The 72,089-nt window shown below is 40.6% G+C and overlaps 2 protein-coding genes across 3 annotated transcripts in view; both read right to left on the minus strand.

The window, feature by feature from the left end:
* LOC308425202 (clathrin heavy chain 1) overlaps positions 1-1,336 on the minus strand; it is a gene marked incomplete at its 3' end in the record, with an annotated part of 53,103 nt that extends 51,767 nt beyond the window's left edge. Inside the window, exon 1 of the mRNA XM_080922426.1 lies at positions 1,071-1,336. Coding sequence (XP_080778552.1) covers positions 1,071-1,112 — 42 coding nt within the window. The 5' untranslated portion in view covers positions 1,113-1,336. The remainder of the gene's footprint in view (positions 1-1,070) is intronic.
* A 9,796-nt stretch (positions 1,337-11,132) lies between these two features.
* On the minus strand, positions 11,133-45,985 carry DHX40 (DEAH-box helicase 40). Of its 2 annotated transcripts, XM_080922590.1 has the most exons (18): positions 45,614-45,985; positions 44,651-44,818; positions 42,607-42,752; positions 39,997-40,116; positions 39,092-39,319; positions 38,530-38,596; positions 37,226-37,357; positions 33,260-33,359; positions 29,479-29,565; positions 29,172-29,354; positions 27,051-27,131; positions 25,685-25,842; positions 19,244-19,358; positions 18,298-18,406; positions 16,151-16,245; positions 14,569-14,638; positions 13,737-13,965; positions 11,133-12,588 (listed from the first exon to the last, which is right to left on the minus strand). In XM_080922590.1, the coding sequence occupies exons 1-18, from the start codon at positions 45,723-45,725 to the stop codon at positions 12,449-12,451; spliced, it is 2,340 nt and encodes a 779-aa protein (XP_080778716.1). In that variant the 5' UTR covers positions 45,726-45,985; the 3' UTR covers positions 11,133-12,448. The 2 variants fall into 2 exon arrangements, with proteins under 2 accessions (XP_080778716.1, XP_080778715.1); XM_080922589.1 differs by lacking the exons at positions 44,651-44,818; positions 45,614-45,985 and adding an exon at positions 43,684-43,769.
* Between the last annotated feature and the right edge of the window lie 26,104 nt (positions 45,986-72,089).

The following is a 72,089-nucleotide window of genomic DNA, read 5'->3' on the forward strand; positions in this document are numbered from 1 at the left end:
CAAGTAAACCAGGAAAATCAGCAGTTCAGAAGCAGCTTAATTCAGTGAAGCCCTCCAATGGTCACCTGCTTAGGCCAACTGCTGGCGTGTTGCCAGGTTAGACAATGGTGTGTATTGACTCCGGGATAAAGTGCAGTGGGGGGCGGAAGGGGAGGCACCCCAGCCTATTAAAAAGAAGTCAGTTACAGATCAACTTGTCAGGTACTGATTCTGAACAGGTATGCACTTACAACCAGGCTCTGCTGAATTCCACACAGTGCTGAGACATACCCCTGCCTTAATCCCACAACTACCTGCTAGATTCCAAAAGGCCATAAATAACCTTTAAATAACTCTCTCGCTGCCTGCAAGAATCAAAATGAGTCTTAGGCTACACTAGCCCTCGAAGAACCTAAGAAAGGAAAAATATGTGCGGTCCCCTTGGGACCTTGACCCCAGGTACCCTGACACCGCTCCTAGCCGCCCCTCTATCTTCTTTCTGTTCCTTCAGTGAGTGTGACCTTCGGTTCCTTACAGATTCAGGGAAGGCAAGACACGAGCCACTGCTACTCTAACCCCAAGGTGCCTTTCTCAGCTGTGAGCTGCAGAGGGAGGATGCAGCTCCTCCCCAACCCACCCGCCACACAATTCCAGGGTGCAGACTCGATGTGGAAATGGAAATAGACCAAGGAAAGGTGACAGCCCTGCATCGCCCGGAATTAAGGAGAATTCTTGCTCCGGGAGAAACGCGCGAGAAGCTCCCCCACCTATCCCCTAACCAAATGAATGAACTGAGTAAAATGGGAAGGGGGGGTCTGGTATGCGCAGTTCTTGCCATCCAGGAAGCAGAATAAGAGGCCGTCAGACGTAAGGCCTGGCCTCGCCGCCCTTTGCACTCCGATTCGTCATTTCCATCCTAGTCTCAAATCATTTAACCCTTTAAGCTTTTAAGACAGTGTCCTTCCTCCATCAATGCCAAATACCGACACCCTCCCCCCCATTCCTCTTCTCTCGATTCCCTTCAGGCCGGGCCGCTAGCTTCCTTCCCACGACCCTCGAAAAGTCCCTCAGCAACCCCGACTCTCACGCACCTGGAGATGCTCCTGAAAGCGAATTGGCAGAATCTGGGCCATGGCGCTGACGGGGAGTATGGTCTCCTCCTGTCACTGGGGCTGCAGGGCAGTGCCTGCCCGGGCTCTCCAAGGGAGAGGAGGAGAAGGGGAAGGGGGGAGAGTCTGGGCTCAGAGGGATACTCTCCGGGGACGCAGGGAACTGGCAGGCAGACGAGAGAGCTTGGGTCGGGGGCGGAGGCTCCAGGGGCCGGGAGAGCCGCAATGGCGGAACCGGGAGCAGCGCAGACTCCGGAAACGGCTGAGCCCTGCGGAAGGATCCCGGGGCAGAACTCCGCCCAGCCTCCTCACCCCGTCCGCCTTATGTAGCCTTCCACGAACGCCGCGCCGGGGTCTGGCGTAGGAATTCAGGGACGCAGTGCGCGGAGCGCTCTTCGCTGGTGCGGCAGCGGGAAAACAGAGGAACCGAGGGACTACTTTTTCTAGACTCATCACTTTCCCCAGGCTCTGGTTTCTCCCTCCTCCCCTCCCCCCACACACTTTTTTTTTTTTTTAACATTTTGCCACATCATGCGACTCGGGGCGAACTACGTCATTTCCGTAGGCGCTGTAGGACCCACCCACGCACTTCCAGGTGCACGTGATGCGAGTAGGGAAGGGTCGGTTGACGGCTGCCGGAGTGGAGGGCGAGAGTTAGGGACTCGCTGTTGCTCCTGGGGATGAGATGGCGGTTGAGCCCCCTGCCGGCTCGGCGGCCGGGCGTGAGGACACCGAGTGCCTGAGGAGAAGGCCGCGGCGTGGGCGCCGCGGTGACTAAGGGAAACGGCCCCGCCGCAGCGCTCTCGGTCGGCTGGCTGCGGCGCGCCTCCCCCGCCCGGTTTCACGCAGTGGGTGGTTGCTGACACCTCAGGGAGGGATCGTGCTGAGCTGCAAGCCTCCTTGCCCTGACGCACGCCCTTCTGACGCCAGAAGAGCCGGATGGCTCTCGAGTTCTTCAGATAAACCATTTCAAAGGACAGTGAAAGCCATGTGAGAAGTGTCTCATGCTGGCTCTGCAGAGCGCCTCCGCGGACATTTTGGTGGACTTAGACTAGCGTAGTGTAGAGATCAGTTTGGTCTTCGAGAATTGGAGTGTTCGGCAACGTAAAAATGTTAAAAGATTTAGATCAAAGGATGGCTGGTGAAAGAAACCTCAAGGGCTTTCTTGGAGCGGAGAGACTGACTGTTAGTCATACATGTTAGGATCATTGCCTGTAGTAGCCGAGTGAGCAATGTAAGTCCTTCAAAATCGGAGCACCTTGCCTTCCTACAGCACTAAGGTATCTACAGCACTCATTAGCTATTAATAGCCGCCCCAGAGCTCTTGTTAAAGTGTAATATGTAATGTCTCACAATAGCCCAATATAAGGAAGCTATAAGAGAATTCAATTCCTCTTACTTCATCTTAATTCCCCTGAAAGTTCTTGAGAAAATTACTTTCAATGCCCTTTTCACCTAAAGAACATAAGACACCACTGGGTATACAGTAATTTTGTGTAAGCGGTTTTGCTTTCTGCTTAGTCATTTTAGTTGCTTTTAGTGTTTCCCCAAATACTGCCTTTCATACCTGGGCAGAGAGGAGAACCAGGCAGACCCTGTTGTGAAGAAGAGCCTTGCCACCATATTTAGGATGCTTTGTGTTTGCATAGTTTCACTTAAGCACTTGAATGTGCTCCGTCCTGCAACGTTTGAAATGATTGTTTTAATATGAGTCTAAAGGCTTTAAGTCCTTTTTTAGAAGTGAACAAATTCTAAATTAAAATTCTAAGGGAGTCAGTAGCTTAATTGAGTTGCATTTTCAATTTCAGAATTTGGGATATAAGAGCTACATCATGAACAGATCACCACAGTTTAATCTATTGAAAAGTGCCTTGTATTTTCATACAGACCCTGCAGTTGATTTTACTTCCTTGGTGTGGAATACCTAACCAAAAAGTGCACTGAGACTGCTTTGTCATCATGCATAGAAATTTCAAAAATGAGTTGTTTTCAGAAATCATTTAGAAGAAAGTAGATGGTGATAGCCCGAATCATTTTGCTTATTAATTGAACTGCTGTCTTGCCTGCCAGATTCTCTCAGCCTAAGTATGAAAGACAAATTAGAGAAAAACACTAAAAGCAACTACTAAAATGACTAAGCAGATTTCACTCAGCAAAGGCACCATAAGCAGTTAATGCACTTTTTTTTCCCCACAAGAGAAAAATGGTCTAAATGATAATGCTACCTAATACTGGGTAATCCTCACATGAGGGTTCTGACACAGGAAGATCTAGAGTTCCAGACAGCCCACCACATAGCATAACCTTATTCCCCCAAACTAATACAGCCAAACTGGCATGCCTCTTAAAGATCAGTAATTTGTTGTAATAAAGAATGTTTATTATGAGATCATGCTATCTAAATTTCCAACAGCACAGAGACCCGGGAAAGGACAGTTCCCTGGTTTAAAAACCCCAAAGGCTGAGGATCAAAGTTTTCTAAGTTATACCAGAAAGGCTTCGTTTTAGGCCCTGCCTTAAAATACTATCAAACCTTGAAAAAAATCAAGTACTGACTAAAAAATATATTCATATAGTTTTATGTAAAAACCATGTTAAAATCGAAAAAAAAGTACTGACAAAAATGTATAATTTTAAGCAAAAAATGTTTAAAATCTGAACATTTATCTTTGTTTTGTAAAATAAAGTTGTTTTTTAAAAAAATAGATAACCTGATAAGCCCTAAAACAAATCCTGCTATTCAGAATAAGTAACTCCTTTACCAGGACAGACTGCTGCAACAGATGAGTCATCACCCTGGTTTTTAGTTTCCCATATTTTAGTAAAAAGGCCATGTTACTAAATGGTCAAGGTCTGAATTTGAAGCTATTTTTACAGAGTTATCAACAGCAGGCCCTTATATAGTAATTGCCTCAAAAACAGTGCTTTATATGTTATTTCGAGGAATTGTAGTTTCTTAAAACCTACACAAGAAAACTGTATTGTTCATCAGTTCTAGATTTTATGACAGGAACTCTGAGGTCCAAATGTGTGCAACTGTCCTGGAAGGCTGGGTGTGCTGGTACATGCCTGTAATCCTAGCACTTGGCACTTGGGAAGCCAGTATAGGGAGGAGAGTCAGGAATTCAGGATCCTTTTCCTATATTGACCAGACTGAGCTACATGAGACTCTGCCTCAAAACAAAAACCTTGACAGGCACTCATGATGGCTCACACCCGTAGTCTCTACGCTCCTGTAGGTGAGGTTGATGGGAATCAAGGGCAGCCAAACGACTGAGAAACTGTCTCTTCCCTCATTCCCCAACTCAAAGCCAACCCCTTTTGTACGATTCCTCCATAGTTGTTCATTTTAAGGCAATCCCAAACAAAGCTGTTAACAACAGCTTGAGCTAATTGCAATGTAAAAGTCACAGAGTAAAGACATTCTAAGTAAAGATAGTCAAAGATGAATTGGAAAGCAGAATTCTAATGCTTCACACCAAATATAATTCAAATTTTAGAAACCATAAGACACATACAGATAAAATAACTGTTTTTGCCATTTAAACAGCACCTTTGAAATATCTCAGCCCCTTAGAGCTACTGGTAAGAATCGAAGCAGTAGACTGGGTCTTAATCTTTAGATGCAAGATAAAAAGAGAGCCATAGCACTGGCCACTAAGAAAGTGAATATTCCTTGGGTCTACAGGATTGTTCAACACAGTACCTCCATTGTGTTTCAGTTCAGAATGAGCAGACTGTAGGCAAAGTTCCTCAACAGGGATAAAGAGTGAGCAGAAAACATTGGCAAGGCAATATACTCTATTTTAGTATGAAATGGACCTGAGTTTATATGTATTTTTCACTGTCAAGCTTTTCTTGAACACCCTATATACAAGTTTTATAATTTATCAGGGATGGTAATAAGATCTATGGTGAGTATTCACCTTAATGGTACCAAGCATATTCCAAATGAAAGGTTAAGACTAATCTTGTGGGAACCAACCTTGACCCTGGTCACATTAAACAGATCCCTCCAGCTTCTCACAGATTCTATCAGAGAAAGGGAGTAGCTTAGAACATTGCCCTGGGAAGTTTCAGGCAGTGTGGTGGGTCATACCTTTAATTCCAGCACTTGGAAGGCTAAGTCAAGAAGATCAGCCTAGAGTTTGAAGCCAGCCTAGACTACACAGTAGGTTCCACATCAGCCTGGATTACAGAATAAGACTCCTGTTCTTAAAACAGCTCACCCCAAAAAGTCATCTTAGAACATGGATTCATCATGGAATCTGATGATCAGTCAATCACATCCTTTTCCCACCCAGTAACAGGTCACAAAAGCTTGAGAGGTTCTGTTGAATAAAAAGGCAATTAGAAGATATGGGAATGATTTCTTAAATATGTGTACATGAAGGCCAAAAGGCAACCTTAGATGATCCTTAGGAACTGTCCACTTCATTTTTGTCTCTCCTGCCTCTAAGCACAGGATTATAATCACATACCAACATGTGCAGATTTAAAAAAATAAATAAATAAATAAAAAACCTTTCTCCAGGTCAAAGCAAAGTATTACCCACAAACATGTTCCTTCAACAACCAGTTTTTATACAGTTAAATAGTTCTCAGTAACAAGTGTATATGCGTTTTAGTAAACTACCTCAGAGCAGACTAAGGACTGAAACAAGTTTCTTTAAATAAGTAATAAAGTTTTAAGGAATTATAAACTACCTTATGCCTTTAAATATTTTTCAGCATTTGTAAATTCAAACACATAGTTGTTAAATTATTTTCTAAAGAGTTTTTTAAAAATTTGGTATGGTGGGGACTGCCAGTTAAGAATCCTCTCAGAGGATCAGGGTTGAATTCCCAAAACCACATTGGGCAGATCACAATCACCTGTAAACACACAGATTTTTTTTTTTTTTTTTTTTTTTTTTTAGAGTTCAGAAAATTGGTATAGAAGCAATTCTGAGTCTCAAAAGGTCTTATGTACCAAACCTAGAGCACAAGAAAAAGAAAACTCGGGAAATAGACAGGGCTAGGCATCACATATTAGGCAAGACTCCACCACATTCCCATATTCCCACACTTGGGAGTCAGAGACAGGAGAATTAATATGACTTAAGAGGCCAGCAAATTCCAGTTTATCCACAAATGCACAGCAAGACCATTAAAAATAAATAAAACAAGGACTCAAGAGATGACTTAGCTGTTAAGAACACTGCCTGATCTTCCAGAGGTCCTGAGTTCAATTCCCAGCAACTACATGGTGGCTCACAACCATCTATAATGGGATCTGAAGCCCCCTTGTGGTATGTCTGAAGATAACTACAGTGTATTCATATACATATATATAATAATTTAAAATAAAAATTTTAAAAGTTATCTTGTCAAAACTCATAGTGGTACACACCTTTGATCCCAGCACTTGGGTGGCAGAGAATGGCAAATCTCTGTTTGAGCCAGCCTGGTCTACAAGCAAGTTCTAGGATAGCCAGGGCTACACAGAAAAACCCTGTCTTAGGAAAGGGGGAAAAAACTTGTGAAAATGTTATATTCATGATGATTGGCTTTTCCTGCTTGCTAAGTAATTAATTTTACATTGTCCAATAACACAACTATAACGCTTCTAATCACTCTATGATACTGTAATAATTTTTTTTAAAGTATGGCATTCGTGATATAAGCTGTAATACTTTGAATGAGAAATACATAACTCATAGGCTTATGCATTTGGATATGTGGTCCCTAGCTTGTGGTGCTGTTTGGGAAAGCTTAGGAGGCACATTCTTTTTTTGCAGAAGTGTATCATCACTTGGGGCAGGCAGTGAGAGTATGTAGCTTAACCCTAATTCTAGTTCATTCTGCTTCAGGCTTCCTGTTCAAGGTTTGATCTCATGGCTCCATGCTGCTGCTATCTATGCCTGCTGCTTTTATGCCTATGAAACTGTAAGGCAAAATAAATCCTGCCTTCTTTAGATTGCCTTGGGTCATACTGTTTTATCATAGTAACAGAAAAGTAACAAATATAGAAACCTACCTCATACTTAATGATGACTTTTTTTTTTTTCTTTTTCTGAGCCAGTCCTGTTAAAACCAAGAGCCATAAAACATTCTCTTTTAGGTCCACTACCCACACAAATATAAGGAAGCTTTACATGAAAACCAATCTGACAAAAACCGCTCTCATAAACTGTCTTTGTAATTTTAATTACTATCTAGTTCAGTCTCCAGACCAGATATGGTAAGATGAGCCTCATTACTAAGGGAGGGTTAAATATATATATTTCTTTAAAGGGAATTAACTGGAGGAGCGAGCACACTGGCACACACTGAAGAACTGTAAATACTGTACACTACAACGGAAAATCTTAAAAAATCTCTCTGTTAGAATGGCATTCAGGCTTGGGATATGCAGCTCGGGTGGTACTTACCTAGCAAACATGAAGCCTTTCTTCAATATTCAGCACACATAAAAACCAGTGTAGTAGTACATGCCTGCAATTGTAGAATTTGGGGAGTACAGGTAGAATCAAGAATTCCAGGTCACCTTCAGCTACATAATGAACGAGTCTGAGAGACCCTAAAATGAGTGGCACTAGAACTATTAGTTGACATACTGAGTTTACCCAAGAGGCAGGCTGAAAACCGTAAAAAAAAAAAAAAAAAAAAAAAAAAAAAAGTCTCTTTTAAAGAGCCTCTCAGTACATTCAAAATCTTTCCCACTGTTTAACTCTGGTTCCTTTTCTTTAATTTCTGTCTCAGTTAAATCCACTATTTCTTGATAACCCAGTTTAAAACGCATTTACCTTCTCCAGCCAGTATCCTATTCATTGACTATTTATACCCTTGAAGACGATGCATGCCAATACCATGGCTGGATTTAACAGAACCATCATTTACATTTCCAGGGGCTGGTGATGTCTGCTGATAGTTGTAGAATGTTTGCCTAATATGCACAAGGCTCAAAGTTCAATCCTCAGTACCACAAAACCCAGTATACATGTAAGTATTTGCCATCCCATATAAACATCAATCTGATGCTAGGGTATGGTTTGGATTAACCAATACCATTTCATACATTTTAAGTGAAAAGTAGTATTACATTAGTGGAACATAGGTATATTTTTATCTGGACACATTATTTTGAGCAATTGGGAAATTTTCTATTCATTCCTATTTTAAATTTCTAAGAGTGGTGAACAGTAATAAGGATTTTTTGAAAATCTTTGGGAGACTGAAGATTGCAATTTAAATTTGGTAGGGCCATTGAGATGGCTTAGTGGATATTGGTGTCTGCTCCCAAGCCTGATGAACTGAGTCTCATTTCTGGTAACCACGTGCTGGAAGGAGAGAACCAAATCCCACTAGTAGTCCTTCTGATCTCTGTATGCGCCCTCTAAGCACACACATGCCTACACACAAACACAAGCACACGAATGAAAAAAAAAACTTAAAATCTTATTAAAACCTTTTCTTGCCAAAAGAAACAGCATTCAATTAAGGTTCATTCTTACTTTGTAACAAAATGATAAATCATATATAATTTTTTTGTTTCCTTTGTTTAGTAACTTGAAGTTTCCATTCTTTCCAGAGCAAAACCCTCTAAAACCACTTCTCTCAACCTCTGTTCACCTTCATGCCTTAACTAGATCATGTATTCCTATAATAATCCTCTTAATGGAAAATGAGAGGATTTTATTAATATTCTCACCACAGTTATGTCAGAGCTGTAATGTCACTCCATCCTAACAAACCGTATGTTCCATAGTTCCCAATCCACAGATTTCTATCACATGTGTAGAGATGTGTCTGTCTGCTTAGATTTGTGCATGTAATGCGGAGCCATGGAGACCGAGAGAGGACAATGGATGCTAAGAGCTGGGGTCTGCTTCTCTAGAAGAACAGCAAGTCCTCTTAGCCACTAAGGCATCTCTCAAGCTCAAATATATATATATATATATATATACATATATTTTTTTTAAAACATGGTATGTTTATAAGTATCTCTGGAGCTTTCTGTGTTGGTGCATGTTGTTCCTAGAACTCACATGTTTATTGAAAATTCCTTCTTCAAGGAATGTTTTTCCTTATGACAGATAAATACACAAAATAAAATTTAAAAAGTACCTGGAACTAGAGATATAACTCAGTTGGTAAAATTGCATTTATAAGGCCCTGGGTTCAACCCCCAGCACTACATAAAGCCAGGTCTATTTTTATGTCTGTAATCCCAGCATTTTGGAAAGCAGAAAAAGTCACTTTAGGCCAGTCTAGGCTATAAACATGACAATGTTTCAAAATAAACAAAACTACATCTATAGAGCTGACTCAACCAAGAATCAACAATTTACAAAGATCCTTGTGCTTTGTGGTGTGATATTCTAATAATCCGAAAGTATCTTCCCATTTTCCCAATGACTTTTTTTTTTGTAAGATTTATTTATTTCATGTATATGAGTACACTGTAGCTGTCTTCAGACACACCAGAAGAGAGCATCAGATCTCATTACAGATGGTTGTGAGCCACCATGTGGTTGCTGGGAATTGAACTCAGGACCTCTGGAAGAGCAGCCAGTGCTCTTAACCGCTGAGCCATCTCTCCAGCCCATTAAATGACTTTTTAAATTGGAAATACTTATTACTATGTGTGTGCAGGCATTACTTTGTGTGGCTTGTGTGCCATGGCACAGAGATGGAGGTCAGAGAACAACTTCTTGGCATTAGTTGTCTATTCCAGTTACATGGGCTCAGGGAATCAAACTCATGCTCTCCTAGGCTTGTATGGCAAGTGCCTTTACCTGAACGAAGAGCCATCTTTCCAGCCCCAAAATACTTTGTAATTATAAAAGTAGGTTAAATAAATTTTCCTAAAAATCGATCTAATAAAGATTAGTATCACTAATGAGGGCAAGTATGTAAACAATTCAGCTGTGATAACCTAGGAGAGATTCTGGTGGCTTATGTAACTTTCAAGTAAAAATGTGTCTAATTGTGGGGCTGGGTAGACTGATGTGCAAGCATGAGGACCTGAGTTGAGATCCTCAGCACACTTGTACCTGTAATTCCTGCACTGGGAGGTGGAGACAGGATGATTCCTGGGGACTGCTGGCCAGCTATTCTAGACAGTAGGTAAGCACTCTCAGTTTGTAAGCATTCTAGGTTCAGTGAGATATTTTGTCTCAACACAATGAGATGAAAAGTGTCTCAGGGTAACTCCTGATTCCCACCCCTGGCCTAATCATGGGCTGGTGAGCATACACATGCAGGTTGAGGAAAGAGGAAAGAAAGCCAAACTAATACCACATAAAATAACTACTCAGGACAGCTAGGGCTACAGATAGAAGAAACTCTGGCTTGAAACAAACAACAACAAAATACTAGGCATGTTTCTCCCTAAAAACTCTTCCTCTCTCTCCTGGGAATTCCTCTATAGTCTAATTTCATTCTGCTTTAAGAAGTAAAATAGACTATTGGAACAACTGATGAAACTGGAATTTGGACTACAGATATAGAATGTGGTGGTTAATATTTTATGATTTAAAAGAGCTTTCAGGATCTGGAGAGATGGCTCAGCAGGTAAACACGCACTAGCTGTTCTTTCAGAGGACCGTGGTTTGATTGACAGAGCACCTGCATGGCTGGAACTGTAAACCCAGTGATCCAGTGCTTGCTTCTGGTCTCCAGGGGTAGCAGGCACGCATGTGGTACATAGACATACATGCAGACGGATTCACACCCATACACATAAAAATAAATCTAAACAAAAAAAAATTATAAAACAGCTTTCATTCGAAGAATTCACCCACATCTTTATTTCTAAGGATAAAATACACTGATAAAATACACCTGAAAAGAAAAACTGGAAGGCCTAAATGAATTTTAAAAACAGATTCACAATACTGTACATATTAAAAAATTATCACTACTTACCTTCAAGGAAAAGCAAGATTTGGGGTATCACCAATTTTTCAGAAGGCTTTAAGTGTCTAATTAACTGAACTTAAAAACTTTTTAGATACCAAAGGACAGAATTAACAAAATAAGTTAGGCTTAATTTTTATACTAAAGGTATAAAACCCTGCCAAACATAGTGGCACAAGTATATAAAATCCACTTGAGAGGCAGAGAGAAACAGGTGGATAGCCCTGAGTTTGAGGTCAGCCTGTTCTATACAGTAATGCCAGGCCAACTGGGACTACATAAAAAGAAAAACAAAAATGGAAAACAGAAATCCACATACTGTCTACAGAGTTTTAATGACACCAATAACTTTATTTAACAAACACTGAGTGACTACTATGTGCAAAGCACTATGCTAGGTGCCATGAAAGGTACAAAGGTGAAAAAGACATAGACCCTGCCCACAAGGAGCGTATAATCTAATGAGAAAGACAAACATATACACACGTAACTACAATACAAGGCAGTAAACAAGAGTAGGCAAGTGCTGAGTGTGGCCTGAGTGTAATATTAGCCTCAAGGTTTTGATTTGAACCATAAGTGAAGTGTTGGTCGCTTTGAAAATCCCATCTCAGGATTAGCATAATAGGTGTTTAAATAGTCCTACCCAAGCAGCTGCCATCAATAGAGTAGGCCAGGTGGAGGGGCTGCTTGAAATGAGCTGACACACAAGTATGTAGGAACAGTTAAAAAGAACTGTGTGTGTGTGTGTGTATGATACACACACATATACATGTATATTCACACATTTGTCCTTTGGTTAATGGCTATAGCTACTGTTTTAAACAATATACTTTTATATAAAAAGGAATTTGTATAATCCAAAAAAAATCAATTTAAGAATTAGGATTAATTTAAGAAAGAGTCCTGCCATAGACAATTTTATTTACTAATTGAGTCTTTAAATATCTATAAAGCTCTGAAGCAATTAAACTATTAGACATCTAAGTATTGCTGAGTAAGTAAAAACCTCTTATGTAAGTTCAGCCTTCTGAAGGAAATGGCCACATACCTGATACAACACTATTCTAATAGCAATAAGAAGGCCTTGAAGAGACTTAAGGAAAATAATCTTTAATGCTTCAATGCAAATGGAATACACGCTGATTAAATACAATTCAGTGTTCTTTGAAAATATCTCAGTGACACTGTTTGATACCAGTTAAGGCCAGCAAAACAGAAGTGAGGAAAATATTGTATCATTTCATTGGTTTCATGTACTATGACTATGCAACCCAATCTTTTCCTTCAAAATGCCATTTGTTAGTATTGATGAGATGTGATTTATTTGCTTTCAGCTCACAGGCTAGGAACAGCTGCTGACCACTTCCTTTTGATAGTACTGTCTGAAATAACTGGCAAAACAGAAGCGCATTTCCTGGCTGCTTTCCTGCTTCCTGAATTGGTCAGTCCACTGCTTAGCCTGTTTCCTTTAATGTGTCACTGTGGTCCTGGATTCTCTGTTGCTTTCTCTCAAGAAAACGAGCCCGCGCATCTGATATGGATTTGTCATCATTTCTTCTTTGCATTTTCTTTAGAACTTCTTTTGATATTCCATCTGAAAATAGTATACATATACCTTATTTTCAACATTAAGAAAAAAGGATGGTTCAGTAGCATGCACTTGTATAGCAAGATCGGAGATGGAGACAGGAAAATAACTATGAGCTCCAGAGCCAGCTAGCTTGGAATACACAGGAGCAACCAGAGACCCTGTCTCAAGCAAGCACCAGACTGACACTGTCCTCTGACCTTCACATGTGAAAGGTCACACAGGAATATACACAGCATATACACACAAATATATTTTTCTTACAGAAAAAAGATCAACAAGGAAATTAAATATTGTCTAACCAAAGTCTGGCTGAAAAAGTATAAAGGTGGGGATGCTGTGCTCAGTGGTACAATGCACAGTTCACATGAACCCTAGGACAAACAGTTCAATAACAAAAAGTACATGAGCCAGAAGGTAAAGGCACTTGCTGCTAATCCTGACAACCTAAATTTGATTATGAGGACCTATGTGAAAGGAGAAAGCTAACTCCCATAAGTTATCCTCTACCTAAACTTATATACCACACACACGCACACACACACAGAGAGAGAGAGAGAGAGAGAGAGAGAGAGAGAATGTAATTGAACAATAATAACAAAAAGGTTCATGAAGGCTAACCAGTCAGGAAAAAAATGACCATAATTCAAGCATAGAGGACAGTGTTATGTTGCAATAAAATACCTAGTAATTATCATACTTGCAAACCTTTTGGTGAGTCAGGCAAGCTGTGAGTTCAAGGCCAGCTGGGTCTACATAGCAATTGTCTAGTCAGCCAAAGTTACATGGTGAAACTTTGTCTCAACCAAAAAAAAAAAAAAACCCTCCTGTGACTTCTTGGGCAATACTTTGTACCATCTATTTCCCAGGGATGGCAAATAAATATAATATGAATCATCATTATGTCTCTGTAAGCTAATTATGTTTTATGTTGTAGTTCATTATTACAGTTTTTTATATATCTTCCATGTATAGTCCTAACAATTCAGAAAATCTGTTGGAAAAATGGAAGTTCTGAGGTATTAAGTCACAAAATATGACAAGACAAAAGTAAACTGGGTAAAGGAAAACGGAAGAGTGAGACGGGCAGTGATGGCAACACCTTTGGTCCCAGCACCTACAAGACAAAGGCAGATCTACTATGGTTCACTCACCATTTAGCTGTTTCACGTTTTCCTTATTTGTCCATTTTCTTCTTGCATCTTCTCTCATTTCACGTCTGGCCACACTGCTCAAATCATGTGCATTAAGTTCGTGCAACTTGGGTAGTAAGTCTCTCACCCATTCATAACGGATTGGACACACAATTCTTGCATAGACTTTGGTGGTAACTAATACTTCATGAAAAATTATCCATTCAAGTTTGGTTTCCTGTTCATGAAGCTATATAAAAATTTAAGGATAATTACTACTAATAATCAGCCCCATTCTAAATAAGAGCAAGAAAATAAGTACAGCCAAGGACTACATACAGAGAACATGTCCCCCCTCCAAAAATAAAAAAACCTGAAACCCTCTGAATTCCTATTTTCTTCCATAAAACAGAAGTTATATGCTAATCAATATCCTTAAGCTCAGAGTGAACACTAGAAGACACTGGTATGTTAGTACTCTACTCTGTCATTAAAAATAAGACACACTAGGGCTGTCTAGATGACTCAACTGACCAGAATCCAGTCTCCAAGACTCACATAGTAGAAGGAAAAAACTGACACTAGAAAGTTACTCTCTGGCCTCCACAAGTGTAGGCCTCTCCACACTCCTGCAAAACCTTTTATTTACAAATAGTATTTTTTTAAAGGGCTGAGGATGTGAAGTGCAAGGGAAAACAAAACCTCAAAGGAGTTAGTTACAAGGTGAGACAGTTTAGTCTGCAATCTCACCACTTGAGAAGCAGAGGAAAAAGGAGCTTTAGTACAGCCTCAGCAATACAGAGACCCTCTCTCAAATCGAACCAACTGACCAGCCAAATACACAAGAACTTACTGCTGAGGAAGGATGAATATGAACTGGACTTCCACGCCCATCCATTGTACAAAATGTTCTGCCAACAGATCTATAAACAGAAAAAACAAATGAGAAAGATCAAAATAGCAAAGCAATAAGGTAACTATGTTTCTTTTACTAAAATAAGCAGCAGTTTACCTAGGGAAGAGGTAACTTTAAGCAACAATAGTGTCACAAGGACCATTTTAAACACTATCCTCAGTAAAAACATCTCTTTTCATTACAATTCTAAAGAAGGAAAGCTATTATTATATGAGATTTAACTGATGGGTTTACATATTACACATTTAAAAATAAATATTAATGTGGGTGGTGAGGATCATGCATGCATGCCTTGTCATATGTGGAAGCCAGAGACAACACTGGAGTCAATTCTCTTCCTACCTTTATTTCAGATCCAGGGTTCAACCTGAGGTCATCAGGTTTTCAGGGCAAACACCTTTACCCTAGGCCAATTTACCAACCCAATAATTACATTTTTATGACAATGTAACTTAAGCATGTTAGCCCATCTCACATTTCTTTAATTACTTTGTATGTGTGTACATGTGCCTGTGCATGCAAACAAGGAGGCCAGAGGTCAGTGCAGGCTATCTTCCTCAATAGCTGATCACGTTACTTAAGACAATGGTCTCTCTCTGACCCTGAATCTCATTCCAAAATATACTCAATTTACAGAAAATTACAAAATAAAGGACAAAAACAAAACAACAAAAATGATTTTTATTGGAAGGACTGACAACTGGAAATAAGTTTCCATGTTATCTTACCCATAACCACCAAATAGTTGCTACTCTCCTTTGTAGCTGTGATAAAACCACCGAACCAGAAAATTAACATTAATGCATTACTAACATCAAATTCTGAGACCCCACTGAAGTATCAGCAATGTCCTAATAATATCTTTTAAAGCAAAAGGACTCAATTTAGAATCAGAATCACCTCTACTTTCCATGTTCCTTGTGCTGGAACACTTATTCAGGCTCTTTTGACCTAAATAGTGGTTTATTATTCTCAGTGTCTTTCAGGTGATACTGTTAGGATACCAGGCATAAACTACCATGCCTACTATCGTTGAGTATTTCCAACTACCGTCACCATTATCCCTACTGTATTTACTTATGTGATTGACTCTTCAGTCATATAATGAATTTCCCATTACCACTGTTACTACTCTCCTTACAAAGATCTCTTGCTCTCCCCAACTTATAATTGAGCCCTGACACTGTATACCCAAGCTGACCTTCCCTAGGGATGCCATTCTGTCTTGTTTGGTGTTTACACTCTATCTGAGGCTACCAAATTACAAAAGAACTCTTGCCATTTGCTTTAGGTGCTGATACATCTTCCCAACATGTACCCTCCTCCTTTCCTCTCTGGTCTACAGTACCCCAATCTGAACCACTATAGTTCCCTGTGCACAGATGGCAATTATAGAAAGATTTCTTATAATTGTTATAATCATCACAGAATCTATATCATATCTTCAATTTTTAAGTTGTTTAGCACTGTAATTAGATACAGTAGTGTCTATAAACTCCCTCAAGCATGTAACTCTTACCTTCGAGCAACATTTTTGAAGTAGCCTGCACAAAGACATCTTCGTAGTACTTCATGTTTAGGGCCTTCAAATGTCTCTCTTGGGAAATCACTTTGCTGTAGAAAGAGTATGTATTCAATGATAAAGCTTACAGTACAATTTGATCTAATCTTTTTTTCAAAGTTCATATTTCTAAAGACTTCTGGGAAATATATTATGAGAAGGATTACACTTAGAATTGCACCCAAAATAGTCAAAAGACAAGCCGAATATATAAAATAACAATTTATAGAATACTATGTATCATACAACAAAGGACAATGACCCAAGAAATAGGAAATTTACACCAATAAAAGCTCCACTCTTAGTCTTAAGAAAGAGTTCTGACTAAGGCATAAGGAAAAACATCCAGATGGAACCCAGAGAACTCACTGAGGAAACAAAGCTAAGAGACTGACTGGAATTTACAGGAAAGAATAAGTTCAGGAGAGATTTCAAAAACAAAAAAATACTAGATATCTACAAAAAGTATCTTCCCAATTAAACAACCTCTCAGAATGATCACACTGCTTGGTAACTCAAAGGGATAAGAATGTCGCTGTGAATGCCTTCTGAGAACTGGTGTGGAAGACCTAGAAGAGTATTACCTTTAATCCCAGCACTTGGGAGGCAGAGGCAGGCAGATTGCTGAATTTGGGATGGCCCTGAGTTCCATCCCAAAACATACATCGAATTCCAGGGCAGCCAGTGCTACACAATGACACACAATGCACATGAACTAGCATGGGACCTTGGGAGGTGTACATATTATCATTTTAAAATATGTAAATTGTATATATGAATATATACAGGTGAGTAGAGGCCAGAGGCATCCAATTCTTGGGGGCTGTAATTACAGGCAGTCATGAATCACCTGGTGTGAGTATTAGGAACTTAACTCTCATCCTCTTCAAGAGCAGGATGAGACGAAACCACTATGCAGTGTCTCCAGCACTATTAATCTTCCTTCTTCTTTTCTTTTTAGACAGGGTCTCCTTACTTATCCCTGGCTAGGCTGGAAACTTATTATATAGACTAGGCTCCCCTCAACTAACAGAGATCCATTCACCTGCCTCTGCCTCCAGGATGCTGAGATTAAAGTTCTGTCTTGATTGTAGTAATGATTTAACAGGTATATACAGATATCAAAACTCAGAGAACTGTACACTTTAAAGAAAATGTTTTAAAGTAGTTTTTACATTTACTTGTGAGTGGGCAGGTTGACATGCTCATGCCAAAGCCTATGTGTGGAGGTCAGAAGAAAACTTTTGGGAGTTCCTGAGGTTAGACTTAAGCCATTAGATTTGGTGGCTTGCATCCTTACCTGCTGAATCATCTCACCAGCCTATGTGAAGTTTAGTGTGTGTCAACTATTCTTTAGTACAACTATCTAAAAATATTTTCATTATTTCAGACACATTTCTTTCCCACTACAAGGGCTCACGGGTCAGTGTAGGGAGCCGTTTATGCCACACCCAAACATGGCGCCAGCTTCCCGCCGAGAACTCAGCAAACAGAGCTGTTGCCCAGCCAAGAGACTTAATGCGCATGCGCCACATACGTCATAGCCCGCTCTCGGGGCATACTATTGAGTTACTGGAGGGCGCACCAATCAGGTAGCGACACGAGTCTCCTAGGCATATATAGCAGTGCATTTCTCCCCCACACGGAGAGGGAGATAGTGGAGAGATTGCCGGAGACCCCACGTGGAGAGATGGCAGAGAGATCCCACGTGGAGAGGGACCCGATAAGAGAGATTGCGGAGAGATCCCACGTGGAGAGAGACTGGGCAGAGAGATCGCACGTGGGAGACTGCACATGAGAGGTCGCCTATACAGTAGACCCCGGTAGGGAGTCCCCGGCTCAGAGAGAAGTTTCCTGCTCAAGAAGTCCCCTGCTCAGAGTGCTGTACAATAAAGGTTGTCCGCAGAAGAATCTGTTTGTTGCACGCCTGTTCCTACCGGCGGGAAGCGTGGGCGCGTGACAGGTCAGAGATGGTTATACAGTTCAGCATGCAGAAGGGACGTAGCCGACTAGAATAGGCGGCAACTACTGCACGGGAAATTCAGTGACATGTACAGACCTACAGTGCTAGCTGAGGAAGCAGACACAGAAACTGCAGCAGTCACCTGTTTGAGTTTCCTGATCAGTTCCCGAAGCTGAGCTTCCACTCGGAACGCAGAGAATAAGCACCGCCAGTGAATCCAGTGCTTTTGGCACCACGAAGCTGGAGCTCCACTACAACACAAGAACACTGCTGTCTCCAAAATGCCTTCTACACGTGAAGCAAAAATACCCTTTACAAAATGGAAACCAGTCATGTGTGGTGACTCAGGGCTGGAGTGCTTGTAACCTCAACAGTTAGGAAGTAGAGGGAGAAGGAATTAGGAATGCAAGGTGTCTTCTACTATACAGCAAGGCTGCTGCTAGCCTAGGCTACAGGAGACCATCTCAAAAAAGCAGCCAGCTGGCCAGCCAAACTACAACAACAAAAGAAACCTGTAAGCAAAAGAAGAGATCTGGACAAGCACTAAAAAAGCATTTTAGAAAATTTGAAAAAATTAGTATCAGGGGCTGGGGAGTTAGTTTATCCTTGAAGAGCATTTCTTGCTCTTCACAGAACCTGAGTTCAATTCCCAGCACCCACACGGTGGCTCATAACCATCAGTAAATCCAGTTCTAGGGGATCCAATGCCTTTTTCTGTTTCCACGTGCACCGCTTATGCCGGTGGTACACAAGCTTACAAGCAAGCACAACATTCATATACCTAAAATAAGTCTTTTTAAAGAAAGAAAAGAAAATTTGACAAGAAATTAATGTCAGGTCCTCTGATTAAATAAAAACAAAATTGTAAAGACGTTTCTTTTTACATACATGAATTAACAAATATCTAACCATCATTTAGTCTAAGTATCTACATGAAAACAAAACTCTGTAAAATTCATTTTCAGGAAAGATTTGAGGGAAAAAGGAAAACCAACATTGAGCCTGAATGACTAAGATCACACATCCTGAGTGTGTAAAGAAGCTGCAGCTAAGAGACATTTTCCAGTACACAGGTCAAGCTCACATACCTTGATTTGCACTGCTCAAAAATTACAGCTAAAGTTGCAAAGTCATTAAATCCTCCAGCTTTTGCTGCCAGTTCCCGATGTCTCTGTTCTGCTTCCTTCTGGTACTCTGGATCAACTAAAAGTTAAATTTAGTTTAGTTCCATGTTAAATTAAGTCCCCATATCACTTTGTTCTCTCTTTCACCATGTTCAACATCTGCCTCACTCTTTGGGGTAGAACTAAATTAGCTCTTCTTAAGTTCTGTTTCTCCTTAAATCTCATCACCGGTCACCCCACCCAGATGACCAATTTATTTTACTCGATACACTTCCTCCCTGCGTAACTCAGGCTGACCTGGAATTTGGCGTGTAGCCTAATGGAACGTAGCATGCACTTAAATTCTTCTGCCTTTGCCTCCCAAGTACTGGGATTACGAAAGTGTACCACCACACATAGCTATTTTTCTTTTAAACACATGCTAGAAATTTATGACAGTCAACATTATTTCTCTCAATTCAACTGTCTTTAAAATAGTATTCGAAATTTACCTTTTTTTTTTGGAATTTACTCTTCTCAAAAAAAAAAAAAAAAAAAATCATAGGAGTAGCCAAAAGTTAAAAGAGATATAAAGTAAAAGTTCCCCTCAGTTTGTCTCATGAACACAGTCTTCAAAGCTACTCACTATTACAGATGGTCCTCAACTTAGCCTAATCTAACTTTATAATAGTGTAAAGCAATATACTTTACATTCAGTCAAAGTGGTACCTCCAACTTTCTGTTTTTGTCTTTTCCCAAAATTCAGCACAGGAGTCCCTCCCTATATACTAGTAGTACAGGAGCCTCTGCTTCCAGTCAGCCACGCAATCATGGGGATAAGATAGACAACACAGTCATAGCCCACCATGCAGCTTTGTATAATAGGTTAGTGTTTTAGTGTATGTTTGACTTTGGATATTTTTAATTTTGGATGAATTGAATCAGTATGGACCTCACTGTAAGTCAGGGACATCTGTATTATTTGTGTTCTTCTTAGTATTTTCCACTTTTCTCCTTCCACCATATGGTTCTCAAGGATCAAATCAGTGGTCAAGGGTTAAGAGGATGGCTCAACAGCTAACAGTGCTTGCCGCATAAGCCTGATGACCTGAGTTCAATCCCCAGAATTCATGTAAAGGCAGAAGAGAACGGCCTATACAGTTTAGTCTTCTTACTTCCACATACAGAGACAGGTAGACCTTTGAGGTTAACTGGCTAGTCCAGTCCGGTTTACTAGGCCTCGGCAAGTTGCAAGCCAGCGAGGAAAAAAAAATCTTTTTTTTTTTTTTTTTTTTTTTGAGACAAGGTCTTTCTACATAGCCCAGCCTACCATAGAACTTACAGGAATTTACGGGCCTCTGCCTTTAGTTCTGCTAGGACTAAAAGCATGCGCCACTACATCACACCCCACCAGGAAGAAATCTTATCTCAAAAACAAAACAAAACAAACAAAAAACAGATAATGCTTGAAGAACGTTGAAGAATGGCACCTGAGCTGTCCTATGGCTTCCACACCCAAACACACCTGCATACTTACAAACATAAAGATATAAATACAGAGTCAAATGAAAAGCAAAAAACAAAGGCCAGGTGTGGGAGCACATGTCTCTAATTCAGGCAGTTTGGGAGGAAAAGGCAGGTGGATGGATCTCTGTGAGTACAAGAACAGTCTACAGAGCAAGTCTCATGGTGAGACCCTATCTAATCTCTTGATTAATCTACTAAATAAACACATTTTAAAAATCCATTATTTCCCAGGCCCGAGAGATCATGCCTTTAATCCTAGCACTGGAGAGGCAAACGAATTTCTCTTTGAGTTTGAGAGGTTCAGACCTTGTGTCAAAAACAAAAACCTCATCATTAGCCATCACATAGCCAAAGTGAACAAAAATATATAACATAATGTGTAAAATGCCTAAGGTTCTATAATACCAAATGTGGAGGAGGGCATGTACAAGCTACTCTCTCAAACAGTGTTTACTTGGGGGTAATATTTGACTGTTTTTTCATATCACTATATAGAGCAGGCTAGCCTCAAACTCAGCAATACTCCTGCCTCTGCCTCCCTAGTGCTGAGATTAAACGTACTACACCTATCTTGTTTCTTAATCATAAACTTGTTGAAAAAACACAATCCCCCCGCCCCCGTTTTTTAAAGCTAAGCTAAAGTGAGAACCACTGTTCTACTACTGATGAAAAACCATGTGCTTATCACCATATGCTTGGCCCAGGGAATGACATTATTAGGAGGTGTGGACTTGTTGGAATAGGTAAGGCCTTGATTGAGGAAGTGTGTCACTTTGAACTTTGAGTGTGGGCTTTGAAGAAGCCAGTCTTCTCCTGTTTGCCTTTGGAACAAGAACTCTCAGCTCCTCCAGAGCCAAGCCAGCCACATTCCTGTCATGATGATGATGTACTAAATGAACCTCAGAATGAGTAAACCATCCCCAATTAAATGTTGTACTTTATAAGAATTGCCTTGGCCATGGTGTCTCTTCATGGAAACTCTAACTAAAACAGAAGTGTATGCCTTGAGTCCCAACACTTGAGAGGCAGCGGCATGAGGTTGAAGGCCAGCCTGTTCTATACAGTGAGAACTCCAGGACAGCAAGGACTATGTAGAGAGAGAGAGATCTCAAATAAACAAACAAACAAACAAACAAATAAATAAATAAATAAAAATAAAGAAAGAAAAAAAGAAATGAAAAGAAAAAACAAGACCCATTCTGTAACTTTCAAGCTGGGTGATGGTGGCTCCCCACCTTTAATCCCAGCACTCAGAAGGCAAAGACAGGTGGACCTTCTTGATTTAGTCTACAGAGGGAGTTCCAGGACAACTAAGACTACAAAAGAGAAACCCTGTTTTAAAGATGTTTTTAGATGTTGGAGAGTGGGGCACAAAATTCCATGCTGAATATGGAGGTCAGAGGACAATGTGTAGAACTCAATTTTCTCCTTCCACTCTGTGAGTTCCAAAAATGAACTCACATTGTTAACTCTGACTCAGTCATGTTACCAACACCAAACAGTCTCTATCTGGATAGAGGTTCAAGCTCTATGGGTGTATCCATTCCACAAAATTAGTGCTAACTTACACTAATATGTATACATTTCACTACATGTAACTTATGCCTTTAAAATGTAAATGAGGCCTTCAGAAATCACTTGACTTTCCCACTCTTTGTGAATCTTTTTCTAGCCTTACCTATTGGAGTTAGGTTAGAGTTGGACCTAACATCTTGGGTTTCTGTTGTTGTTGTTCTTGTTGGTCTTGGTATTGTTTAGTTTTTCCCTTTTGGTTACCTGAGACAAGGTAACACGGTCTCATCTCACACCCCCACCCACCCATATACACACACAGCTGGTCATACAGTCACCCCATAACCCAGATGGCCTCATATCCGAGTTCCTCCAGTGTTAACTTCTAAAATACTAGAATTACAGGTATGTACCACTCCGAGTGGCTCTCTTGTTTTTTAAATGAAAAACGTGAGAGTCTGAGAAGACTAGGCGCATGGTCAGATACCTGGGTAATAAGAAAGTTGGAACACTTGACTTTCTACTTCCACTTCATACTCTCTAGTAGTTTTGACACTCCATAATAAAAACTGATCAACATTATTGTACATACTATTTTACAACTGGGCATATTATGAGAATTATAAGTTTGTTAAAAAAAAAAACTTATTTATTTATTTATTTATTTATTTATTTATTTATTTATTTATTTTGTGTTTGTGTATGATCACTTGCCAAGGCATATATATGATAGTCAGAGAAGAACTTATGGGAGTTAATTCTCTCCTTCCATCATGTTCTCAATTCTGAGGAACTCAGGACATCGGGACTAGAGCAATGGCTTAGCAGTTAAGACAACTCTAGCTGTTCTTCTCAGCAGTTCCAGGGGATCTGACATCCTCTTTTGGCCTCACCAGGCACAAGGCAAGCATACGGTACACAGATATGTAGGCAAAATACCATACACAAAAAAAAAAAAAAAAAACAAAAAACAAAAAATGAAAACCTCAGGACATCAGACTTGGCAGCAAATGCCTTTACTCACTGAGCCATCTTGCAGGCCCAAGAATCAAAATTTTGATGGTTAAAATTAAGGTCTATTTGGGATAGGCACAAACTGATTCAATAACGCAGCACTTTTACAGAAAAATAGATCTACCACTATATAATTATGGCAGTGACAAACTAGTCTGGACCCAGTACTCACAACCTATAAAAAGAAAGGCCAGTGAGGGGCACACTATTGACAAGGTATAGCAACTACTCTGAAGCTCCCTGAGGGAAAAGTTATTTCTCTAGATGAAAACAAAGCCAACACATGTTAGAATGTCTCATACTGACACACCAAGAAACAAGGAAAGGAAAATATAAAGGACAGAAACCTTAAAAAAATACTCTATGGATAAAGGGCTGAACTACCTGTTCTCCTCACTCCAAGAAGACAAGTTAATGTATTACTAATTTACCACAAAAGAACAAAGGTTCACCTTATTATCTAGCTTTATCCTGAAGGGAAATTAACTTTCGGCTAGGAATGTTATGTACTTCCTATGCCAAACAACTAAGTTAAAGGATAACAAAATATAAAACTACTTATCCTGTTTCCACAGGTGTATGGGAAGCCCCCTAAAAGGCTTTGATTACTGGAGACCCGAGTAAACAGCCAGACTTCAGTACTGGTTAGAATCTCCACACTCTACAATGGTAATTCTTCCTAACTTGATTTACTAGATCATACAATCCCACCTAGTCATTCTATGGGTTTCAACTGACTCTGCAGTTCATGTGGAGAGAAAGAGACCACGAGCAGCCAGGACAATACTGAAGGGGAAGAACAAATCAGAGATTACCTTGTCTAACTTCTTAAGAAGGCTCATAAAAGAGTAGTCAACTCATCTATGACAAAGGGAAGAAAGGCATTTCGAAAGAGAAACTATTTTGAACAAATGATGTTGCAACAAATGTACATCCAACTACTATATGACAACATTGAGAGAAAAATCCAGATGACGATGGTACAGCATTGACCTCATTGATAAAGCACTAGAAGCATGATCCACAAAAGAAAACAATTATATCTACTAAAGGCAATGCCAAAACAATGAAAGGATAAGCCAGAGATCTGAAGAAAATACTCAACAGCCAGGAGGTGGTGGTGTGCACCTCAGTGCTTGGGAGGGGCAGGCAGATCTCTGAGTTCAAGACCAGACTAGTCTACATAGTAAGTTCTAGAACAGTCAAGGCTACATAGACAAACCCTATTTCAAAATTCCAAAACAAACAAACAAATTGGATAGTGATGTTATTGCAACATTTTTTTTTTGAGACAGGGTTTCTTTGTATAGCCTTGACTATCCTTCAACTCAGAGATCTGCCTGCCTCTGCCTCCTGAGTACTGGAACTAAAGGTGTGTGCTAAAGATTCGTGCTCCTACCACCTGGCTGCAATTTTTTTTAAATAGCCAAAACATGAGAACGTAACCATTCCCTTTAGTAAGTGGATAAACAAATTCCATATAACAGAAGGGAATACAGTATAGTGATAAAAAAATGAATTATCATGTCACAAAAAAACATACACGCTGCTAAGTAAAAGAAGTTCATCTGAAATGTTACATATTGTTCACAAATGGCAAAACTATAGAGACAGTAATAAGACCAAATGCCAAGTGAGTTGGCTTATTTTCTGTATGCAGGTGTGACAAGTGTATGGACACATACATTCTCATGTGCACCTGGAAACCAAGGGACCTGAGATAAATGATGTGGGGATGAATACATAGAGAACAGGAAATGTTTAAACAAGTAAAACTATTCGCTAGGATTCTGCCATTGTAGACACAAGCAACTGGATATATGTTAAAAACATCAACAGCAGCAAAAATACTTCACAAATAAAAGACAGTAGTAACAGGAAAATATGTGACTGAGGGAATGGGAATCTTCTTAACTTACTCATTTTTCTGTAAATGTAAAACTTTTCTAAAGAAAACAGTCTATAAGGCACAGGGTGAAAGAGAGTGTCTTGTTTTATTTGAAACAGGGTCACATTAGCTGCCCAGTCTAGCCTTAAATCAGGATCCTCTGCCACTATCTCAAGACAGTGTACATTACAGGCAAGTTTCACCATAACCAGAAATTAAATTTTTTACAAAAAATAAAAACTGCTTAAGTTAGTCTACTAGATAGCTCAACAGGTAAAGGAGCTTGTTACCGAGCATGACAATTTCAGTTTGATTTCAGGCCCCACAGTGTGGAACAAGAGTACCAATTCCTCCAAGTTGGGTTGACTTCTCTACATGCACTGTGCTGTGTGTGTCCTCGTGTGCATGTGCACACACATAAATGAGTAGGTAAAGTAATGTAGTATAAAGGAAAGCTTTTAAAATAAATTAGAGAAAGTGCTTACCAGGTCTAATGAAGACATTTTCCACAGATAGCATTGCTGCTATTGGAAGCAGCAAATCTTCACAATCAAGAGAAGCAGCCCTGATCACTGCACACGTCAGATGTGGGGGGAGAGGGAACTCCACCATGGATAAACCCAATCTTGTCACATGACCACTCCTTAACAGAAAGAAAAAGTTCTTTAGGCCTTTCAAATCTGAGACAACACAATATAATGTTCATCATTCAGAATAAATAAGATATAATTGAATTACTTCAGCTCATCTCTAGAAATTCAATTTAAAAAATAACCATTGTGGTCACTGGCAAGAACAACAAAAGGCCAGGCAGTGGTGGTACACAGCTTTGATCCTAGCACTTAGGAGGCACAGATAGGTGGATCTCTGAGTTCAAGGACAGTCTGGTCTACACAGAGAAACTGTCTTTAAAGAAAAAATAGAAAGCTCTTCTACTGTAGAAATATTGCTCCCCCACTTTTCTGTTGTGTGGTTATTTAATTATTGTATGTGCATGCTCAGGGGCAGCATGTGTGTGTGTGTGTGGGAGCATTCAGAGGACAATGTGCAGGAAACCGGTTCTCCTCTTCTATCATGTGGGCCTGGTGATCAAACTCATGTTGTCAGATTTAGCAGTGGGCATCTTTTGCCAGCTGAGCCATCTCACCAGCCCAGAAGTTTAACACATCCAAAAATCTACTCGATAAGACAGAAGACAGTTCTATAAAACTACAAACATTCCAGAGATCAGAGAGGTCCTTGAAGAAATGAAGGAGTAATAATCATCGACTTCCTGACAATAAAGTGTACTTAGCATCTTTATGTAGCTAGAAGAGTGCTCGACACTGAAACAATATTAATAGACTTCCCAACTGAAACCACATTAAACAGTAGTGCCGAGGCTGCTTTAGTTTGGCTTTTTAAAAAGGTTTCATTTCTTCTCCTTGTTTACAGAACTTTCTTGCTGTTTGAGGGATTTTTTTTCCCTCCCAGCATTTCAAATGTCAGCCTTAGGCTCCCAGGTACTGAGATTATACATTGTAGGCATGCACTGCCATGTCTAACTACAAGAAAAATGTCTTTACATTTTGTCTTTACAGTGTTTGAGTAAGAACTGTGGTGAACAAAGACCAAGGACAGACTTTAATTTTATATAAAACAATTCATTCACATTGAAATAAATTGCTTTCTACTGTTAAACACTTAGGACCCATCTTAAAAAAAACAAATGGACAAGCCAGAAGCACAACCTCACACCTGTAATTCCACCTGTACTTAAAAAGCTGAGGCAGGAGGATTATGATTCCAGGCCAGCTTGAGCTACATAGCTACAAACAAAAAGACTAACATATGTTTGGATTGTGTTTTTACCTGTCAATAGCATCACACTGGTAAAGCTGTTTAAGTGCTTCCAAAATAAGTCTCTCATTAGGTGGATCCAAATATGGAAACCTGTGCATTTAAATAAATAGTAGAAAGTCAGGATGAGTCATAGCAGGACTTTTAACATCCTTCATAGAAACTTCCTTTAAAAATTTCACTTCTACACTTCATTTTCTTTGTGTCTTTTTCCATTCTGTTTTGTCTTCTTTTTGAGACAGGTCTTTCTTAGCCCTTGGTTGTCCTAGTACTCATTGTGTAGACCAGGCTGGCCTCAAACTCTGAGTCAACCTGCCTCTGCCTCTGAAGTGCTGGGATTAAAGTAGTGCACCACCACACCCAGTCCTAGCTCCATTTTTCAAGTCCTCCTCTCCTTGAAAATATTCTATCACCAAGAAAACTGATTTTTCTGAATCACATTCCTCTCATTCAAAATGTATATCTTTTTATTATCCTTGGCTGAATGGGACACTACCATTATTCCTAACTTTTTTTATAAGGTTTTAAAATTTTATTTTATTTTATGTTTATGAGTACACGGTCACTGTCTTCAGACACACCAGAAGAGAGCACTGGATCCTATTACAGATGGTTGTGAGCCACCATGTGGTTGCTGGGGACTGAACTCAGGACCCACCCCTGGAAGAGCAGTCAGTGGTGCACACATTTATATGTGGGCAAAATACCACATATATAAAATTTTTTAAAAATTAATAAAAAATTTAAAGCAAGAAAATAGTAACAGTTACAGACAAGCAATTTAAAATGAACTAACAAGAATATTCATTCTTGGACTGGAGAGATGGCTTAGCCATTAAAGGCTAGACTCATAACCAAAAATATAAAAATATTCATTCTTCTTTTCTAATGTATAGATATAACAACTGTTTTTAAATCTAGATTAACCTAAAAGTTTCAAACCTGTTTGATCACTTGAATCTTTCAATGACTTGTTATTTCATTGGTATAATTTTACGTTTTCCTCTGTATTCTCAATAAGAGAATCTCCAGTCTTGAGACAGATAAGGTGCTGCACACCTATAATACCAGTACCTGGAAGTCATAGTCAAGAGGACCGCTATATGATTAAGGCCAGCCTGGTCTATATAGCATGTTGTAGGCCAGCCAAAAATACATAAAGACTTTGCCTTAAGAAAAACATCTCTAGTTTTACTTGAAACCATCTAAATTGGCTTCCTAAGAGTCGAGCTTGCCCATAAACACAGCACTCAAGAGGCAAGACAGGCGGGTGGCTGAAGCCTGTATAGTATACATAGTGAGTTCCAGGACAGCCAGGGCGATATAGTGAGGCCCTGACTCAAACTGACACACAAAAAAAGGCATGTACCTGTAAATATGACTCTAAAAACACTTGCCAATAAAATTAGTCACATGCCTTACGTTAAAAATTAACAGTGGTGAAGTCAGGCATAGTGGTGTACACTTTTTAATCCCAGCACTCAGGAGGCAGAGACAGGCAGATTTCTGTAAGTTTGAGACCAACATGGTCTACATAGTAAATTCTAGAACAGACAGAGTTATAGTGGAATCCTGTCTCCAAACAAAACAAAAGTGTTCACTAAAATTAGTCAAATAAACATCTGCATAAAAAGGCCTCAATAAAGCCAAAGTTTAAATATAAGCAAAGTGGCTAGAGCACTGGCCCAGGCATCAGGGGTTAGCTCACAAGAATGAGCAGAGGCTCAAATCTCAATAAAGTGATAGAACAGTTAAAACAAAAATTCCAAAAACACTCAAAGGCAAGTAGTAGTTAAATACTATTTACTTCTGGATTCCTCAGTCTTAAATCACAGCGGTTTGAGGCTGGTGGAAATGTTCTGAAATTTGAAAGTGGCAATGGTCATGAAACATTGCGCATCTACTAACAACAATTTGAACTGTATACTTTAAAATGGCTAAAATACTTAATTTTATCTTAGGTGGATTAACATTTTTGGTTTAGTTGAAAAGCAGCCAACATGAGGACCAACCCTGGAAATAGGTTTGTTTCAATTCTCAGGAACACATCAGTCAAATAATACAAAACAACTTCTGAGAAATAACCAGGCTTCTTCCATTCTAGCCATAGTTCTTTCAGGGTTGCCCACATACCTTATGACATCATGTATGGCAAGGCACTTTAATGTCAGAACTACAGATGTCAAACTAGTTCTCTTAATCTCCGGGATCACATGATCAGGCATGCACTGGTTCCAAAAATCTTTACTATAAATCCTAAAGCATTTTCCTGAGGCAGTCCTGCCAGCTCGGCCACTTCGTTGTAATGCTTCACTTCTACAGAAGAAAGCAAAAACAGTTCCAAAACCGTTTTGTGAATAATTTACTTCCAACACTCAAACCAAGTACAAATACTCTAACCAGCTAACTGTTAGAGTTGAAAAGTTAAATAGAGACTTACTTTGAAATAGGAACCACCTCCAAAATGTCCAGCCCTAATCTTGGGTTGTGATTTAATTGCTTCACAAAGCCTCCATCCACCACATATCTAAGAAAATGAAAGCAAGATAAATGTTAGCAAGTAAGCTGAGGTGTGCTGATTTTACTTTTATTTTATATGTAGAAGCGTTTCCCAGTGCACTTTTTACTGTGCACCACATGCATGTCTATTGTCCACAAAGGCAGTGAATCTTCTAGAAATGAAGTTAACACAGTTATGATCCACCACGTGAAGTGCAGGCAGTGCTCTTAGCCACTAACCTCTCTCCAGCCCCTGAATTTGTGACTTTTAAACACTTCAGACTCTCCCTTTCCACCTTAATATTTACTGCATTGTTTACGTTAAATATATAATTTGAAAGTCAGGTTGCTGAGGTTGCTTAGAGTAAAGGCACATGCCAACAAGCCAGATGACCTGATTTCTATTTTTAGAACCAGGCTGGGACAAGTAGTCCTTGATCTTTGCATGTACACACACACACACACACACACACACACACACACACACACACACGAAATGGATTCTGTGGACTCCTCATACATAGCCGATGGATGGTACAGTAAGATCCCTACAAAATAGTGGTGGTAATAAGGGAAATGTTTTGGCCACTCACTCTTCCAAAAGCTAAAAGAGAATTACCATATGATCTAGCAATTTCATTCTCAAGTACAGACCAGTTAAGATATGCTTCTGTTCTAGAGGATTAGGGTTTGGACCCCAGCACTCACATGGAGACTCACAACCACCTGTCATTCCAGCATGAGATACACATACATAAACATAGGCAAAACACCAATATACATAAATAAAAACAAAACCTAACAGATTCAGAGCCAGCAAGATGGCTCAGTGGGTAAAGAGTTTTATTTTGGATGATCAAATATTTTCAAACTGGATAGCAGTAATACACAAAACTGTAAATGTGTTAAAATTTTAAATGTCTATTTTTAAAGTTATTAAACAGGGTTCATACTCACCTATAAACTGTTGTAACAGATTCACAATCTAATTCTTTAGCATTCCATTTTAAGTCAATGTAGAATATGTAAAGAGTTAAGTGAGGAAAAGTATCAAGTCTACCATTTTATAAAACAACATTCTAAAGGCTTTTGCCCATATGGGAAACATAAAATCACACAAGTCAATGTACTCTAGTTTTCTACTAACACTTTTATTTTTTTAAAAAAATCACTATTTTTTTTTCTTTTAAATTTTACACATTTGGGAAGAACAAAATTATCAACTAACCAAACCCACCACAGCTCCCAGGGACTAACACACCAACCATTGAGTTCGCATGGAAAGACCCATGGCCCCAGGTGCATATGCACCAGAGGACGGCATTGTCTGACATCAATGGGAGGAGAGGCCTTTGGTCCAGTAAAGGCTCATTTTCACAGTGTAGGGCAACACCAAGGTGCTGAGGTGGGAGAGGGTTGTTGGGAGAGGGAGCACCTTCATGGAGGCAATGATAGGGGAAGAGAGAATGGGACTGGGAAAAAGGGATACCATCTGAACTGTAAATGTGGAGAATATCCAATAAAAAAATTTGTATATTTATTTGTAGTTTATTTTTGGTATAAGATTTTACTATATGGCCCAGGGGGACTCTGTAGTTACTATGTAGCTCAGTATGGCCTTGAACTTAAAATCTTCCTGCCTCTGCCTCCTGAATGCTAGAATTAGATGCATTCCTACTCACCTGAATAAGAAACTATTATTTATATTTCTTTTTTAAAAAGATTTATTTATTTTGATATATGTGGGTACACTGTCACTGTCTTCAGACACACCAGAAGACAGCATCAGATCCCATTACAGATGGTTGTGAGCCACCATGTGGTTGCTGGGAACTGAACTCAGGACCTCTGGAAGAGCAGTCAGTGCCATCTCTCCAGTCCTATTTTTATTTTTAACATTTTTTTTCATGCACATGTGTGTGCACACCATATGAATGCAGTGTCCACAGCAGCCAGAAAATGGCATCAGAACCCCTGGAACTAGAGATCACACAGTTTTGAGTTACCATATGAATGCTGGGAATAGAAACCAGGTCCCCTGCAGTCACAGCAAATACTCTTTTAAATCTGTCTATCTATCCGTCTGTCCTTCCGTCTGTCTATCTCTGTCTCTCTGTGTCTCTCTGTCTCTGTCTCTCTCTCTCTCTCTCTCTGTGTGTGTGTGTGTGTGTGTGTGTTGTGTCTGCATGTATGTCCGTGTACCACATATGTTTCTGGTACCTTCAGAGTCCTTCCCATGAAACTGGAGTTACAAGCAGTTTTGACTTGTCATGTGGTAGGTAGGAATTGAGCCCAGGTCCTCCAGAAGAACAGCATGTATGCTTAAGCTATCTCTCCAGCATTTAACCTTTTTTTTTTTTTTTTTTTTTTTTTTTAAGTAAAAGAAATGTAATTTCTCTCTACTTATTGACTCAAAAGAAATATAATTGAGTCTTAAAGACTGTGGTCTGGCTTTTGTGTGGTAGGCAGACAGACTTAGTTAAGGATATAAAATACACTGGATAATACACTGGAGTATCAGAAAGGGGTGTGGCTCAGAGGCCTGAAAGAATCTCACATTAGTTATGAATCCAGAAATGAACTTTGCAGGTGACTCTCATTTTTCTCAAAATCGGTCTACATTATTGATTACATCCAAAATAATAGACACTTATACCAACCATAATTGAGTTTCACAAGGAAGTGAAAAGTAAGAAACACTGCTTCCACCTAAACATTACATGGAAAAAAAATTACCAAATTGGGCTGGAAGATAGACAGGTGTATCAGATTATGCAAGGTCCACATTAATATGATAGTTAGAACAACAGCTGGCTGAAATCTACAAAGCATTATAAGTATTATCTTATATTTAGGAAAAAATACCTCGACTTACCAAGTAATTATAAGGAATACACAATTCAGAGTATGTTTTCTACTCCATTTCTCATTTAAAGCATTCAGTAATTATAAAAAATGAAAGGTGAGCTAGGTATGGTGGTGCATACTTTTAATCACAACACCTAGGAGGCAAAGGCAGGCAGATTTAAATTTGAGGCCAGCCTGGTCTACATATGAGCTCCAGGTCAGTCAGGTCTACACAATGAGACCCAAATGTCTAAAAAAAAAAAAAAAAAAAAAAAAAAAAAAAAGGTGAGCAAGAGACTGGAAAGAGATCAGCAGTTGAGAGCACCTGCTGTACTATTGTGGACACTGGCATTCTGACCTAACACCCACGTAACGAGCCAGGCATGGTCCTGGCATGCCTGTAACTCTAGCAGAGCAGGCAGAGACAGAGATTAATGGGGTTTGTTGGCTGTCAGCCTAGATGAAAAACAGTATCTTTAGGTTCAGTGAGAAACCCTGCCTCAAAAGGAATAGTGTGAGTAACAGAAGAGGACATACACTGTCCTCTAGCCTCTGTGTGTTTGCACTCTGAAAATACACTTAAGAAACACTAAACAACAGGGGCCAAGTGAGTTAGTGAAGAACACAAGTTTGCAAAGTCTGTAATGATTTACAGCTAACCAAATGATTGCCTTACTCGCAGAGAACTTACAAAAGTTCTTAAACCTGAGCCAACAAGACAGCTCAGTGGGTAAAGACACTTGTATGCAAGTCTGGCCACTTGAATTCAGTTCTAGTGCCACATGGTGGAAGGCAAGATCCAACATCCTTAAGCTGTCATCTGACCTCTGCTAGCACACACACACACACAAATAAAAGACTTGAAAAAGTTGTACCTGATCCCATCTATTGTCAAAGATGTTGCAGAAATATTGGTGGATATAACACATTTTCTAATTCCAGGTGGAGGTGGCAAAAATATTCTCCTTTGTTGATCTAAAATATATACAGAGGGGAAAAGGCTAGTTTAAAACATGCTCTTGTGGACATCAAGCTTTAAAATAATTGATTTCTTTTCATTACAAGTTATACTGTCGTTTCCCTCTCTCCCCTCCTCCTCCACACCCCCCCACACTCCCACCCTCCAACCCCATTCCTCCCCTTCCACACATACACACCACACACACATTCTTTCTATTTCCTGTGTACTCCTGGCTGTCCTACTGTGCTGACCTCAAACTTAGAAATCTGCCTACCTTTGCCTCCTGGGGGCTGGATTTAAAGTTGTGTGACATTACACTTAGTTTATCACCTCTTAAATAATCTGGAATATAAACAGTAATGACAAAAACTAAAACTGTTCCACTTTGAAGATTTTAAATCCAGCTGGAGAAATGTCTTAGAGATGAGTAGACTTACTGCTCTGTGGAGGACCCGAACTTGGATCCCGGCACCATGTCAGTTCCAGAGTCCCAACAGCCTGTGACTTCAGCTAAAAGGATCCGACAGCCCCTCTGAACTTCTCATGTACCTGCTTCACACTTGCACACAACCAAACATATATTTACACATAATTATAAAAATATCTCCTACAGTAAGGTAATAGGTGGTTGCTAAGCATAGGTCAAAGAGCCACTTCGTGTACTCTTAGAACAGACTGCATAGCACCTGTTCACACTGACAGAGAATATTAGATGTCTCAACTGGAAAGACATTTTAAGATATTCATTTAATAGACAATACCACTGCTAATGCAGAAAAAAGAGTGAATAGAAAAGATCTGCCTTGATCAGCATGTGGTGTTTCACACCTATAAACCCACTACTCAGGAGAACATCAGAAGGATCCCAGTTCAAGACCAGCTTAGGATACATAATAAGACCTTGTCTTACAGTACCTTCTTATTTGTTTTACCCATTCATCAAACCCAGATACACATCAGTGTAAAAATCTTTCTATAAGCCACAACCAAGAAATGCTTCTTCATCTCTTTACACTCAAGTAATATGTTTATATCACCAAGCCATGACAACAGTGTAAAGAAACAAGGTTATAAAAGTGTCCCCAATACCCACAGAAACAACAATACAGAAAAAAAGTGCAGTGAAGTAACCAGACTAAAAAGAACTGGAAGAACCCACAAGATGCAGAGATGGTGCATGTCTTGAGAGTGTATACTCTTCTCCCAAACACCCATATCTGGCAGCTTATAATGAACTGCTTGCAACGACTACTCTATCTGGACACATTACCTCTGCAGGCACCAACAATAATGTGCACATACCCAGAGACATATTCATAATTAAAAATAATAAAAATCAATGTTTAAGAAAAATCTTTAAAGAAGGGGCAGATCCCAGGCATCTAGGATCTCTCTTCCTCATCTAACCTCCCAGCATTTCACTCAATACTTCATCAATTTCACCTCAATGCCTCTTTTGCACTTCTAAAACTACTAGAATAATTATTATGTTCATAATAGATCAGCAATAGCTTTCCCATGAAAGCAGTAAAAAGAACAATTAGCCCAAAACCTCTGATAGCTATAACCACACTCAGTCATAAAACTCCATCACATAGATATATACATGAACACAGAAAATTACATATACTCAGAAATAAAGATGATCATATCTTGGAGACATGGTAGAACCAGAAGTATGCTTTTGAAAGGTATGTTTACCACTGAAGCTGGATGGCAAATTAAATCATAGAAAATAAATTAGCAGAGCATAGAATAACTTAATTCTCCCTCCCTCCCTCTCTCTCTCTCACACACACACACAAACAGAGCAAGAGAGAGGTACATACACAGAGAGAGACATACAACACACACAAAATCAGGGATAGAGGGAAAAAAAAGACCTCTACAAGTTTTCTGGACTTAATTTTTTTTTGTGACTAATAAATTCAGAAACTGGGGCTGGAGAGATGGCTCAGCAGTTAAAAGCACTGACTGCTCTTCCAGAGGTCCTGAGTTCAATTCCCAGCAACCACATGGTGGCTCACAACCATCTGTAATAGGATCTGATGCCCTCTTCTGGTGTGCATGAAGACAGCGAGTGTACTCATAAAATACATAAATCTTTAATAAATAGATTCAGAACCCATGGTGAAGAGTCAAGTGTGGTGGTGTACACCTTGGGTTGGAAAATCTGGGACAATAAATGTACATACCAGAAAGCTGACTTACAAGGCCCAAGAGACATAAGCTCAGGAGCAAGAAAGAACTGGAAAGACTCTCAAGAGCCAATCATGGAAGTGGCAAGTAAGTCTAAGGCCTCTCGAAACAAATACTGTTAAGGAAACAGCAAGTTAAAATACAAACCTTAAGAAACATTCTCAGGGCTGGAGAGATGGCTCAGCAGTTAAGAGTATTGACTGCTCTTCCAGCCTCAGAAAAAGAGCAGTCACTGGGATCAGGTGTATGCTACCACTCTTGGGTCTTCATCATGAGCTCTGAATTTATTGTCCCCAAAATTTATTTAAGTCCAGAAAACAATGAGAACTTTAAGAATTGCCTGTAACCCTGGCTGTGGTGGCTGGCATACACCTTGAATTCCAGCACTCAGGAGGCAAGGGCAGGTGGATCTCTTGAGTTCCAGGCCAGCCTGGTCTATAAAGCAAGTTCCAGGACAGCCAGGGCCACACAGAGACATCTTGTCTCAAAAACAAAAAAAGAAAGAAAGAAAAAGGAAAGAAAGAGAATTGCCTTTAATATCTAAAATGGAGATCACTATTTAATCTATTATCAAGTATCTACTATCACAAAAGATTTCAAAAATAACATCTGGTCTGTGGTTAATTGTTAATTTAGTCAAATTACAACCGTCTCTGGTTAACATCTTTTTAGTTATTTAATTTAAAAATTATTATTACTATTTTTATGTGTACAGGTGCTTTGTTTGCATGTATATCTGTGTACCTCATGTGTTCAGTGTCCAAGGAGGCCAGAAACAGGCCTTGATCATCTAGAGCTGGAGCTACATAGTCGTGAGCCACCATGTGTTGCTAGGAATTGAACCAGGGTCCTCTGAAAAGGCAGTCTCTTAACCACTGAGCCATCTCTACAGTCACAACATCCTTTTAGTTTAATAAATCTAATCCAATAAAAAGGTTTTACAGAATAAAGTTTCATTCAACAGTATTTGTTATAGCCAAATACTAAAAGTTTGCATATTCTCCTTAAACATACACACATATTCCAAATACATGATCATAGAGAAAGAAAGTCCATGCTGTTTAATGTACGACACATCCAGATATTTAAGATTTCTATAAATTTTGGAGCCACTGCAAACTAAGTGCTGAGAGACTATAGTACTCATTTCAAAAAATCCCCCAATAAATAATTCTGTTCTGTTGAGAGAGCACATAATCCACTCTTAAAATATGAAAAAGGAGAAACAAGGTTCTCGAAATTACCATGAAAGGATCTTAAACAAAATCAGTTTTCTTAAAGGATGATGGCTCTACTTCATAATTTGGGTTAAGGCCAACAAAACTGAGATCAGTTTGTAAAATTTTTGATCCAGACACTGAAGTTCTATATATTTTTCTGAATATATACACAGTAATTCAATAAAAACATTTTTAAAGGGGGATAGAGAGATAACTCAGTAGACAATCTCTTGTTCTTGATTGGACCAGAAATTGGTTCCCAACACCCATATTAAGCAATTCACAACTGCTTGCAACTAAGGTGCTAAGGTATGCAATTACCCCTGCTAGCCTGGCTGGCCTCCAGAGGCCTGTACACATACATATTCACACAGACACACACAGGAATACATGAGTTTTAAAAAGTCATTTAAAAAACTCTTTACCAACCAGTCCTGTTTTCCTTCATAGTAAGGAATTACCTGTTGTCATGGAGCCGTAACAGGGCAGGATCAACAAGCCATCCAGTGTGGTGTCTTGTACATCATAATCATAGTCAACAGACTCCGCCATCTGAAAAAGCAGCTCACAGCTCTTCTCTATCTCGAACTGGCCTGAAAGGAGAAGTTAGAAAGCTTGGGGAACTGAACTGCAAATGTTAAAAAAAATTATTTTTAAGTCCAGTTTAAAATTAGTTATTTATTCTAAATCATTCTTTTGATCTAAAGAAAAAAAAAGCATGTAGGATTTGCCCCCAACCTCAATGACAAAGTTTAAGCAGAAGTATGTTCCTGATTTCTAAACAAAAGTGTTTATCGTCTTCAAGCCATTTGTGCCACTAACACCAAGTTTCAGGGGGACTGAATCACTCACACACAGAGGAAACCAGTACAGGAAATACTGAATCCAGGTACAATTCAAAAACTTGAAATTTAACTTCCAAAAGGCAAAGACATAGTTTAAATGTCTCACTTCAGACATCAACAATGAAATGGTTCATCCTCCTCAGAAGCAGCTAGTTACAAAGGTTTGCTACTCTTGAATGTAACTCTTCTATTTTTGATCCCCCAAAGCTTTTACAAGCTTGTCTGCAATGCATGGACTCCACACCTTATCAATACTGTCATCTCACCACTTCAAGAAATGACAGTTGTAATGTCATTTGAATAACAGAATTAATTATTCAGAACCAGGTTTACTTAACCAAGTTAGAGCTCTGGGTGCAGTAGGCAAAAGACCAAAACAAACCAAACAAGCAAACCCACTTTGCAGAGTTAATTTCTTTCAGTGAAAGGGCAGTGTGGTTCCCACCTGCTTACTGGTAATCCTGACATTGTGTATACCTGTTATCTAACAGAGAAGCGTAAAAAAATAAGGCAACTGCTGAACAGAGTCCACACATCCTAGGAGAAGTAGCAGTCTACTCTGGTGCCATATTTCCTGCATACAAAAGGAAGACATTAACCAGGCACAGTAATGTGTTCCTGTTTTCTCAGAACAGCCTGGGCAATATATCAAGAAAGATCTTGTCTCAAAAACCACAAAATTATTTTATTTACTTATTTATTTATTGATCTATTGAGGGTTATTTGTTGTTGTTCCTTCTTGTTTTTGAACAGAGTCTTATCATATAGTCCAGCCTAATCTTGAACTACATACTTCTATCTATCCTAGAACATGCAGTAATCCTCTGCCGAATGCTCCAGAGTTCTAGTGTTAGCAGCATCCACCACTACATCTGGCTTACAAATAACAAACATTATTAAACCTAGTAGGGCATGCTCACCAGTCAGAAAAACTAAGATGTCTCCAGCCATTTCATTCAAATGAATATCCATGGTCACTTTCACAATCTAAAGCAAGCAAACAAACAAAAACCATACAAAAATGATATGCAGATATAACATATTCATTCCTCAACTACCATATCCCCTTGCTCCACAAAAACAAAAACAAAAACAAAACAAACAAACAAAAAAAAAAAAAAACCCCAAGAACAAAAACAAAAACCAACAGGCTCACAAAAAGTCCTAGCATTCACTAAGGCTACTGATAATATACAAGAATTAAGGGCAGCCAGGTGGCTCAGGGTAAGGTGCTTGCCACACAAGCTTGATGACCTCATTTTAATCTCTAGAACCCACATAAAAGTAGATGGAGACAACAAAGGTTACAGAGTTGTCATCTAACCTTCATATGCATGCCATGGCATACCTGAACACTCCCCCCCCAACACATTACATACACACTATAATAAATGAAATTTATAAAAACAAGATAAATTACCAAATTACCCAAGTAAATGAAATCTCACACACAAAAGATAAAAGAAGATTGCAAGGTAATACCGCTTGAATATATGCAGTATTTTCTCTGTCTCGTGGGCCAATCAAATTGCAGAATTTCTCTCTGACAGGATAGAGTCTTCCAGGTATATCAAATATGGGGCAATTTCCAAAGAATGCAGAGAGCTTGGCTAGCTCCATAGTTGCTGACATCACCACCACCTTTAAATGCTCTTTCCTGTTAGGAGACTTATCCTGAAACAGCTTCTTCAGTAAACCAAATAAGATATCCTGAAAGGAAAAGCTAGTAAGCCACAGATGCTAGCATTTTATTGTTTTATTTATTTGATTTATTAATCTTTGAAGCCTGGTCTCACTATTTAGATCAGTTTGACTTAGAACTCACTAAGTAAGCCAGGCTGGTCCTCAGCTCACAGAGATCTGCCTGCCTCTGTTTCCTGAGTACCAGGAATATTTTATTTTTGAGACAGTTTTAAGTAGCCCAGAGCTGTCCTGAAAATAGTATGTAGTCAAGAAGGACGTTGAACTTTTAGTTCTCCTGCTTCCATTTCATGAGTCCTGGAACTAAAGGAGTGGACCAACCAATCATCCCCATGTCTGTGATGTTGAGGATCACACCCTTAGCTTGGTACATGCTAAACAGGAACTCTACCAACTTAGCTACACCCCAAGTCCATGGAACCTATTCTGTTTGTTGAGAAAAGGTCTCACTACATAGCATGGGCTGGCCTGGAAGTCCTCTATAGACAATGGCCTCAAACTCTTAGAGATCTACCTACCTCTGCCTCCTGAACACTGGGGTTAAAGGTGTGTGCCACCATGCCAGTCCTGAACTATTTAAAAGAGACTGCAATTATAACCAAGGGATCTAGTTCAACAGATTAAAATGTAGAAGGCAATTCTCACAAATGAACTTCTCATTCATTAAAAATAAATAAAATACTCACTGTAGTTAAAGTTCTTTCATGGGCTTCATCCAAAATAATGACACTAAATTTGTTAAGATTTGGATCTCCCAAAATATGTTTGAGTAAACATCCATCAGTCATGTATTTGATTGCTGTTTCCTAATGTATAAAAGCAGAGAACATCAACTTGTAGCATTGCAAAACTTCGCCACCTCAAAACTTCTCTACTCCAAAATGCATAGATCAAATCACCAAGATCTACATAAATGAGAACATAAAACTGTATAACAAGGATGGCTGGCTAACTATAAAACATGTCACTTATACAGACAGGAACTAAGGGAGTATCCTGAGATACAACTGCCAATAAGAAGATACAAAGAGGGCACAGAATGTAGCAAGATAAATACTTATGGACAAGATAACAAGGAAACTTCAATGGCAGAGTGCTTGCATTCTCTAGCATGCACAGGCCCTAGATTCTATTGTTTGCACAGCATGGCAAACAAGCTAAAATTTAAGAAACTTCCCTGCCTTTATTATTAAGTTGTCATTAAGTTGTCACGTCATCCCACTGACTTCAAGAACACTAAGACACAACACTGAACAGGCTGGCTACTTTTTGTCAACCTGATATGAACTGCAGCCACCTAGGAAGCAGAATTCTCAACTTAGAAACTGTCTTCGAGGATTAGCCTCTCGACATGTCTATGGGCATTTTCTTGATTAATGATTGATGTGAACACTGCCCTCCTGAGACACAAGGCCCTACGTAGTTCTATGGAAAGCAAGCTAGTCATGGAAAGATGTTCTGTAAGCTCTAAGACAAATAACTCTTTCCTCCCCAAGTTAGTCTTGGCAGGTGTTTTATCACAGTAAAGAAAACCAAATAAATACACTGGAAAGACTGAAAACAGCTAAGGGTTATGCAAAAGACACAAGGTAAAACTATTGTGTCATTACACTTGGATACGTTGACTAGACATCTTCATAGAGAGAGATCAGACCTACAAAGACTGAACACACAGTTTCTGTTCAAGATTTTGTTTCCTTACAACTTTATTTTAAAAATGCATATATAATATAAAAAAAGAGATACACTGTAGCGTAAATATATATGAATATATTTTTGTTGGTACTTGATTTTTTTTAAAGGTTTGATAGTATGCATTGAAATCTTACTATTTACAAAGATCATAAAGTACATGTAAAACAAAATGTAGCATGGAAATAGTCAAAGTTTTTTTGGTGTGTAAAGAATAAACATAATGATTTTTAAATAAAAGTTCTGAAACTAATAGTGATAGTTATACAACACTGTAAACTGTGACTGTATCTGATAGTATTGAATTGTATAGTTAAAATGGTAAAGTTCCTATTATGTACATTTTATTACAACAAAACAAAATTTAAATATGAATGCAACCAACACTGAGATTGAAGAGATGGACCACTGTTTAAGAGTATTTGCTGCTCTTGCAGAGGGCTCTGTTTTGGTTCCCTGCACCCACATGGCAATTCACAACCAATTTTTAACTCCAATCCTAGGAAATCCAATGCCCTTTTCTGGCTTTCCTTTGTACCAAGCATACACGTGGTACACAGACATACAAGCAGAAAAAAACACCCACACAAATGGATTTTTAAAGTAATAAGTTTTTAAAATGTATTTGCTTACTTTCTGCATATGAATATTTTGTTTGTATAAGCATATGTGTACCACGTGTGCCTGGATGGGTCATGGATGCCTGTAAGCCATCATGTAGATGCTGGAAATTGAACCCAGATCCTTTGTAAGAGTAACAACTATTCTTAACTACCAAACCATCTCTCCAGCCCCTAGTAATAAATAATTTTTGTTTTTAATTTCAACCCACATGTCAAGGAACCTATGATTTTTTTAAAAAGTACTTTAAGAAAAATAAACATTAACATTATCATGGTTTGAATATACTTGGCCCAAGAAATGGTACTATTTGGAGGTATAAACTTGTTGCAGTGGGTGTGTCACTGTGAGCATGGGCTTTTAGACCCTCATCCTAGCTCCCTAGAAGTCAGTCTTCTCCTAGCTGCCTTCTGAACAAGAGGAGACACTCTCAGCTCCTCCAGCCCTGTGTCTGCCTGGATCCTGCCATGCTCCTACTTTGATTATAATGGACTGAACCTTTGAACCTATAAGCCAGCTCCAATTAAAGATTGTCCTTTATAAGAGTTGCCTAGGGGATCTGGGATCCTTTTTTAAACTCCTCGGGTACCAGACAGTGGCAGGCAAAATACTTATGTTCATAAAAAGTCAAAACAAAACACACAACTAAATTAAACTATTCCATGTGGATTCTGGGGATTGAACTCATGCTTCCCAGGCAGGTACTTTACCAACTGAGCTATCTCTCCCGGCCATTTCCTGTTTCCCCAACTCCTTTATTTTCTTTTTATGAAGGAGCTAGCCTTGGGGAGTTTTGGCCATTGGGAGATCTTGTCTCAAAAACAAAAAACAAACAATAAATCATATATATGGCACTTGGAGGACAACACTCAAAGTTGTCCTCTGGCCTCAACACATATGTGCATCTACAAGATCACAGACACACATATGGGCTGGAGTGTAAGTTTGTGGTAGTTTAAATGTATACTTGTAAATGTTTATACCTTGGAGCTGCAATCATCAAAACGAACTTGGTATCCTACTTTAGATCCCAAAGTGCATTTCATTTCTTCAGCAACCCTCTGAGCAACTGATATGGCAGCTACTTTTCGTGGCTGAGTCACACCAATCATACCATGCTGTGAGAACCCTATTAAAACCAGAAATATAAACAAAGTTTAGTTAGCAATTGTTTCTTCCCACTGAACTAAAATTAAAACAAATGGTATATTTCCAAAGGAAAACTCTACAAATCAGCAACATACTGTAGTAATTTACATCAAAAAATCTTACTATTAATTTAAAATAGAAATGCACATAGACCAGAAAGATAGCTCAGTAGGTAAACATGCTTACCTGGTTACCTGAGCTCCACCCCAGATCCTATATAGGCAAGAAAGAACCTACTTCCTAAAGTTATCCTCTGACCTATACATGCAGTGTCCCATATATGCCTTCACACACACATAGACAGTATATAAAAGGAAATTTAAAAAAACAACAACCATAGCCATTCTAAATATACATGTTAATTGGGTTTGAGGTTCTTATTTTTCAAATTTTAAAAGATTTAAAGAGTAAGCCAAGGATTCTCTAAGTTTGGGGGGTTTTTTGTTAGTTTTACTTTTTGACAAGATCTCATCTGTCTATTATATTGACTTCAAACTTCTGAGTTTTACTCATCTCTTGGCTCTGCCTCCCAAGTAGCTAATACTATGGGCATAAGTACTGTACCAGCCTAAGGGAAGAACAGTAAAACTGAAATGCAAAAATCACCATACACTTCCTAAACTTTTCTTTGACATATAAGTAAAATCGGATTTAAATAAACGATGTTTACACATTTACACAAAAAAATGTTTGTATACATTTTAATGTCTCTGCAAATGAAGATGTATTAGAGTTGGCAGCACTTTCTTTCTTACTGGCATGTAAAATAATGGTATGCCTTAACAGATCATAAGGATGGATGTGTCGGATTAGGTTACTATGAGGCTAGCTCAAACAGCATATGTAGACCATTCTCAAAAAAAAAAAAAAAAAAAAAAGTTAAAAACTTCCCAGGCAATGGTAACACACACCTTTAATCCCAGAACTCAGGAATCACAGGCAGGTGGCTCTCTGAGTTCCCAGGTAGCCATGGCTAAACAGAGAAACCTTGTCTTAGGAAAAAAGAAAAAGAAAAAAATTTAAAAATTCAAAGGATATGTTTTTATTTATGTATAGGGTGCATATCTCTGTACTTGAATGTGCACATTTAGGTCCCTTGGAGTCCAGAAGAGGGCGTCAGGTTCCCTGGAATTAGTTATAGGTATTTGTGAACTGCCAATGTAGGTGCTGGGAACAAAACTCTGGTCCCCTGAAAAAGTAGCAAGAGCCTTCATCTGCTGAGCCATTTCTCTAGCACCCCAAAATTAACTTTTATTTTGATATGAATCATATGCAAAATAATTTTCTCTTTTCCAAACTTATGAAAGAGAATGCTGTTACACTGATGAAACAGGCACTTTATTGGTGATTTGTTTGCTTGAGTCTAGTAGAATCTGAGAATATTTGCCTGATAAAGGTCTTGAAGAAGAATAAATAAAATGTCAGCAAAAATATGTCAGCAACTGAGATCAACTACCCCTCTACTTCACAGTTGTTTCTGTTCTCAATGTCTAATGAGATAACCTTATCCTAACAAAGAAAATAACATCATTTTACTTTTCTTCTTTATCATATAACCATAGTTGGCCTGGAACTCACTATATAAACCATGTTAGCCTCAAAACTCAGAGATACTCCTGACTCTGCCTACCAAGTGCTGGGATTAAAAGTGTGCATCACCACGATCAGCCTCCTCCTATTATTATTATTGTTGTAATTTAGACTCCCACTCCAACAATTCCAGAGCCTGAAATAAATCCAGAAAGACAAGGAGACAGAAGGAGCTGGATCTGGACAAGCAAGGCAGCAATGGGTATTTGCACACTACAGTACTTTTATTAAACCTTAAAGAAGTTTTCTCTTCTTAGTGCTTCCAGTTTTATCCAAAAATAAAATTACCTGCTTCATAAAGGTATTTAGGGAGTTGAGTTGTTTTACCACTTCCTGTATTTCCAGTAACGATGAGGAATGAATTGTCCCTCACAGCTTGAATGAGCTTTTTTCTTTGTTTCTGAATAGGAAACGTTGGAGTTGTTCCTCCCTCCTGTGAAGTGCATCCTTTCTCTTCTGTAACAACACAAAAATAATTGTACAATTAAAACAGCTGAGAAGATCTCTCTGACAATGTCTCAGACCTCAAAGAAGAACACACAGGAATTACACAATGAGAAGGATCAATCTATGACTTTTCAGTTACATCAGCAATGTACAAATCATACGTGAAAGTTTATAAACTCAGAATAACTTTTTGGTAAAATCAAACAACTTCAATGTCGTTGATGGGTAACTCAATGGACTTGAGCACAAGCCAATGTGTATGTATGCATACCTACCTAGAAGTACTAAACTCAATTTTATTAAACAATAGACCAAAAACCTGAGCACAGCGGAACAACTCTGAGACGAATAAGAAGACACCTGTATTTGCTTCTGATTCACAGTTCAAGTTAGGTCCCTGTTCAGAGTGACTGATATCCCAGAAGGCCAAGTGGTGGGTAACCATGGAAACTGGCTCCTGGAAACGGGCTCCCTTCATACCGTACCCAAAGGCAGGCTGGCGGCCCGACGAAGGGGAGGGGGATGAACGGGTAGAGAACAAAGGCTTTATGAAGCTGGAGAACAGCAGAAGGTATCTGGGCGTTCGGGTCCACTTTCTTGCCCCCCAGCGAGGTTCTCACCCAACTTGGGTTTGGGACCGCCCCCCTCTAAGCCAAAGTGCTCACTGGACGCAAAGTTCGCCGTCAGGCTTAAAAGACCAAAAGAACATCTAAGCTTCCTCCCCACCTCCTCTGCCACCCACAGATATACTTTTCGCCCCGCAAATAACTCCCGCCGGCTGGCACAGTGTCCCGCAGACCGCACCTCTGTCAGCGATGCGAACAGCCGACGGCCGCTCTTCCTGGAGCTCTACTGGCCGCTCGCCCTCCTCCTGCCGCCTTGGCGCCCTGCCCGCGACGGCGGGAAACCGGGACATAGACCCGGTCCGGAGAAGAAGCGAGCACGTCCACGGAGCCGAGGAGATGGGAGGAGAAATGCGAGGGCGCGCCCTGATGACGTACGGGTGTTTACTTCCGCGCGTGCGACTGGCTGCGAGGGGTGGGGTAGCGGCTCGATGACGTGGCGGCGTCTGCTTGGACGCGCAGGGACCCGCGCTCCTGGGAGCCCGAGGCCCCACCCCCACGGAGTCCCGCCCACTGCCACGTGCCTCTGCCAGCCGCGAAGTCACACCTGAATGCTCGAAGGCCAGTTCAGGATCTTTTTTCTAGTGTGAAATATGGCAGAGCAACACGTACCTTAGTCGTCACAGCATCTCCACAAGTCTTGTCTATCTCCAGACACACCAGTTGAAATGACCCTTTCCCAGGAGCCAAAGCCATCCTACAGTGTGACCTTTCAATCCTATCTTTCAATCAAGACACATAGTTACTGAATTGACAGCCAACTTGTAGTTCTATAGCTTTCAAAGCTTAGATTCTCATGCTGTTTCACCCGCTTCATAAAACCCTTCATTTACATTTATTTGCACATTTTCCATATCCGTCGAGAAGCTGGGAAGGCCCACAAGAGCCAGACTTTACGAACACTAGTCATTGTACACCTAGCAGGGAGCAGTGATTCGAGGTGGGCAATAGAATACATGAATGCCTTTTAATGGAAGTCTATTCCTTAGGAAACACAACTGCTGAAAATTCTACAGATACACACTATCTGATGTGGTGTGGTTTATTGATTTATTCTACCACTGAACTATACACCAAGTCCCCAGTATACCTTTAACATTGGGAACTTGACGTATAGTTCAGTGGTAGAATACTTATCTACTATGTAGGAGGCCCTGGGATTCAATACCCAGTATAACACATAAACTTTATCAAAGCTGAGTGTGGTGGCTTTGTACCCATGGTTCTAACACTTGGGAAGCAGAAGAATTACTGTGAGTTCCAGGTTACCACTGGGGTAATTCTGAGAATTAGATCCTGTCTCAGAAGAGAAGGTGGATAAAGGGGAAGGAGAGAAAGGGGAGGGGGTTGGGAGAAGAGAGAAAGAGAGGAGAAGGAAAGAGGGAAGGAGGAAAGGAAAGTGGAAGAGAGGCTCTTGGACTAGCCCTTCAGTGATAACACCTGCTGGCTCTATAAGTTGGATCAATTGTACCAAAATGTGAAGAAACCTGCCTTCATACACTTAAATCACTATGTAGCCCAGGCTACCCTAGGACTCATGCTCTTCCTGCCTCAGCTGAGTGCTATGATTAGATACATGGCATCTTGCCCATTGCTTCTTTCACTTTTCAGCAGTTCCTGCTGTTAAAACTAATCACACTTCACAGGAAGGCAGCATAAAACTGCCACTGACCTATCAACCCAAGGCCTTACTCTTTGACCAAACTGGAAAAGATGTAAGATGTTATTAGAATCCAGGACTTAGCCTTAAAATGTACATGTATCAACTCCTTTTCAATGGAGCTGATTGACAACCCCTTTAAATCAAGTTTATCAGATTTCAAATGATAGCAAATCAGGTGAACCTTTCTAATGGCTGGGGCAATACAGCAATAGCTCCAGGTAAAAGGAGAACATTAAAACCATCTCTGAAGCTTCTGATTTCTTTAGTAACTCAAACTATTTTATTTATTTATTTATTTATTTATTTATTTATTTATTATAAGTACACAGTAGTAGACACACCAGAAGAGGACATCAGATCTCATTACAGATGGTTGTAAGCCACCATGTGGTTGCTGGGATTTGAACTCAGGACCTTTAGAAGAGCAGTCAGTGCTCTTAACCATTGAGCTATCTCTCCAGCTCAGTAACTCAAACTATTATATCAGAAAATCTAAGTATACAATTGTAGTAAAGCCGTGAAGATATTTGTGACCTCTGTATCTAAGCAACAGAACAGCTATTTCACAAAGTCACTTTCTAAGAAAATAAGCAGAATCATTTTAAGTCAATAATTGTGACCATATACTATGTAATTTGTAAGTAAATAATTAAGGTAAGAGAAAGTATTTGATATGTATAATTTTGGACAAAGTCTAACTTTATATCACTTTATAGCCCTGGATGGCCTGAAACTCACTTCATAGGCTAGGTTAGCTCTGAACTCCCAGAGGTTTGCTTGCCCAGAGCAATGGGATTAAAAGTTACTATTCTCCAGTTTTCACTAGTGAGAAAAAAAATTTCTGAAACATACTAATCCAATACCGGAATGGGAAGTGGAATTATCTAAATGGGGAGTTTCTTTCAGTGGTTGTAACTCTTAAGAGTTGACTCCATTCTTTGAGAACCACCTAGTAAAAGATCCAGAATAAAACTGGAAGCCGAGCATGAAAGAAAATAAAGTCAAGGAGCCCAGATGGTGGTACTGCTCTTTCCCCAACCAAGGCCATGTAGAATATGCTACTATTCGTGACCTATGGATATGCCTAGTATTTCTAGATCATTGAGTTTACAATGGAAGCAGAGGGAGGAGGACCACTGTGAGCTCGAGGTTAGCCTGGTCTACACTTCAAGTTCTAAGCTCCAAGCCAATGGGGCTACAAAGTGAGACCCTGACTCAAAAAAATTATCACCCACTGGATTGCGTCGTGTGGCACGTGTGCACACTTACCCACTACCCCACCTGTACATGCTGTACACACTCACACACATTAATAAATAATAAAATATTGTGAAGTAAAGCCAATACATGAATCAAAAGTATCATATGTTGTTTATATAATAACAAGCAGTGTTACAAACACTAGACACACGATAATGTCAGAGACCCAAGAACAGAACATGATGGCTCATGGAAAGACTGGACGGTAGTATCACAGCACATGGATTCTTTTTAACTCACTAATCTGATTAAAGTCAAAATTGTAGTCACATAAAGGAGAGCAGACGGATTCTGTACTGTACGTGGATGGGAAGGGAATTACGACACCAACTGAGGATGTACTTGCTGAGCTTGTCGATCGCTGCTTCCAAAGGATGAAGATAAGTGACAGGAAGATTGAGAACAGATGGTAAAGACACCACTGCTCAGTGTACATGTGATGGTTAGGAAAAGGCTGGGACAGAGCGTGGTAGCATATGATCCCAGCTCTTGGAAGCAGAGGGAGGAAGATCACTGTGAGTTTGAGGCTAGCCTGGTCTAGACTTGAAGTTTCCAAACCATAGGGGGGACATAGTAAGACTGACTCAAAAAGAAGGGCATAGTCAATGAGATAACTTGGAGCATAACTGAACATGTCTAGGGACATTGTAACAGGTGTTGAAGAGGTCACCTTTTAAGAATCATTAAGATTAGTATTTTAAATTTACATTTGGGGCAAATTCTAATCCTTAAACATCAATCTGATTCTCTGTGTTTTCCTTTCCCTTTTTGATTTGACTGGTAAAGTGAAGCCTTCCTTCCCAGCTCTCACTAAGGCAACAACAAAGATCCAAGGATGTTCCGAGCAAAGGGCCAAACCAGAGCCTCCTGTGCTTGCTTGCTTCTCCTTGATAGGAGTAGCAGGGTCTGGGGGAAAGTAGAGAGAAGGGAGGTGTAGTGACAGAAGGATTGGGAGAAAGGACGAAGAACTGTCAAGTGGGCTAGCATAGGAATGTTCAATGTTGTTGGAAAAGAGCTAGGGGAATGGATTCAAGAAAACAAGGTGTTCTCAGATGTATTCTTCTCATTTAAAAGTAATCAAGCTGTCAGTAAGGTGGCTCACCTGCAGTGGTGGTTGTGTAGAGATACATAGTATCCGGAAGACACTCTGAGGAACACAACGGAGCTACAAAGATGGGGAAGCTTTTTGTAGCTAGTGACAAATGAGCTAAGCTTTGGAAGTTTAGAAAGTTCCAATAGATGCTAGTGAAAGCTTCAAGACAGAGCAAAATACAAAGGTACTGCTAGATCAAAATACTACTAATGAAGGATTTTTGAGAAAGATGAAAAATTAATAATCTGTCTCTAACTATGGTCTCTGTAAATCTTGCAGTTGCCTGAAGGTGGCAAGCTGAGTTTATCTGAGAAACTTCAGCATCGACATTATTTAAAATAAAAATTAAACAGTACTATTTCTCTAAAACTAAGCACCTTTCAGTTATTACAAATCAAAAAAGTGAAAATATTTAAACATAAGTAGTTAATTTTAAAAAGTTTTGTTTTGAGATAAGGTCTCACTATATAGCCCAATCTGTCCTGGAACTCACTATGTAGACCAGACTGGCTTCCAACACAGAGAGATCTGCCTGCTTCTGCTTCCTGGGTGTTAGAATTAAGGGCATGAACTACCATGCCTAACAATCTTTAAATTTTATACATTTTTAATATAGGCATATTTCATAGTGCCACCAACTGCTTTTCGTTTTAATATTTTAATTAATATTGTCCTTTTTGACTTTATGATTGTAATATAGATATATATTGCAAATATAGTTGGAATGAGTAATTTTGGGAATTGTGTTATGTATATTTAGTTGTGTGGCCCAGGTCATCAATTAGATATAAAACAGAAGCAGGTACAGGCATCTGCCACCAAGCCCAGTGAACCTGAGTTCCATTCCTGAAAACTACATAGTGGAAGAAGACTGTGTCTCAGGTTGTCCTATGACACCCACACCTTTAGTGGCATGTGTACACTCACATACATATTCAACTACACAAATAACAAATAAAAATTTTAAAGTACAAAATAGTTTCATTTTAACTTTATGTTTAATTATGCATATGTGTGTATGTCTGTGTGTGGGTATATGAATATGACATGAGTGTGGGTGTCCAAGGAAGACAGAGTCTTATTTAATAATGTCACTTCAGAGGGCCCACTAAGGACCACCAGGCTACATAGCTACTCTGTTGCAGAAACATAGCTGACTGAGAGTCTATATGTTTTTGAGGACTCTTCTTTCTCAACATTATCAGGTCACAAATCCTTCTAAACAACTGGACGAAATTTTGAACAAGAGAGGGACTAAGGAAGGAAAATGTAAATGCTCCGCACTTAAAAGGAAACGTAGCCCTCAAAAGGAATGGACTACTTATTTGAATTAAAAAGGGGCGTTACCTTAAATCTTCAGCAAGTTTGTTTTTCCTTCTCATTATGGAGCAAGGGGGGAGCATGCAGGTAAAAAGAGGTCCATCTAAGAAAAAATTTTAAAGCAGTAAATTTTTTTTGCATATTGAAATTATAATGTGGGCAAATTTCTGAGCCACTGTACCCATGCATGTGTGTGGGCCTAGATCTGAGTTAAGGCATCATATGGAAGGATCATATTTGCTCAGGACCCCAAGACTAAGTTCTTAGCACAAAAGAGATCTTTCTATCCCAGAGGGTAAAGGGGTAGAAAATGAAAGAGAAAGGCAGGATGAGGGAGAAGGGGAGGGGACTAGGGAGAGGGGAAGGGATAATTGTCCCAAGGAGTTGTGGGAACAGGATGAGGCAGGACTGCTTCTAGACAGAGAGAAAACAGCTGTGGCCCAAAGGAAAATGGAGATTTATACAGGTAAAAGAGGAAACCCCATGTTAGGATGAGGTGTTATTTAATTTTCTTCTTCTTCTTCTCCTTCTCCTTCTTCTTCGTCATTTTTTAAAAATTCAGTTTACATCCTGTTGGCTGCCCCACCACTCCTGGTCCCCCTCACAGCCCCTCCTCCCCTCCTCCTCTGAGAAGGCAGACTCCCCCCTCCCCCATCTCCACCACCTCCACCCTAGCACATCAAGTCGCTGGAGAGTAGGCACATCCTCTGCCACTGAGGCCAAAGAAGCCCAGTAAGGGAAACATATTCCACAGACAGGCAACAGCTTCAGGGATACTCCCTCCACCCTGTCGTTGCAGGGGAGGTGTTTAATTTTAATTGGGCATGTTAATTAGGTGAGCCAAAGGGGGCTTTTGATTGCTGGACTTCAATACTGTGACAGCTGGACCTCAGTAGTCAGTCTCAGAGGAGGAAGTGACAAATAAGGGAGTAAACCTTGGGGGCTGGCTTTAGGAAAGTCGTCTAATGGTGTTTAGTGAAGCAGAGGGAATGAGGGAGAAGGGATAGCCTGCCAGAGCATTGTTTGTCATTCTCAGGCTACCTAGAGTCCCTTTACTGGGTGCATTCCTCTGCACCTTTGTGTGCTTACAGGTAGAGCCTAGGGACAGCCTGTGTGTCTTTCCTTAGGCACAACCCACCTTTGTTTTGAGACAGGGTTTCTCACCCAAGAACTCACCAAGCATGAGCCATAGGACATGGTCTGTTTCTCCTCCCCCCCCCCCCCCCAGGCACTGACAGCTCTACATTTTCACATGGGTTTAAAGATGCTCTCTCTAGACTTGCAAGCACTTGATTAAGTTAGACTCTGCCGTATGCATTTTTACCAGATTATTGTTCCTGTTTTCCCCTCCTGATGTTAATACTCCTCCTTAATTTGCATCTATTACTTCCCTTTTGAGATTAACTATGGTCCCCACTGTATTAACCAGGGAGAGTCCAGACAAGGTACCTGAATGTATTCTGGAAATGGCTGGTGTAAATTGTATGCAAGAGTCAGTAAAATTAAGAAAAGATTCATTTCTTTGTCGCCACAAGAAAATGCCTACCCTGCCATTCTGAGTTCCCTTCTGCTTCGCTTTCCTTCCTCTGGCTTAAATGCACTTACAATTAGAACTATAGAAAGCCACAGGCACTGTGATCATTCCGGCCACTGGGGCCATTCCCCCCAGGGAATGCAGAATGTTTAATAAGCCTGTCCAGCATCTGATAACAAAGGAGAGACACGTGGCAGATCATGATAATGATTTTGTGTCTTTATGGAAAGATGAAAGAAAAGCCTGACCTTGCATAATAATAATCACTTTGTTATTCAGGGAATTTAGCTGGCATCTCATGAATTTTAATCTGCCATCCATTTTCTCTCAACATCTTCCTACAGTACTCTGAGAGCCTTCTCAGGCCTTATTCCCCGTTATCTCTTACTCCTTCAAGGAGGTAATTATCCTACCTAAGCCAGAAGACTTTAGGGTGTTGCCCTTTTGCTGGGTTGGCCAGTAAACTGATCTACATTGACATCTAATAACCTAGAACCTTAGGCACCTATAGGTTTTGTACCTGTCCTGCCTTAATGCATTTTGTTTGCTGTTTAAGTTTATTACAAAAATACCTGGGACACCCTGTGATCATAAATCTGTGCCTTTTTACAGAAACGTAAGTAGTGTTCATGACTGTACAAGACATTGCTCATTCTTCTCAAGTTCAGAAGCACATATGGCCTCTGTCCTTCACTCTTCTTTAGTGGGCTTAATTCATTCTAAAATTCAGTCATGCATTATATATAGACAGTGTAATCTCAAAATTATATAAACCTCAATGAGATTTTTGGCTACTTAAGGACATGTACTGATTCTCATTTAACTGTGTATTCAATGAAGTATCTTAGTCAAGAATTTCCAAACAGAAAGTCCTCAAAAGCATTTGCTTCATATTAAGAGTTATCTTTTTAGTTGAGTGACCCATCCAGCAGGTCAGGTTATTCAGGGTCCCGAAGAGGCCTTCGTCCTAAAAGTCATGGGGGTGAGAGAGAAAGGAAGCCAGCACAGAAAGAATGACACAGAGTCAGTCTGGATGGTGTCAAGGCTTCATTGAGGATAGAATGCTTACAGCTTATATAGGCTTAAGCAGGGGGAAGGCAGAATGCAGTGGAATTTTACAAAATCTTCAGAACATGGAAGAGGGTGGTGCTGCTGTCTAGCGCCGATGGTCTCATGCTTTTTCTGGAACATCCTGTTTTGTCACCTGGTAGTTATTCTTGGTAGGGCCCATTGTGGTGCTTCCCGGAAGGCTCAGGCGAAAGGTCAGGTTCCCACAGGCGGGGGTGCAGCTGCTCACAGGCTGCCGTGTCAAGATGGCTGTAGTTTGGCTATTTTCTTAGCCATGGCTCCCCACAGTTGAGTGCAGTGGTACACACCTTAAGTCCCAGAATTTTGGAACAATCTCTGTGAATTGGAGGCCAGCCTGGTCTACATGGTGAATTCTGGGATACCCAGGGCTACATATTGAGATCCTGTCTTTAAAAAATAAAATAAAATAAAGCAAAAACAGTTGTCTTTTGCAGAAAACAAATGAGCAGCTGTCACAGGCTGCAGGTGAGTGGAGAAGATTGGCTTCAAAGAGTGGTAGAGGGTGTCTGAGGGTTTTATTGCTGTGAACAGACCAAGGGAACTTTTATAAGGATGACATTTAATTGGGGCTGGCTTACAGGTTCAGAGGTTCAGTCCATTATCATCAAGGCGGGAGCATCACAGTGTCCAGGGAGACATGCTGCATCATCAAGGCATGAGCATCACAGTGTCCAGGGAGACATGCTGCATCATCAAGGCAGGAGCATCACAGTGTCCAGGGAGACATGCTGCATCATCAAGGCATGAGCATCACAGTGTCCAGGGAGACATGCTGCATCATCAACGCATGAGCATCACAGTGTCCAGGGAGACATGCTGCACCTCTTGTTATGAAGGCAGCTAGCAGATGACTAACTTCCAGGCAGTTAGGATGAGTATATTAAAGGCCATAGTAACACACCTAGTTCAACAAGGCTACCCCTCCTAATAGTGTCACTCCCTGGGCCAAGCATATACAAACCATCACAGAGAGGATGCCACAACATGGAACTCTTTTCTTGACTTGTTGATTGTGGTGGTGGGCAGAGATTTTATATATTTGTCAAAGGATTATGCATTTAAAACGGAAATGTTATTACATATAAATCATACCTCAGGCTGGAGAGATGGCTCAGTGGTTAAGAGCACTGACTGTGCTTCCAGAGGTCCTGAGTTCAATTCCCAGCAACCACAGGGTGGCTCACAGCCATCTATCTGTAAGGGGATATGATGCCCTCTTCTGGTGTGTCTAAAGGCAGCTACAGTGTGCTTATATATAATAAATAAATCTTTTTTAAAAATCATACCTCAATTAAGCCAACTGAAGAAGATCCCATGATGATAATAAATGTTCCTAATGAGGAAAAACTGGCAGGCAACAAGCTCTACTAACAACAGGCTGGCGTGTTTGTTACAGGAATGATGATAATACCAAGAAGAGGATTAGAAACGGTCTTGCATTCCAGCATCTTTAATATCAGTTAAGCTGATGGATTTTAGAAACACAGTTAGCCACCAAGAAGAAGGCTCAGGCTTAATTATGAGGTTTAAAAATGAGAGAGAGAGAGTGTGTGTGTGTGTGTTCTTTTCCTTCTTCATTCTTGCCCTACACTGTTTTTATTCTCACTTCAAAGCTGATCTAACAAACAAGAGCTGAGCTTGCATGGTTTCATGGCTGGATGATGTTCCTCACACCACTGAGGTCTCTTCTCAGGCCTCCTTCACATAAAGAGCTTTCTTGAGTATTATTCCTTAGGCAGCATCTGCTTGTCTCCTTTAAATTTTTGTTCAAACAATTGCTTATCATCTCATTTTATAGTTGGTATTTATCTAAACTCTTTTGGAGGAGGGGTGAGCCAGTAACAGATACTGTAGTGTGATGCTTGCCTAGAATTTGCAAAGCCCTGGGTTTAGTCCCTAGCAGGGAAGGAAAGAAGAGCAGACATAATAAGGAAAAGAAGCTGGCGAGATAGTTCAGTGGGTAAGAGCATTTCCTATATAAGCATGAGGGCCTGAGCTTGAATCCCTAGAACCATGGACAAAGTTAGTCATGGGTATGTAGCCATACCTGTAACCCCAGAACTGGGGAAGATGGACATATCTAGGAGCTTACATATGAATAAATAAATGAATAAATGAATAAATAAATAAATAATACAGAGGAAGAGAAAGACAAAGAAGAGGAGAAAGAAGAAAAGACCAAGTTTGGGTAAAATGGAAACTTAAGAGTTCTTTGGAAATTCAGTTGAGTTGGATGATGTAAAGGAGTGTTTTCTTGAAGTGTAGACATGTAAATGAATGTTTTGCTGAAGGGGTCATAGGTGAAAGGATGTTCTGCTAAAGCCAGCATGTGAAAGGACGAGTGATGGAGGATCCTTCGATAACAACACACATGTATTGCTCCACCTTACATGTGTTGTTGAGTTCCATTTGTCAAGACCACATAAAGAGAAAAGCACCGAAATACTGGTGGTGTGCTGGCAGCTTCTTGCCGCCTTCCTCTGACTCAGGCTGATTGGCAGAGTGATGTCAGCTGATATGGACTCACAGGGAGTTTTGCTAAGACAGACTCGCATGCTGAGGCAAGACATGTGATGAGGAAAGACCCGTGGGGGACACGTCATGAGGCAAGACCCGTGGGGGACACGTCATGTTTAGACAGAATATAAATAAGGACTCAGTGGACTGTAAGTGGGGCTTACTTGTAGAGCTGGCTCTGCGACACTTCTTGGTTTTTTGTCTTTGCTGATCTTCACTTCTTGAAAGAGGCACAGCGGAGAACTTCTGGTGTCCCTTTTGGTCCTGGTTCCTCCTGATGACTCATGCTGCTTCAGCTGAGGCTTGGCTGTTCCTGCTAGGTCATGCCACTGCTGCTGCTATCCCAACTCTACTAAACTGGACTGCGGGTGTATCTGTGAAGGATTTGCAAGTGGACTGAGCTGCTGCTGTTGACCTGTGAATTGAATTGCTGATTTCCTAACAACACAGATGGGATTTGCTCCAAAGAACCATTTCTAAACAGGTCCACTTCCCCCTGTATCCTAATAACCTTTCTTTTCCACTATTCCATCACTATGAGTGGTGGGCTAGAAGGGAGGTTAAAGCATTTAAGAACCATGATCAAAAATAGGTCTTTGAAAGATCTAAGTTAATATTGGGAATAAGTCCATATATCTTATTCACTACATTGAGTCTTGATTTTAGTTAGTCAGCTTCACTGTGCTATAGCAAAGCACCTGATGTTAACAACTTATTTTTTTTTAAAAGGTTATTGTGATCTTTCTGTTTTTTGAAAGAAAGTTAATTTTCATAGTCATCCATGATACCACATCCCTTTAATCTCCAGATTTGGAAGGCAGAAGCCGACAGATGCCTGTGAGTTCAAGGTCAGCCTGGTCTATACAGTGAGTTTCAGGACAGCCAGGACTACATACAGAGACCTTGCCTAAAAAAGACATTTATTTTCAATACTTGGAATTAGATCCAGATCATCATATGTAAACTCTCTACTATGTAGCCTGGGGGGGTGATTTGGATCCATTGCTTTAGGTGTGGAGTAAAGCACCACATTCAGGTGAGAGCACATGGCAGAGAGCAAAGCCTTTTAAATCATGAGACAGAGAGCAAAAGTGTGAATCAAGAGGTGGCTGGAACCCCACCATCTTCTTGAAGGACTTGCAATGCTCTCAGTGACTTAAAGATCTCCCAGAAGGCCCTGCCTCTTGATGGTTCCAACAGTTTCCAATAGCTCCACCCTCAAGACCAAGTCTTTCCTGAACACATGGACAATCAGGAGACTGTAAACTATAGCTGGTGTCTAGGAACAGGATTAGGTCTTTGCACCCTTTGTTGACGAATGGGTTTTTCCACAACTCTCTTTAGCTATAGTGACTCAGCCAAGTCTTGAGGTCCTTGATTGAAATTCTGACAGTCTTCACTGTCTGTCTTAAAAAAAAAAAAAAATGAACATTTTAATCACCCTGAACTTAAAAACGTTACCTATTGGGAGAAAGGTACATGAGAGAGGGATTTAAAGCCGAAAACATGGCTCTTAGTAGGGCGATTTTTTTTCTAGGTCATAGACAAGGTTCCTTGAAAATATAGCTGTGTTGGTTTGAATGAGACTGGCTCTCATAGGCTCTTGTGTTAGAATGCTTGACCCACAGTTGGTGGAACCATTTAGGAAAAGTTAGGAGATGTGTCCCTGTTGGAGGGTGTGTGTCACTGGGGGTGGGCTTTGGAAGCCTCAAAGTAAAACTAGAGGCAAAGGAAGGTGCCTTGAATCAGAGAGCCCTGAGTCAGGGGCAGTGTAGTGGACCTGTTGTCCTAGCTACTTGGGAGGCCACCGCATTGGCTGTCAGGTGTTCACATGCCTCCTCTGGCCTTTGTGGGCACCTTTCCTGACCCCCACATTGGTCACACAGCAATTCGAGTGCATGCAGTGAGGGGAGGCAAATAAAATCTGCTTCTTAAAAAGAAAGAAAACACAAATAGTTGTTTGTAATTCCTTCCTATCTCCTGTTCTAGTGACTGTATTTTCTAAGGGAAGTTTTTCAGGGCTGGTGAGAAGGTTCACCAGGTAAAGAATCTGCTGCCAGAAGCCGGCGTTCAATCTCCAGTGCCACGCCCCACGGTAGAGACCTGACTCCACAAAGTTGTTCTCTGACCTCCACATGTGCGCTCTCTCTCTCTCTCTCTCTCTCTCTCTCTCTCTCTCTATCTATCTATCTATCTATCTATCTATCTTTCTCTCTCTCTATGTCTTTCTCTCTCTCTTCCATCCCTCTCTCCCTGTTTCTCTCTTTTTTGCTTGTTCTCTCGTGCTCTCACAATAAATACATAAATCTACTTGTCTTTAATTTTAGGAAAAACAAAACTTTCTTTCAAAACTCCTTCCTAGACAGAAGCATGTGTTCCACACTGGAGAGAGGAGAAAGGAAAGAGGAAGTGTGGGAGAGGGAGACAGAACCTGAACAGTTATGACCAGAGAGGAAATGAGAGTGCTGCTTAAGGCAAGAAGCATCAGGGAGAGAGAGGGGGAGGGGAGAGGGGGAAAGGAGAGGGGGAAGGGAGAGGGGGAGGGGAGAGGGGGAGGGGAGAGGAGAGGGAGAGGGGAGGGGAGTGGAGAAAGGGGAAGGGGAGAGAGGGGGGGAGGGGAGAGAGGGGGGGAGGGGAGAGAGAAACAGAGACAGGGAGACAGAGACAACCAGAGAGACAGAGAGATCCAGCAGGATCATTTAAAGTGCTCCATATGATCTTGTATAACTCTCCTGTTTCCCTTGAGAACTTGCATTAAAAAAAAATCACAAGCTAGACGTAGTCCCTGTGTTTGAGACTAGCCTGGCTACATTTCAGGCTAGCCTGGGCTACACTGTGGATTTCAAGCCTCTTGAGCTGCATGTCAAGAACATGCCTCAACTTCCCACAGGACTTCCCCCAAAGGTATCACTCCTTGTCCTAGTCTGCTTCCCTGTTGGTATGATAGATGCACAGATTGAGAACTATAGGATTTATGTGGCTCATGCTTCCAGGTCACACCCCGTCACTAAGGAACTCAGGGCAGGAACCTGCAGACAGGAACTGAAACAGAGACCACGGAGCAACACTGCTTGCTGGCTTGTTCTCCCTTGCTTGTGTTCAGCTAGCTTTCTTATACAAGCCAAGACCCAGGTACCTGCCCAGGGTAGCACCACCCACAGTGGGTTGGGCCTCCCACATCAGTCAACAATCAATACAATTCCCCATAGCCATGGCCACTGACCAATCTGATGAGGGTCATCTCTTACTTTAAACTCCTTCTTCTTGGGTAATACCTGGTTGTGTCAGGTAGACAATAAACTAGCCAGAATATTAATCTGTGTCCTTTTTTTATATTTGTACTTACAGTTACTTTTATGCATTGGTATTCTTACTGAGCAAGCTGAGCAAGCCAGGGGAAGAAGCCAGTGAGTAACATCCCTCCATGGCCTCTGCATCAGCTCCCACTTCCTGACCTGCTTGAGTTCCAGTCCTGACTTCCTTTGGTAATAAACAGTGATGTGGAAGTGTAAGCTGAATAAACCTTTTCCTCCAACTTGCTTCCTGGTCATGATGTTTTATACAGGAATAGAAACCCTGACTAAGACAACATGTGTATGCCAAAAATAATAATTAAAAAATGTGATTTTAAAACATTCTTAAAGGATCTGACTTCAGGAGCTTTCTGGAAACCTGGCGCTATTTACTTACAAATTAAAAATACAAGTGACTCATTTACATATCTCCTAGAAACCAAACGTGTTTGGATTTATACCTCAGGTAACTTGAACAGTGCTGTGGGCTGAGGATTCTGTGTATGTCTTTATCTCTAAGCCATCCATCACTTCAGAAGGACCATTTTCTCAAGTATACTGTTCTTAAAGCCAGTACATTTTAGTTAGTATTCTTCAGGGTAAAGAATTTTAATACACTCCAGGGCAGCCAGGGATGCACAGAGAAGCCCTTACTGAAGAAAAAAAAAAAAAAAAAAAACAAACCAAAACAACAAAATGGCTTCATTTAGCAGCAGTGAGTTAATACCAGACCACAAAGCTCTTTAACTCCTTTCATTTGTTCTTTTTAAAGCAAGTTCTCACTATGTTGCTCGAACTCATTCTTAGTCGAGACAAACCTTAAGCTTCCCATTCTCCTGCCTCAATCTCTGAGTAGCTGGGATAACAGGCTTGGACCATTTGTGTGGCCCCTGCTTTTCCCTTCCTCCTTACCACTCACCTCCAGTCTTGCTTTTTCTTAACAAAGCAAATACATCACTTTATAAAAAAATTTGTTCAGGGCTAGTATTCAATATATACAAAGAACTCAAGAAGTTAGACTCTAGAGAATCAAATAATCTTATTTAAAAATGAGGTACAGAGCTACACAGAGACTTCTCAAAGGAGGAATATCGAATGGCTGAGAAGCACCTAAAGAAATGCTCAACATCCCTAGTCATCAGGGAAATGCAATTCAAATTCCACCTCACACCAGTCAGAAAGACTAAGATAAAAAACCCAGGTGACAGCAGATGTCGACAAGGATGTTGAGAAAGAGGAACGCTCCTCCATTGTTGGTGGGATTGTAAACTGGTACAACCACACTGGAAATCAGTCTGGAGGTTCCTCAGAAAATTGAACACATTTTTAAAATTTACATCTACTACTTTATGTGCATGTGCCATGGTATGGGTGTGGAGGTCAGGACCACCTATAGGAATCCATTCTTTCTATATGGGCTTGAGGGATTGGACTCGGGTGCCTGGGTTGATGGAAAGTGCCTTCACCCACTGAATCATCACCAGGCTCAGAAATGGCTCTTCTTATTATAATATTTAACTTTTTGAGATTATAATACAATTACATAATATCTCCTCTTCCATTTCCTCCCTTCAATCCCTCTCTTTCTTTAGTTGCTGGAGTGTGTGTGTGTGTGTGTGTGTGTGTGTGTGTGTGTGTGTGTGTATTTCTAAATATATACATTCAACATGCCCAGTTCCTATAATGTTACTTGGATGTGTATGTTCTCAGGGCTGACCGTTCAGTATTGGATAACCAGTTTGTGTGTTCTTCCCTGGGGATGAGTGTTTCATCCTCTTTTTGCCATTTCTTATTTGCCTGTATTTCTTTGTCTGGAGTTTTTTTCCCCTCATAGTCTTTCCCCTATCTAGTTTATCTGTCTGTTGGTGTCATCTGTGTTCAGGTTATATTTAGGCAGCCATGTTGATGAGTTCACAGGTCTTTGAGACACAATCTCACAATAAATTTCCTGCTCTTGGGAGTCTTATTATCTTTCCATTCCCATTTTTCCCTGAGCCTTGGGATCAGGAGTTGTAGTTGTATCAGTGGGGACTGGGCTCCACAACTTTGCATTTTGATTGATCATGTAATGATCTTTATCTGTAACAAAGAGAAACTTTCTTGTTGAGTAGTGAGGCCTATTCTTATCTGTGGGTATAAGGATAGATATTTAGAAAGTACTTAGGGATTTTGCAAGTTTAATAAAGTAGTGGCTATGGGTTCTCCATTAGGCCCGAGTACCTGGCAATGTTTCTACTACCAGACACGGTTTCCCTTATGTTGAGTAGGTCTTAAGGCCAATTTTAGGGTTGTTGGTTGCTGCCAAGGTATGTGTGCCAATATAGCCCCTGTGTGCCATGCTGGTCATTGTTGTAGTTCATAGGCATTATAGCTAGGTTGCTTTGGATACTTGCATGGTCCCTTCTGCTACCAAGAAAACCAGTCCAGCTGCAGTCCCCTAAGTTCTGATCTAAGGTGACTTCTACCTCTGGAGGTAACCCAGAGTAACAGCCATAGCTTGTAACATTTAAGGAGTCTTTTGGACAACTCTAACCAATTCAAAAGAGAACGTCTCATACATGGTTTGGGTGTTTTTGTTAGATAGTCTATGGCTCGTGGGGGGAACATGTATCTACAAACTTACATATATTATAGATCTTTTAGGTAGGTTGTTAATAGGAGGGTTCCTTATGATTTTTCATTCACCCTTCGTCCTCCTTCTGTATGTATCTCCCTCCCTAGTTGAAGCTCATCCCTTACTTCCCTTTCCTCCCTTCAAATCACATTTTCTGTCACCCCCCCGCCCCCATGGCTCTATGCCCAATTTATTTTATTTGATTATCTTAGTTCATGTGTATGCCCAATTTATTTTATGTGATTATCTTAGTTCATGTGTATGGGTGTTTTGCTTACATATTTGTCTGAACACCACATTTGTACATTGTCTCTGGAAACTAGAAGAGGATATTGGATTCCGTGGGTCTGGGGTTATATACAGTTGTGAGCTGCCATGCCGGTGCCAGGGATCAAACTCAGGTGGTCTGGAAAAACAACCAGCTCTTAACTAGGCTATCTCTCTAGACTCAGAGATACTCTTGTTATAAGAGCTCTTGAACTCCTGGCCTCTTTGGGCATCTTTGTTCCCTGTCTTTGCTACAATGTCCTTTGCCATGTTATAATAAAACAAAAAGTCTTCCACCAGGTGCCAAGAAAATGCTGGTACTATAAAACTTGGAGGTCAAATGCCAGAATTGTAAGCTAAATATCTCTCTCTCTCTCTCTCTCTCTCTCTCTCTGTTTTTCAAGATAGGGTTTCTCTGTGTAGTCCTGGCTGCACTGGAAATCATTCTGTGGACCAGGCTGGCCTTGAACTCAGAGATGCACCTGCCTCTGCCTCCAGAGTGCATGCACCACCATGCCCAGCCAAACCTCTGTTTCTTATTAATTACTCTGTCTTCTGCATTTGGTTACAGCAACTAAAAGTATGTACTCATTTTAAAAAACCATTCCAGGTCTATGATGTAGCTCAATTGCTATTTTTTTTTTTTTTACCCAGTATACACACAGCTCCGGATTTGTCCCCAGCACAACATATGCTGGGAGCAGTGGCATATACTTGTGACAGCACTCAGGAGAGGGAGACAGGAGGATCAGAAGTTAAAGGCTATCCTTGGCTTCTTATTGAGTTTGAGGCTAGCCCGGGATACGTTAGACCCTGTTTGTTTGTTTTTTAATTAAATAAGGACCTAGGCACACATGTAATTAATTCCAGCTCTTGTGGGGCTAGGACAGAAATAGCATAAGTTCAAGACCAGCTTTAGCTACATAATGAGATTTGAAGCCAGCCTGAGACTGTTTAAAAAAAAAAAAAAAACAACAAAAATTATTTTCTATAGAATAAAGTGGGCAATCCTGTATTCTAGAAGGTTCTTGCAACATTAGCTAAACAAATAAAACACTGTCCTACCCTTCGAGAGTATCTGGAATGAGAAAATGACCCAATGTGGAAAAACATATATTTAAAGCTTGGAGTTGGTAATATTTAGTAACAATAACCAAAACCTGGATTTTTAAAATTTTTGTTATCTTATCCTTCATAATTATTTGATAGCATTATTCAGCAATGTGCTCTATAAATTGGCGAAGAGAATGTCCTTTATTCTCACTAACTGAAAGAAAATAATTGAATTTTTTCATTTTAAAAGCAATTATATCAATTCTAGCCTAATTTTGATGATGTGGTGTTTATCAGGCAGCTGCCTTTATTACAGATTTAAAAGAAACTATTCTTGGTGAATACTTTAATCTTCAAAATAGAAAAGCCAATTTGATGGTTGAATATTTATCTGATGAGTGTGATAGAGCCAAGATAATTTAGGACAATAGGAAAAATTAATATGTTCCTCACTTCTCACTTAGCTAATTCACAAAGCTGACAATGACTCCTATGTATAATAGCCAAACCAAAAATCACAATGGATATAACCTTTTTAGGGGGAAAAAGCTGTAGATTTTATTCAGAACCCATATTTTATTTGAATAAATTAATTATTTTGAAGCAGAACTAGAGCTTATTTAAATGATTTTAAATTTTAAAGTGTGTTTATTGAGTTAGTTGTGTGTGTGTGTGTGTGATGTCCCTGTAGAGGTCACAGATCGAGTTTCAGGAGGTGGTCTTCCATTATGTGAGTTCTGAGAATCAGGTCAGGTCACCAGGCTTGGTAGCAAGTTTCCTTACCCCACCCCATGAAGATTAATCTCACTGGTCCCCCCGCCTCAGAGAGATTTTTTGTATAAAATTAATCATGAGAGTTGACAGAAAGAATCTCAGGGAAAAGATAAAACTCATCCAGGTGTGGATGTGGGCTTCTCAAGGGGCAGACATGGAGGTGACTCTGAAGCGACCCGACACGCCTGGCTCGAGACACCAGGGTGGCGTACAGGGGACAGGCTGGACTCAGCTACATCCGGTTCTCCAGGAGCTGTGCAAAAGCAGTGAGGGGATGCCCTGAAGACTAAGTTCAAAGGGAACGCAGAAAAGACTTCCTGCAGCAGCATGAAATTTGTGAGAGAGAAGGAGTCACTGAACCTGACTGAAGCCTGAAGTGCTGAGTCATCAAGATGCAGCATTGCACCTGGCAGCCGGACATCAACCTTACCTCCTGGGGACAGACTACCCATCCTGCTGATAAATTGACTATGCCAATAAATTAACAGGGTTCACTCTCCAAAGGGGGGGGCTGTCACATGTTCATTATTTTTTGTCATGTGTGTACATGTTCAATTGAGTACACATCGGGTGGTGTGTGTGTGCAGGTTCAAGTGGAGGCTAGGTTGGTTTCATGTGTCTTCAATCAGTCTCCACCTTGTTTTCTAGACAGGGCCTCTCACTGAGCCTGGTGTGTGCCCATTCAACAAAGCTGATTGGCCGAGGAGCCCCTGGGATCCACCTGTCTCTGCCTCATCAGCTGGATGACAGGTGTGTCTTAGTCAGGGTTTATTACATTTACACTTCCACACTGCTGTTCATCACCAAAGGAAGTCAGAACTGGAACCCAAGCAGGTCAGGAAGCAGGAGCTGATGCAGGGGCCATGGAGGGATGTCACTTACTGGCTTGGTTCCCCTGGCTTGCTCAACCTGCTTTCTTATAGAACCCAGGTCTACCAGCCCAGGGATGGCTCCACCCACAACGGGCTGGGCCCTCCCCCCTTGATCACTAGTTGAGAAAATGCCTTACAGCTGTATCTCATGGAGGCATTTCCTCAACTGAGGCTCCTTTCTCTGTGATAAGTCCAGCTTATGTCAAGTTGACACAAAACCAGCCAGTACAAGGTGTGTGCCAGCACACGTGGCTTCTTATCTGGGTGCTAGGGCTCCAGAGTCAGGCCCCCATCCTTCCAGGCAAACGATGTACTAATTGAGGAATCTCCCCAGCCCGTTTGCTTTTGTTTGTTTGTGTATTGAGACAGAGACTCACTAAGAACTCTTGGCTGGCCTGGAAACTTGCTGTGTAGACTAGATGGCCTCAAACTAGAAAACGTTCTCCTTCTGCCTCCCAGCTGTTGAGATCAAAGGCATATGCCATAATGCCCAGCTATTGGCTGGTATTTGAGACAGGCTTTTCCAGTGTTGGCCAAGGTAGTTTCCAGCTCTCAGTCCTCCCACCTCAGCCTCCCAAACACTGGGCTGACAGACATATGCCATCAGGACTGCATCTAAAAGTCAATTTAAATGGCAAGGCTCACATTCGGAATTCAAGTAATCACTGTGGGGCCAACAAGATGGCTTATCCCATATGGGACTTGCTATCAATTCTGATGCCATGAGTTCAATTCCCGGCACCTGTATAGTGAGGGGCGAGAACTGATTTCTGCAAATGGTCCCCTGACATCCACAAAAGTGCTGTGGCACATGTACACACACACACACACACACACACACACACACACAAATATAATATTTTTTAATTGTCTAAGAGCCAGGTGTGGTTTACACGCCCGTAATTCCTGAATTTGGGAGATTAAGGCAGAGTAGTGCAACATGGAAAAAACCTGTCTCAGAAGCATTCTTAGTATACAGTCCTTTCATGGTTATTCTAACTTTAACTGACTAGAAATCCTGGAAAACAGGAAGGGGTAATCTTTATTGGGGTCACAGTCTAGAGGCCTGACACTCATCCACAGAAGTTACTCATTCCTCTCAGTCCTCACAATAGGCCTTTGAGGAAGCCATTACAGTTATCACAGTTGGACAGATAAGAAACTAGTAATGGCAAAACTGAGTTTAGAGCAGGTTTTCTCCATCTAAGAATCACCAAATGCAGAAGAGAGAGACTTTCCAAACCATCTCTAACCTCCAAAGATATGTTAAGTCTCTTTGGTAACGTGTGTGTGTGTGTGTGTGTGTGTGTGTGTGTGTGTGTGTGTGGTGTATAATTGAAATCTGGGAACTCACAGAAAGAAGTTGCTAGAAGAATGTGATGACCATGCAGAATTCACAGGAAGGACCCCCTCCTGGCTGGGATGCTTAGATCCCAAACATCCCCTTGGCTCTGGAAATGAGTTACTATGAGTGAATGTTTAATTAAATCGACTTTGCCCAGCTTGGGTCAGAGAAGACACAGGGGTCCCTGATAGCTATCTCAGGATATTGTGTCCAAGAGATTAAAGCGTCATACCATGTGACTCACCAAGGCTTTGGGTTTGGGGGATGGTTATTTTCAGTGTGTGGGATTGAACCCTGACCTTGCATATGCTAGGCAAGTACTATACCACTGAGCTATCTGTGGCTCAATGTGTACATATATAAAATAGGGATAAGTATAATCTCTGTTTTGTTTCTGTTTGTTTGAAACAGAGGCTCACTGTGTAAAGCCTTCTTGCCTCAGGCTTTGAGCCCAACATTTGAGATTTCAGGCTTGAACCACTCATGTAGTTTAAAAGAATTTTACAAGGACTGAGATGGCTCAGCAAGTAAAGGTGCTTTGCCACCAAGCCCGAAAGCCTGAAATTGATCACTGGAACTCACCTGGTGGGAGTAGAAAACTGACTCTAGAAGATTGTCATCTGATCTCCATGTGCATGGCACACACACACATACACGCACGAATATACACAAAGAAGTGTCAAGAAAACTAAAGTTTAATTTTACCATGTGTATTTGTATTCGTTGTTGTTTGAGACAGGGCCTCATGTATCCCAGGCTAGACCCAAACTTGCTATTGTAGGCAAGGACAGTCCCAGTTGGGGTGAAGTACCCACACATTACAAAGGGAAGGTGTCTTAGTCAGGGTTTCTATTCCTGCACAAATCATCATGACTAAGAAGCTAGTTGGGAAGGAAAGGATTTATTCAGCTTACACATTCACATTGCTGTTCAGCACCAAAGGAAATCAGGACTGGAACTCAAGCAGGTCAGGAAGGAGGAGCTGATGCAGAGCCCATGGAGGGATATTACTTACTGACTTGCTTCCCCTGGCTTGCTCAGCCTGCTTTCTTTCTTTCTTTCTTTCTTTCTTTCTTTCTTTCTTTCTTTATCTCTAAGATTTATTTATTTTATGTAAAGATTTATTTATTTTATGAGTACACTGTTGCTGTCTTCAGACACACCAGAAGAGGGCATCAGATCTCATTATAGATGGTTGTGAGCCACCACGTGGTTACTGAGAATTGAACTCAGGACCACTGGAAGAGCAGCCAGTGCTCTTAAACGCTGAGCCATCTCTCCAGCTTCAGCCTGCTTTCTTATAGAACCCAGGTCTACCAGCCCAGGGATGGCTCCACCCACAATGGGCTGGGCCCTCCCCCCTTGATCACTAGTTGAGAAAATGCCTTACAGCTGTATCTCATGGAGGCATTTCCTCAACTGAGGCTCCTTTCTCTGTGATAGCTCCAGCTTGTGTGAAGTTGACACAAAACCAGTACAGAAGGGGTCTATTTTTAGGGTTGCTTTCTATGTCAGGTGTCTAGATAAAACCATTGGCCAGGCCGTGGAGCTGTAACTTCCCTGGGTACTGTTCTGTGGCCTCTTTCGGGGGTAGTGGAAGGAGATAAGCTCAAGTGGTTTCTGCCAAGCTGAGCAGATGGTACTGTGCTGCCAGACGATAGAAACCATTATGGGCTTAGGGCTCTACACAACACTCTACACTCTACTCTTACGACTCATGAGGGTGGGATAAAAGGACAGAGAAGGGCATTTGGAGAGTAAATGAGAGGGGACCAATGGAGGAAGGAGGAAGGAAGGAAAAGTGAGCGGTACAGTAGATAATTTTAATGTACAACTCAAGGAAAAGGTTAAAGAGGATGTTTAAAGTTGACATACACACACACAGAGTTTTTGGAGGCATGTTTTCATATACCCTAGACTAACATCTTAACTAGTCATGAGGATGACCTTGAACTTCTGACCCCCCCTGACTTTATCCCCTAAAGTGCTAGGAATGTAGTCATGCCCTATTACAACCTTTATGCTATGCTGGGAATGGAACCCCATTAGGCAAGCATTTAACTAATTGAACCACAGCCCCAGTCCTTGGGTTTTCTTTCTAAGGGAATAGTGAAGAAAAGAGTATATCCTCAAGCACTGTTGTTTATAAGATGTGACTCTTTGCATTATAAACACAGTCTATAAAGCTGCTGGTGGAGGTGGTGGCACAGGCCTTTAGTTTCAGCACTCGGGAAGCAGAGGAAGTCAGATCTCTGAGTTCGAGGCCAACCTGATCTACAGTTCAAGTCCTAGGACAGCCACGGCTACACAGAGAAACCTTGTCTTGAAAAACAAACCAGCCAAAGTCATCCATGCACAGCCAGTGACCTAACACAGAAACCTCAGCCATTACACAGGTATCAGTATGCACAAGAAGGTGTTTGAGGAGAAGCAGAGGAAGGCAATGAGACAGTCGAGAGAACCAGGATGGAGGCAACAGCTGTTGGACTTATCCCATTAACGCCACAGAAAGCTAGGACCATCCACGGAGCTAGAGCTGGAAGGTTGTTTTTCTGGTTGTTGAATGTTCTTTTCCGGGTCCATGCTGATACAATTACAGAATGATTTTGTTACTGCTTGGTTTCCCCAAGGCAACCAAGAGACCCTGTCTTTGAAAACTGCTCATCTTTGGTAAGGGAACACTGTGAGACTTGCTGTGAGCTGCCAGCTATTGGGTATCAGAGTCATTTCCCCTTATTTGTGTGTGTTTGTGTGTGTGTGTGTGAGCACACATGCCTGTGAAAGCTAGAGGTTGATCCCTCATGTTTTCTCAGTCTCTCATACTTTATGATGTTGTTTATTTGTTTTTACACAGAATCTCGTGTAGATCACACTGACCTGGAACTCACAGTGTAGCCAAGAATGACCTTACATTTCTGATTCTATTTCTCCCTCCTGAGAACTGGGCTGACAGGGCTGCAACCTGATGTGTAAACTAGACAAGGGCTCTACCAGCAGCTGGAGTTCCATCACCTTATTCTTAAAAAGATTTTATGTGCTTTTATTGTATGAGTCTCAGTATCTGTGCACCGTGTGTATACAGTGCACCCAAGGGCCAGAATGGGGACTCAGATCCCCTGGAAATGGAGTTATGCATGGTTGTTGAGCTGTCCTCTGGAAGAGCAGCAAGCACTCTTCCCCACTGAGCCATCTCCTCAGATCCAACCTTGGATACCCTTGAATTCAATATGTATGTGAGGCTGGCCTCACACTCTCAGAGGTCTATCTGCCTTTTGCCTCCTTAGATGCCACCATCTTCTTTGAGGCGAAGTCACTGGCCACTGAAATGGCCACTGCATACAGGAGTGCCTGGCTTTTACACGTAATGAACACTTTACCAAGAAAGCCATCTCCCCACCCCCATGGCTACTTCCCCCTCCACTTTCTCAGTCATGTCCTAGTCTCAAAATTCTATGAAACCCAGGTGACAATGTGTAACTAAATGTGGAAGAAGGAGGCTCTCCCTGTTTCCCTAAGGTTGTGCAACACTTCCTGCTTCAGGAATGCTCTTGGGCTAAAGGCAACACCCTTTTCACGCCAGGGGCAAAGGTGAGAGGGAGCTACTGCCCTCCAGTGGCTTCTATGGTAACTACACCAGTGACTGAATATACACCAGGGCAGAACAGAGTGAAGGAAAGTAGATCTGTACAGCAAAAGAGCTAGTAATATTTCTGGTGTTACTGCTAATGTGGCCCCACTAGTAAACTCAGCTCTGTAAAGGATGGAAAATATGGATTATATGAGATGTACGTTTTCAATAATTACATGCAGCCTTTGTAGCCAGAGAAGGTACATACAAAGTGTAAGTATTCACATTGCACTAATATGAATCACAAAGGATCGACACACGGAATAACAGTTTTATGTGCTGTTAATGTTAAATGAATTCATCTTCTTACAAAACCTCACCTGGACACATACAAAACTCATCCTTGCGTTCCTTTTGTTGTGTGACTTCACATACACACACACACACACACACACACACACACACACACTCAAGCTTCAAACTCACAGAAATCCTCCTGCCTCTGTCTTTTAAGTACTGGGATTTAAGGCCACCACACCCAGCCCATAACTCAAGGTTTTATTACTTTACCTTAATAATTATAGACGAATTATATTTTTCTTAATAAAATTCTTTTAAACTAATGAAGTTGAAAGCATTAAAGGCAATTAGACTGAACACTTTGGGAAGGAGGGTGATGTTGAGGCAGGAGGATCTCAAGTTTGAGGCCAGTCTAAGATACTGTATATATGCCAAGTTCCAGTCATTCTGAGTTACAAATCGAAACTGACTACACGTGCGTGTGTGTGTGTGTGTATGTGTGTGTGTGTGTGTGTGTGTGTGTGTGTGTGTGTGAGTATGTGTGGAGAAAGAGAGAGAGAGAGATAGCAAATTTGACTCAGTGGTAAAGACCTTGCATAGATATGCAAGGACCAGGATTTGATCTCTAGCACCATGGAAACAAGAAACAGAAAGTTTTCAATCATAAGTGTGACATTACACAACAAAAAGAACCCATCCAGTGCTTCACAGAGTGGAAAGTGCTTTTACAGAACTTCTTTGTATGGAATTTCTACAGATAGAGCCAGACTACAAAATCAGGACTCAACCAAATTAAAGATGAAATGGAAAATATTTTTAAAGGACTCCTACCTAAAATAATATACAACGATCATGAGACAAACAGTGACTGTTTCTGAGCGGGCAGGGTGGGTGTGGCTAAAAATCACAGCACTTGAAGGAAGAACAGAACAATCAGAAGTTTGAGACTAGCCTTGGCTACCTAAAACCTTATCAACCCCTCAAAGATGTTGTATTTATAAAATATGCATATTATGTAAGCCTTTTTAGTATTAATATAGAAATAAGTAATGTCATGTCTGCAAATGATAAATAAATAGTTTAAATAATATTACAATAATAAAAACTAAGATCATGTTAAAAGCATCTCGAAAAGGTTCAGTTTCTTTCTACGGTTTCAGGATCTGTATAATCTGGCCCCTCCCCATACTCCCATATATTTGTGCTCCAATGGTGTCTTAGCATCCTAAATAGGTCAGTGCCTGGTCACACCTTGGTGCGTGAGGAGCCTACTGCAGGGAGATGAAATAACAGTTGAAGTGACACCTCAGCTGTCACCTCTCCCTGGGAAGCATGACATCTTCCCAGACCTGACAAACACCTCACCTTTGGTTTCTCAGAACCTGTGGGGGCACAGCTCTACATCAACAAAAAGAAGCAGAAGAAAATCAGATTCTAGCCTTTCCATGGGAGCAGACCAGCTTTTGCCCAAAAGACTGCCCTGTTTGGAAAAGCTTTCACAGCCCTACTTGATGCCACAAAGTCATGAGCTGCCTGGCTCTCAGTAGCATGCAACCTGCATCTGTTCATTATATGTGGTCCCAACTCCAGATCCATCTCATGGAAGAAAACAGCCTATGAATGGAAATTGGAGTGTGCCTGTGTTGATTTCTTATTCAAAGAGTCCCAGAATCAGAAAGTACCTTTCTGACCTCAGCATCCTGTTTTTCCAACTAAGCACACTTCACCTTTGTGAAGTTCCCTTAACTGTGTTTGTTCCTCTTCCGTAGTGACTTATTACCCACTTTCCAGATGCTGCACCTGACCAAGGGATTAAGGTTGTTTTCTTTGTGTGAAGTAAGACTGTTAAAAATTCCGGGGGGGGGGGGCTATAAAGAGTATATGCAAAGCAGTTAGCACAATGTCTAATATTAGGAAGTGACAAGTGAATGTGTTAAAAATAATGACAGGCCAGTGAGGCACAGTCATTTGCGGAGATGTTCTTGCCCCCGTGGAGACAGGAATACAAAAGAGGGAGTTTGCAGCATGAAGCTTTTCGTCATCTCAAAGGGCGCACTTGCAGCCTGAAAAACCCATTCTCCGGCTGTCACACTCC

Source organism: Micromys minutus (assembly GCF_963924665.1).
Source record: "Micromys minutus genome assembly, chromosome: 10".
In the NCBI taxonomy this organism is placed as follows: domain Eukaryota; kingdom Metazoa; phylum Chordata; class Mammalia; order Rodentia; family Muridae; genus Micromys; species Micromys minutus.

Excerpts from the sequence above, each read along its gene's own strand:
- DHX40 (XM_080922590.1), bottom strand. The coding sequence starts at position 45,725 with ATGTCCCGGTTTCCCGCCGTCGCGGGCAGGGCGCCAAGGCGGCAGGAG. Across the intron at positions 37,358-38,529 it reads CATCTTAGTTTTTCTGACTG|GCCAGTTCGAGATAGAGAAG; the intron begins GTGAGCATGCCC and ends TTCTCCTTTCAG. Across the intron at positions 19,359-25,684 it reads AAATGTCTTCATTAGACCTG|TTGATCCAGAGTACCAGAAG; the intron begins GTAAGCACTTTC and ends TTTAACTTTTAG.